This window comes from Apium graveolens, chromosome 9 (genome assembly GCF_009905375.1).
Source record: "Apium graveolens cultivar Ventura chromosome 9, ASM990537v1, whole genome shotgun sequence".
NCBI classification, from domain to species: domain Eukaryota; kingdom Viridiplantae; phylum Streptophyta; class Magnoliopsida; order Apiales; family Apiaceae; genus Apium; species Apium graveolens.
The window spans coordinates 4790775-4861542 of NC_133655.1; the positions used below are offsets into that span (position 1 = coordinate 4790775).

The window sequence follows — 70768 nt, forward strand, 5'->3', positions numbered from 1 at the left end:
TTGGCGGCTTTTATTGTCCGTGTACCAAAAATGGTTCGAGTCAAAAGTTTTACAACGCTTTATCATTTGTGCCTTCTGCCCGAGAATATAATTGGGACAAGTTTGTCCTTGAATCCCTTCTCGAGGCCATCAAGGACTACAAAGAAGAACAAAAAGTAAAGCAAATAGCAGTTCACAGAATATGGGTTTAGGGGTTGCACATACTTTTTGAAGGCACTTTAATTTGCGTATTTATCTGATAAACACATCCTAGATGGTCTTGTTTGTCTGACACTTATTTTCGTGTTTGTTTATTCTCCAGTTTTTTTCTTCATAAAATGAGTCCTTTGGCTATTGAAATTGGTAAGCTTGTGATGTCGGCCCGGACAAGTCAAGAAATAAAGAGTGCAATTGAAAAAATGATTTGATAGAGCAAGTGAGTAGATTGCTTTTATTGGAGCAGGGCGTTAAGCCACATGTAACAAATGAAGCACACTATGGGCCTTCTGATCCCAGAGTGGTTGCTAGAATTGATAAATTGGAGAAGATTGTCTGTATGTTGAAGGAGGCTCATAATACCAGCACTGAAGCACGCTCTAGGCCTTCTGATCCCAGCGTGGTTGTTAGACTTGATGAATTGGAGAAGACTGTCTGTATTCTGAATGAGGCCGCTTTCTTTTCAGAACCATCTTCCAAGGTGGTTCATGCAGATGTTTCCTACAAATTCTTGAAAAGTCTAGAAGCTAAATGCCCGATTCATGCAGAAGGATTATCTTATTACGTAAGGTAAACTAAAAAATCATGTTCAGAATAATATTTTTCTTTTCTTGAATTAGCTTATTTGAATGTCACTATATTCATTATTTTTTTGTTTCTTTTTGGATAGGTATTTGAAGCGCACGATGCCTTCTGAAACTTTTGCAAGAAGCCTTATTTTGGACACATATTCTTATTCAAAATTGGCCGATAGTCATGAAAAATCCTTCGAAAGTGGTCCTTTTGGTGGAAAGGAAGCTTTGACGAGTATTCCTACATACTTTTTCCTATATGCTTTAAGTAAGTTTCTAAAGCAACTTCTTAAATTAGTAAGTTGTATTTATAATATTATACAATGCTACTTGTTTTTCCTGTTTAATGGTTTTCTTTTTCTATAATATAGGAATCATTTTACTTTGGTCATTGTGTGTTTCATCGAGCGAGAAGACTCAGGTTTGATTTTGATCCTCCACATGGACTTGTATGATTATCACCCGAGTGCTGAAATTTTTGATATCATTGAATGGTAAGAAAAGTCGTGGTCTAGTGTTTATTATATGCTATAAAAGAAGTCGTTTAATTTGCAAGTTTTACCAATATAGGGGTCTCAAAGAAATGTGGGAAGGAGAACCGTTATATTTTCAGCCTACCATGAGAAAGATAGTTAAGGTATTGTGGGAAAAATAATTTAGATTTTATGCTTGTTTTTTATTATTAACATTTAACAGTTATTCAGGTTCCCCAACAACCTAATGTATATGATTGTGGGTTGTTTGTCATTCATATGATGAGGTTGTTTCTACAACAGGCGCCGGAACGATTTCAACTTGACAATATTGATATGGTAGTATCCCCCCTCCCCCCCTCTCTCATTCAAACAAATTTAAAACATGTTTTTATCTGTTTTTTAGTTTGGGAGTAACTGGTTCGACCCAAAAGATGTGTGTGAATCAAGGGATGCCATTAAGAAAATTATTGAAGAAGAGATAAATCGAGAGAAGGATGAGGATGAGAGGCAGCGACAATATGACATTTACGAGTCACCTCATCTGCCTCATCTGTAGCAGACCGATGACATTGACAGGCCTTCACCCCATAGTCCACCCCAATTTGTGCCTGGAGAAAAGGCACATCTACCTGTGCATTTTGCGTATACAAGGAAGAAGGATCAGGAAGAGCAGATGAGACTGTGTGCAATCCGCCTATATGCTGATCATCCTTCGGAGGCCATGTCAAACTCTGATGTGGCTGGCCCAAGTGGTTCTCCGCAGGATGATCATCATCTTAGAGGGTTGCACGCAGTCTCATCTGCTCTTCCTGATACTGCTTCCTCGTATACATAAATACACAGGTAGATGTGCCTTTTCTCCAGGGACAGAGTGGGGTGAACTCTGGGGTGAAGGCCTGTCAATGTCATCGGTCTGCTGCAGATGAGGCAGATGAGGTGACTCGTAAATGTCATATTGCGGCTTCCTCTCATCCTCATCCTTCTCTCGATTTATCTCTTCTTCAATAATTTTCTTAATGGCATCCCTTGATTCACACACATCTTTTGGGTCAAACCAGTTACTCCTAAACTAAAAAACAGATAAAAAACATGTTTTAAATTTGTTTGAATGAGAGGGGGGGAGGGGGGATACTACCATATCAATATTGTCAAGTTAAAATCGTTCCGGAGCCTGTTCCAGAAACAACCTCATCATATGAATGACAAACAACCCACAATCATATCCATTTGGTTGTTGGGGAACCTGAATAACAGTTAAATATTAATAATAAAAAAAACATAAAATCTAAATTATTTTTTCCACAATACCTTAACTATCTTTCTCATGGTAGGCGGAAAATCTAACGGTTCTCCTTCCCACATTTCTTTGAGACTCCTATATTGGTAAAACTTGCAAATTAAATAACTTCTTTTATAACACATAATAAACATTAGACCACGACTTTTCTTACCATTCAAAAAAATATCAAAAAATTCAGCACTCGAGTGATAATCATACGAGTCCATGTGGAGGATCAAAATCAAACCTGAGTCTTCTCGCTTGATGAAACACACAATGACCAAAGTAAAATGATTCCCATATTATAGAAAAAGAAAACCATTAAACAGGAAAAACAAGTAGCATTGTATAATATTATAAATACAAATTACTAATTTGAGAAGTTGCTTTAGAAACTTACTTAAAGCATGTAGGAAAAAGTATGTAGGAATACTCGTCAAAGCTTGCTTTCCACCAATAGGGCCACTTCTGAAGGACTTTTCCATAACTATCGGCCAATTTTGAATAAGAATATGTGTCCAAAATAAGGCTTCTTGCAAAAGTTTCAGAAGACATCGTGCGCTTCAAATACCTATCCAAAAAGAAACAAAAAAATAATGAATATAGTGACATTCAAATAAGCTAATTCAAGAAAAGAAAAATATTATTCTGAACATGATTTTTTAGTTTACCTTACGTAATAAGATAATACTTCTGCATGAATCGGACATTTAGCTTCTAGACTTTTCAAGAATTTGTAGGAAACATCTGCATGAACCACCTTGGAAAATGGTTATGAAAAGAAAGCGGCCTCATTCAGCATACAGATAGTCTTCTCCAATTCATCAAGTCTAGAAACCACGCTGGGATCAGAAGGCCTAGCATGCTTCAGTACTAATATTATGAGCTCCTTCAGCATACATATGGTTTTCTCCAATTCATCAATTTTAGCAATGACACTGGGATCAAAAGGCCAAGAGTGTGGCTCATTTGTTACATGTGGCTTAACGCCCTGCTCCAAATAAAAGCAATCTATTCGCTTGCGCTATCAAATCATTTTTTTTACTTACACTCTTTATTTCTCGACTTGTCCGGACCGACATCACAGGCTTACCAATTTCAATAGCCAAAGGACTAATTTTGTGGAGAAAAAAACCCGAGAACAACAAACACGAAAGTAAGTGCAGACAAACAAGACCATCCAGGAAGTGTTTCTCAGACAAATACGCAAATTAAAGTACCTTCAAAAAGTATGTGCAGCCCCCTAAACCCATATTCCGTGAACTGCTATTTGCTTTACTTTATGCTCTTCTTTTATAGTCCTCGATGTCCTCGAGAAGGGATTCAAGGACAAACTTGCCCCAATTATATTCTCGGGCAGAAGGCACAACTGACAAAATGTTGAAAAACTTTTGACTCATAATATTTTTGGTACACGGACAATAAAAGCCGCCAAATGCATAAAGCATAAAAGTCTCTCTAAAGTCGAGGTCAACTTTTTTTAAAAGCTCTGTTAACTTGTTGAGGATTATTTTTTCATATTTGGCTTTGAATTTGTCTCGCTCCACATCTGAGATGGTTGTTGGGACAAGTTTACCCTTGGATGAGATTCTTAAAATCTCACCAACATGTTCATCTGTGATGGTTAACCCAAATATCGAGCATGAGTTAACATCAAAATTCTCTACAAGCTTTTTGATTAGTTTATGTTCCATCTTCACATCAGGAAGATATTTTGAGCGATCCAAACCCCATATCTTCGATTGCTCTCATCAATTCATCATTTTTTCTATAATTTCCATTACTTTCCTTAACCCCTTGGGGCTCCATCGTAACTTCAGTTCTGCCTGATGTTAATCTGACTTCAAATCTCTGCATCACACAATTGAAAAACGCAAACAAAATAAAAACATAATTCTCTAGCACAAAATGATCTTTTAATTAATAAATGAAAAGTGTAATTAACATTACTAATTCCATTAAAGTTTCGTGAACAAGCTCAAAGATACAAGTTGATAAAAACTAATTCAAAAGCGGAATTTCTGCAACACAGTTACTGAAACTTTATTGCAGCTTGTGGACACACTTACTACGGACAAGAAGTCCACAACCACAACCCTCACAACTAAACAACTTCAGATTTGTTTAAAACCCAATCCGTTCGGGAATCTCTTGTCTAGAGGGAATACACATGTGGCTAATGCTTCCAGTATCTGCGACTGCCAATCCTTTATCATTGCAACTGTAATTTATGTGGCTAATATTTTATAAGTTCCCATATAGGGCTAAACCTCCATAAAATATTTTCCCCCGGACCACATAATTTCATTAATTAACACTGATCAGAGAATATGATCTAACCAAAGTAAAATAAAATAAAAATTGCATTGTCTATATTCAAATTATACCGATAAATTATTATCTAATTGACACCATGCAACAAACATGCTAGTACCAATCGTAACTAACCATTATATATTCTCTTAACTCCTTTTATAAATTATCGATTCATTGGTACTAGTACTACACATTTCCAATCATTACCCTTTGTCAACACGAAAAGAAACGAAACAAATGGATAACAAGTATTGAGAGCAAATAGATAGCAAGTATAGATAGTAAGTATGGATTCATCATTCTATATTGATTTATCCAAATACTGGAAAGCTGATGAAACTGTCATGTTCGAGCTCTCTCATAAGTATGAGTTTTTTGTGTCTATTTTTTCAAGAAAAAAACTTAAAAAATTGTTTTCTATTTCCTCTCTTATTATTGGTAAGTTTTTATTATTTAGTTATGTTCTTATCGGTCATTGGAAGGAACTTTAATGAATCTTATACTATATTTTTTTTATTATAGTCAATGCAAGTTTAGGAGTTCATCATGTTGGCAATATGCGGGCTTTTGATGTCATCCTGATTCCATCTAATATTGATATGAACTCTCACGGAGTGGTACTGTTCTTGAAATTTCAAATTCATTAAATATAAACTATTTAGTTATATTTAAGAATCATAACTCATATATTTCTTTTTATAATATACAGTATATTTCACCTTGGATTGTTTCGGAAAAACTTACTTGGGAGCATGTCAAGTATGTCCTTTTCAAAATGGATAGACGGAAGTGGAAGGTTGGAATTGTCTCATCAACTTTCAAACCAATATTATCATCTGGGTGGGATAAGTTTATCAAGTAGAATAATTTTGCTGTGAATGACAAACTATGATTTGTCATAATGGAGGATGATAACACTGTTTCTTTTGTTGTTCAACATTAATGACTTTGTGGTGAAATCAGTATGCGTTATTTTTTTTAAACTTCTTGAGTATCATAACTTTGTAATGAACTTAATTTCTGAAACCACCCAAACTCTTTTTTATATTTTTACATGCTATGATATATATGTGTTGACTACAATTGCTATAATCTTAATATTATTATAATATTAAATTTTCTAATGAGTGTTATATATAAGCTCTAAAGTTATGAATTTTTTAAATTATAAAAATAATAAAAAATTGATTCCCCAAATAATAAATATCGCATGCGTAGAGCGGCCACACGCCCTACTGTTTTACAGTTGTGCTACCACCAATTAATTGTTCATTCACAATCACAATCATTCATTTTAAACAAATTTAATATGCTCCAAATTAATATTGTGTTGCCCGAATAACTAAGTTCATACATGTGCTAATATTTTTTTTTCTATTTATAGCTCATTTTTATAATGAAAGGAATATGTTATGTGATAAGAGTTTATGTTATTTCAAATTACATATTGTTTTTAAAGTTGTCTTATCACGAGTTAGTTGTTCATTCAGAATCACAATTGTTCTTTAAAAGTAGAGTTTTGATAATGTGGTAAAAGCAATATAAAAGCTCTGAAATTATAAAAATTTCAAAATATAAATAAAATAATGAGTTCATTCTCCAAATATTAAATATCGCGTGCGTAGCGCTGGTACACAGCCCTAATTATATCTCATTGTAATTTCCATTTATTCATTTACATTCATCTAAAAATTTGGGAGTAAATGCTAAATTTAATATATGATTAAAAAAATTCCTATCTTAATCCTCCCACAGTAAAAAAAGAGAATCTATGAAATTCTTATTTTTTTCACTAGATAGAAACAATTTTACAATCATTAAATCATAATTCTCCGTAAGCATACCACTGTTAACGTCTTTTGTTGATGTCTTTTGTAAAAATATCTCATCCATTCCGTCTGGCGGTCCAAACACGACGCTAAATAAAATTTTAGCATAGAGAAAAAAATTTACTTTTGTTTTAATATACTTTTAAGATTTTAAAACTGAAAAATATGAACAAGGAGAACTGAAAATTTGACGCTTTTTACATTTGTAATAATTGAAGAAAAAAAATTGTTTTGACGAATAATATACACGGATAAAGAAAATAAAGATATTAAGTTAATTGGATAAATTTGCGTATATATTTTGTCTCATTTGTATATTCTGTGATATCGAACGATATACGATTTTGAATAAAAATAATTATTTAACTTTGACTCCGAAAAGTAATTTCAACTTCAATTTTACATTTTATGTTAAAAATAAATTATTGCAAAATTTAGAGAAAAAATGACAAAAATAGCCGATTTTTGAAAAAATTTAACAAAAATAGTCATTTTTCCACTGTCAGATGAGTATCCCAATTTATATAAGATACTCAACTGGTAGTTGGGTTTTTCATATATGGGATACTTCACTGCGAGTTGAGTATTTTGTATAAAGTGGATACTCCACCGACAATTGGGTATCCCATCGGCTAAAGTTGACCAACTTTTCAGAAATTGGTTATTTTTGTCAATTTTATGTAAAAATAGGCTAAATTTGTCCTTCACCCTAGTATATATGACATTACAGGAAATTTAGCTACATAGTATATAGCTCCATTTTAATTGTGTTTTTTTTTTAAAATCAAGTAACTATTATCAAACTAAAAGCTACAATTATTTTAATCATGCACAAGCATTTACTAATCAAATTTATAAGTAGCCGTTAGTAGCCCTAATAATTTTGTCAAACAAAGTAAACAAGATTTAGCACACTTTATTACAACCCCCACCCAATTCACTTCAGTTTCAAATCTTTAAACCGGGGTGTCATTGTTCCGTTAGTCTCCCCAATTTTCAAATCCATATCAAATCTCCACCGTCCATTTCATCTTCAATCTCAAAATAATTAAAATTATACATTCTCAATACAAGAGAGAGAGAAAGAGAGAGATTTGTCAGAGAGAGAGAGGGAGAGAGAGAGGGAGAGATTTGTCACGGAGAGAGAGAGATTTGTCAGAGAGAGATAGAGAGAGAGATTTGTAATTTGAAAATGTTTCAAAATAAAACCCTAGTTTGATTAAATTCATTCAGCTGAAACAATTTCAGGGAATCAGAAGCTTCATTTCATCTTTTTCACTTCTTTCAGGTAAGATTTAACTTCTCATTCTTACTTAAAAATCATTTCTTTTCACTCTTTCTTGCTTAAAAATCTTGTCTTTCTTCATTTTCATCCTTCAAAACTCATTTCTTTTAACATTTCTTGATAAAGATTCAATCTTTCTTCATTTTTACCCTTCAAAAATCATTTCTTTTTAGTATTTCTCGATAAAGATTTAATCTTTCTTGATTTTAATGCTTCAATTCTTGTTATAAGCCCTAAATTTATAGCATTTTCTAATAAAGATCTGATCTTTTTTTATTTTTGCTGTTCAGAATGATGAGGGATTACAAATTAACGCGGCGAAATTCGGGGAAACATCCGAATGTAGATGATATCGAAAACATTCCTGTGAATCACAATAGAATTGAAGAGCAAGAAGTGGTGATCAAGACCTCGAAAGTTGAAAAAACACCTGTTAAGCCCACTAGAAATCGATATTCTGATGCTGGTACTCCGGTTAAGACTCCAGATAAAAGGGGAATTACGACAGGGAATCGATTCGGGTGGGCTCAAAAGAATGAATCAAGCTCAGCTGCTAGTGAAATTGGAGGTGATTTGAATTGTAATAGGAATACTCCTAGGTCTACTAAAGCTGTTATGAGAGGTAATTCGAGTAATTCAGAGAGTAATTCAGCAAATTGTACACCTACTAAGAGTGTATCGAAGCCTATGAATCAAAGTACTTGTTTGACAGTTGGTCATAGACCTCCTATGGCCAATGGAGGTGCTCGAATGGCTAATTTTGCAGCGTTATCTAGAGGAATACCGAGTTATGGTACTTCATCGACTTATATTAATACTGTCGAGGTTCCACATTTTGAAATGAAGGAAGATCCATCATTCTGGATGGATCATAATGTTCAAGTAAGCACCACTAATTAGCTAAAAGTCTTTAATAAGATAATTTTGATGTATTGATTTTAAGTTGTGCATTTATAGGGTACTGATTGTATATGTTTTCGATATTTTTGTTTAGGTCTTAATTCGAGTTCGTCCTTTGAATAACATGGAAAGAAGTACTCAAGGTTATAATAGATGTTTGAAGCAAGAGAGTTCACAATGCATCACCTGGATTGGACAGCCAGAAACAAGATTTACATTTGATCATGTAGCATGTGAAAGTGTTGAGCAGGTACGATGAAATATATAAATAATGAATATTTACGAATTTCTGTTAGGTTACTGATGATTTTGTCTCTTTTTTCAGGAAACACTCTTTAGAATGGTTGGTTTGCCAATGGTGGAGAATTGTTTGTCTGGATACAATAGTTGTATGTTTGCATATGGCCAGGTATTACGATTTTTGGCAACAATAAATTTCATACTCTATTTAGAAATCGTATAATTACAAGTCAGTTTCTAATTTTGTCTTTTCTCCCTTTGCATGGATCTACATACTTACAATCTAAAAGCAAGATAAGGAAATTTGATTTATAATATCATTTCCGACCGATGTTAAGATTGCGTGAATATAGATTTAGTGTGAGTGTCTGATCTCAGTCATTAACTTATCAGATGAATAAGTCAGCTACTAAATAGACTTGTTATAAATGTCGTGTTAACTGAAAAACGGTTATAATGTATCCATATTCATACATCAGGTGTGTTGCATATTTTTTATTTTATTTTTGCCAAGTAGGCGTGTAGTATGTTGGCACCCTAATATCAATGTAAAATACCAATGACAGCTGTTGGTGTCCTAGGTTTGCCCCTTAATATAATCTGGTTCTTCACTTTGAATTTCAAACATACAGCCGCATCGTTTTCGATCGATTGCCATATTTTTTCTGGCTTTTAGCTTACAGTCACTAATTCTGAAATTAAAAAATATTGATATGTAAGTTTTCTATTTGTAACATTACCCTGATGCCTGAATGTGAACTATTCTAGTTGTTTATTGAAACACGCACATAAACACCCTCCCTTGTCTTTGACAGGATTCGAAATCTCGACATCCCGTAAAGGGAGCGGGAGATCCCGTAAAAAATACTTTTAAATCAAAAATACAAGTCAATCTATTAATTGGTCTTTAGTGTATTTTGATCTTCCTTCTGCCTCCTTTTTCTCTCTTTTTATCTCCGACACTGCTTAATTGTCAAACATCTTACTTCTGTATGTCTATTTACCTTGTAGACCGGAAGTGGGAAGACTTACACAATGCTAGGCGACATAGACGTGTTGGGGGTCAAGCCGAGTCCCAATCGTGGAATGACACCACGTATATTTGAATTTTTGTTTGCACGAATAAGAGCGGTAATTTTCTCGATTATTTGTCTGTGCTTTTATTTTAAATACATTTGGACGTAGCATTACAATTGCAGGTGGTTTTTGAATAATCATCCCAATTTTTTATTTTTTTGTAGGAGGAAGAAAGTCGTAGGGATGAAAGGCTGGCATACAATTGCAAGTGTTCATTTCTGGAGATTTACAATGAACAAATAACTGATTTACTTGATCCATCATCAACCAATTTACAAGTAAGAAGATTACCTTTTAATAATGATTACTATACTTGAAATTTAAAATAACTGTTGTACATTGTGCTATCTACTTCAGCTTCGAGAAGATACCAAGACAGGTGTATACGTTGAAAATCTCTCAGAATTCGAAGTTGAGACTGTAGCTGATATTCTTAAGCTTCTCAGTCAGGTTTGTTTACCATCTGATTCTGGAATTTCCGAGTAGAATTTGTATTTACCCAAATGCCCAACTATGCAAGTATTTAAGTTGTTGCTTGTTGCGATAGGGTTCTGCAAATAGAAAAGTAGCCGCAACGAATATGAATAGAGAAAGCAGTCGATCTCATAGTGTATTTACATGTGTCATTGAGAGTAGATGGGAGAAGGATTCTACGTCAAATCTACGATTTGCACGATTAAACCTTGTTGATCTTGCAGGTTCAGAAAGGTAAGTAGTCTAAGTCAATTATCTTTCATAAACTAATATTTGTGTCACGACAATCAAATATGCTTATATTATTATTACCTTTTCAGACAGAAAAGTTCTGGTGCTGAGGGAGAACGCCTTAAGGAAGCTGCAAATATTAACAAGTCATTATCTACTCTGGGGTAATTGAATTGTATTAAAAACTTTCCATTTTGTAGATTGTAAAATTTATATGTCACAAGATCTTCTATATTGATTTTTTCAAATACTTCTTTTCAGTCATGTTATTATGGTTCTTGTGGATGTGGCACATGCTAAGACAAGACATGTACCTTATAGAGATTCAAGGCTCACATTTCTTCTTCAGGTAAATAAATGAAATTTCATCTTATATGTGTTTTCTTTCCCTGTTCCATATCAACTCTCAAGAAATGCAGGACTCCTTGGGTGGAAACTCCAAAACAATGATTATTGCCAATGTCAGCCCTTCTATCTGGTTTGTCCCTATACACCTACTGGTTTCATGTCCATTTGTGGCCGAAAACTATAAAGTTTAACTATATATTCATTTTCAGCTCTGCTGCCGAGACTTTAAACACCTTAAAATTTGCACAACGGGCAAAGCTTATCCAAAATAATGTAAGATTTGTATCTAACTTCTACTTAAGCGAGCATATGATGTTGTTAAAGGAAGACTAATGTACCTAATAAATATTATCTTCATGATGAAAGGCTGTAGTAAATGAAGATTCTTCTGGCGATGTCATTGCACTACAACACCAAATACGAATTTTAAAGGTTCTTTCTTGTTCATTGTTATACTAAAAGTCATGCGTGAAACAAAGTTACTTCATGAAACTTATGAAACTTCTGGAGCAGGAGGAGGTTCTTGCCCTCAAACGTCAAACTGTGTCCCGGTCTCTTTCATTTGGTTCAACAATTGTTGGAGGTGTAACACAAACAGATGGTAGTAGCGATCGTATGCATAGTGCTGAGGAAATGATTGGATCGGAATCCAAAAGCAGGTTGAGTATTTCTTCTAAACAGGTACGTTGAGCTGGCTAGAGGCAATTTATATTTCCTAAAATAGGCATGCATACATCAAGTGAAGTGATTAGTATCTGTTTGAGTTAGCAGAGCAAACTCATTTGGTGAAACTTGTATGTTAAACTTTATGTACTATATTTTAATTAATCCGCTGTCCCTTTCCAGAAAATTTAAAATCGAATGAAAATATATTTGTTTTCATATTCTGTTAGTTCTCTCTAATATCTATGAATCAAATATGTAATGTAAATAATTTAAGTTATATAATCCGTTTAAGGTAAACAATTTAGTTAACTACTGCAATTTCAGGATTTGATTAATTTTTTTTTTGTAATATTTTCAACTAAATGTTTACTTGTTGAAAATGTTAAGTATGCACATAAATGTAGTCATGCAAAAGTATATATTGTGAATGCCGTGTTGCTGTAGGGACACCTTGTAGTGGCTGCCACCAAATTGATGCTTTTAATTTTTACGCCCTTTAAGTGTTTTCACCTTTTTAGCAATAAACTTGCATTAATCTTACTTCAAAAATACAGTGCTAAAATATATTATTTCATGATACATTTTTTAGTTCAAATGCCTGGAGACTACACTAGCCGGTGCCTTGAGAAGAGAACAAATGGCAGAAGCTACTATTAAACAGCTTGAAGCCGAGATTGAGCAGTTGAATAGGCTGGTAATAGTCCTGTTTCCCTGAGACTCTTGCATATCCATTGTTATGAATCTGATTTCAAGTGCTTAAACTGCCTTTCATAGGTTCGTCAAAGAGAGGAGGATACAAGGTGCACAAAGATGATGCTAAAATTTAGAGAAGAGAAAATTCAGCGGATGGAGATCCTTCTTAGTGGTTTAATGCCAGCAGACACCTATTTAGTAGAAGAAAACAAAGCACTCTTTGAAGAAATTCAGCAGCTTAGAGCTAAAGTGGATAAAAATCCAGAAGTAACTCGCTTTGCGCTAGAAAATATTAGGCTTTTGGAACAACTTAGGAGGTATGTGTGTTAAGGACAATTGTTCAACAGGTTTTATGATTTTTAATAATAATTGCAATTCATATAATGTTTTGTTGAAAAGATATCAAGATTTTTACGAGGAAGGAGAGAGAGATATGTTGCTGACCGAAGTGTCTGAATCTCGGGATCAGGTATCTTGACTATATATTTATTTGCCTAACATTATCATGTAAGTTTCTTTGTATGATTATCTGAATGCAGCTATTTTTTTAACAGCTGCTTCTATTTCTTGATGGGGACTTGAAGCATCATAACTCTCCAAATAAGAATCTACCTTCAAAGGTCAAAATTGTATTTTATTTCCCCACAAATGCTATTTTTTAGATTGTTTGGGCAATTTGGACTAAGTTCTGTTACTTTATTTGAGTCCTAACATCTTCATCCCCATTGGAACAGGAAGCAGAGTGTATCAGTGCAGAAAATGATTCCCTTCATCTGGAGGTTGCTTATTTGTATTCAATTAATATGTAAATCTTTTCTTTAAATTTGAACTTCATTTTTCTCATTATCATATCCTTAACTTCAGTTAAAGAAGACACTTAACGAGTTAGAGGAGTGCAGGAGCAACCTAAATTCTTGCTTAGAGAACAATGCAAAACTCAGCAGGTACTATTCTTTTTCAAATTTTGGTTTATCTTTGTGCATGTAACCATGGTTCTAGCTCCTTACATAAATTTCTGCAGAGAAATTGATGATCTACAAGCTTCACTAAATCTCCTCAAATCTGAAACACCCGACAACAGCAATATTGATGTCACAAAGGTACTTTTTAAGATTAATCTTAGAGCTGGACTAAAATTTATGTATCTGCTGTCCATGATGAATGTTAAACATTTCTCTGTATGTTTTTGTTGATAATTAACTACAATTATAAAGAAATATGTGCATGTAATAATTTTGGTAATTGACACTTCTGTAAGTATAGGGGGAGGTGAAAAATCAAACTCTAATACATGTACCTACGTACTTATGTTGGTAGAGGATACTGAATAATAACTAATCATCATATTTTAGGAGTCAGTTCTTGAACTTCCTATGGATGAACAAGAATCAGAATCTGTTCAACAGAAGAATGAAGAGATGCTTGAAGCTTTAATGAAGCAAGCACAAGAAGTCATGGATTTACAGCTGGAGTTGGATATTTTAAAAATCATTCTGAAAGAAGAGAGGTCATCCCGTGGTGACCTGGAGGAGAAGGAACTTTGTTTGATTAAGGATCTTGAAATGGCAGAGAAAAAAGCTTCCTTGCTAACAAAACAATATGAAGATGCCAAGGAAGAGGTTAGAGAAGCCAAATCAGTAATTGATGCTCTGGAGAATCAACAGCTTCTATCAATTAGTGAAATGGAGGATCTTCGGAACAGTAATACTAGGTATACGAAACTCATGCACAAGCTGGAGCACGAAATCTCTACTCTAAAACAGCAAGGTTCGCGTAAAGAGATGAAAGATGCGGCATCTATCAAACTTTCAAAAACAAAAGATTCTCCATTACAATTGAAGTTGAAAAAGATGCATGATTCTCTTGATAATGCTAAGAGATTGAATATGTGTTACCAAAGTGATCTTGCCTCTCATGCATCTAATGAAGAAGAAATGGATGAGGTTCGTAGGCAGGTTGAGGCCGAAACTGCTGAGGTAATTGTTTGTTTGCAGGAAGAACTTGGCAATCTTCAGCAGCAATTCCTAGACAGTACTTTAAAAGAAGAAGAGGCTGAAGAGAAATCGATGCATCTGCATACTGATTTAAAGAAATTACAGGAAGATAATGAAGCATTAACCCAGGACAACAAAATTTTATGTGCAAAGCTCTCAGACAAAGACGAACAATTAAAAACAAAATCTGTAGAGTGGGAAACAGTTATAAGTGAGATTGAAACTGCTCTTTCTGGTGGGTGTGAGGCACTAAAAGATGCATCTGATCAACTTGATGGCATCTCTGGTTCATTACCTCAGAGAAGAACTTGGATATCTGAACAAGTGGGCAAGATGACGAAGAGCATATCTGAAAAAGAGTTACTGATTGAAGAACTAAATTGCTGTTTGGAGGATGCAAATAATAAAAAAAATGACCTGGAGGTAATGATGAGGTCATTAAGGGGAGCAGCTTTAGTTATAACTGAAGAACACCAAAAAGATTGCACCGAAAAGGAGAAAGAGATCATGGTCTTGACATCAGAAATGAGTAATATGAGATTGACCATCACAGATCTAGAAAATAAAATGAGGTATGGGGAAGACGAGCTCAGAAAAGCCTCAAAATGTGCCACTGTTGCTTCTGTTATTGTAAGCAGGTTGTCTGAGAAAATTTCTGGGTACCTTCATGTGCTCGAGAATAAAGAGATCAAGCTTACAGAATGTATTGGAATCCAGATGCAGAAAGATGCTCTTCTCCTCAGCCAGGCTGTTAAAGTTGATGAAGCAGAGAAAATGATAAGCTCTCTCAGTGTGGAACTAAAATTTGCAATTGAAGATTGTGGTATACTAAGGGAGCAGCTGAATGAGGAGAAGAAGCATGTCATTGATTTGGAACAAAAGCTTGATGAGATTGAAGGAAATTACATTTTGGAAACAAGGGAGAAATTTGCTGAATTAAAGCAGGGTATATCAACACTGGATTCATCTTTGACCATTGCAGGGGTTGCTAATCCTGAGAAAGACAATGCTGTTGAAGATCCTGTACGTTTACCATCTGCTGACCAAAGTGAAGAAAGGGTAAAGTTTATAATATTTGGAGTCATATGTATAGTTCAATGTATTATTCCAATTTTGTTAATCAGTTTAAATCGATATTGTTGCAGACAGGTACTGGAGAAAATCAAGAGATCAACAACTTCGAAAAATATGCTGTTCCAGTAACTGAAACTGACAGACTAGAGCGTCTTTCTGAAGGTAGCAAGAAGTTGCATAAATACTCTAGTAAGCAGAAAAGTTTGACCGGTGGAGCTAGTAAGAATGCTACAGTTGCTCTTTTAAGAGAAGAAATAGAATCTGCCGTAGAAAGCTTAAAAAGGGTGCATTTTGAAATGTCCAAGTTACGCAAGGAGAACGAAGAGATCCGTGATTCTGAGAAAAGGACTAGACAAGTTATGGAGATCATCATAACACAAGTGCTTTCTTTACAAGAAAGTATTAGTAACTTTGAAAATGAAGCTGGTTCCAAAATGGATTGTTTGAATCATAAGCTACTACGGATCGGAAATGCTGTAACAGATACTGTAACTTCATGGTATCAAAACAATGAGGTATTCTACTGCCACTATAACTAGTTGTTGTCCTGTGTTTTAATGTTTGATTCGTTCCTACCCTTTTTTCTTCAAGCAGCTATGGAGATTTCCTCCCCTTTTTGCCTTTTAAAGTTTCCAGTATCTAAATCTTGGATGTACACACGTACACTATATATTTACCCACACACAATTATAGTTTGAGTCCCTAACAAATGCATGATTTGGTGACTCATTGCAGTTTTTTGAGCATGAAGTTAGCGATTCAAAAATACTAGCCATCCAGAAATCTGCAGAAGCATCCTGTATACTTGCTAAATTCGATGAAGCTCAGCAAACAATTTCAGAAGCAGATTTCATGCTGAATGAGCTAATATTAGCCAATAAAAGCAAAAAGGTTGAAATCAAAGGGTTGAAAAAAGACAAATTGGCTTTAATCGGCGAAAGGGATTGCTTGATCAAAGAGGTTCGAAGATTGGAATTTAGCAACAATCAAAAGGATTTGAATTATGGATATCTTGAAAAACAAGCTGAATCTGATTTCATAGCAATGAAAGAACTTGTGCAGGAGCTGGAGGGTATAGTTTCACAGGCCCAGGTCACTTGGGATAAGAATTTTGAGTCCATAACCTCAGATTTTCTATGCCTGAAATCTGAAGTTTGTGACTCAAATAAGATGGCGCATTCGTGGATTGAAGAAATTTGGTCTGAGACCATATTGAAGGACTGTGCCATGTCTGTATTACACCTATGTCACATGGGAATACTGTTGGAAACAGTCACCGGACTGAATGTAGAGAATGGTCTTCTTCACCATGGACTACATGAATCAAACTCTCTTATACATGAACTGAGAGAACACAATTTTAAATCTAAGAGAGATCTTGAGATGTGTAGAGTCCTTGAGGGGAAATTACTAGCTGACATCAAGACTAATTTTGATCGAATCTCGAGAAAAGAAAATGAAACAGCGCAGCTTAGCTTCAAACTAACCAGCTTCGAGAAAAAGATAGTAGATTTGCAGCAGCAAGAGGAGACAATGTTGCAGAGATCAAATTATATGGGATCTGAACTTACAATGCTAATGAAGGAGTTGGACAACAGTAATCAAAATGTTTTGTCAACTCTTTTAGATCGAGAAAAATTGCTCAAGGATAAAGAGGATAGGTTACAAGATCAGGAGGAGCAGTTTCTTATTGATTTGTCAGAGAGAGACTTTCATTTGCTTGTCTTGGTTGCAGAGATGAAGCAGTTGGCCTCCCAAAAAGCTAAACTGGAGGATCAACATACATGTTTTGCTGCCTGTCTTGACAAACTTAAGAAGGATTTGGTGCTTCTGCTGCTAGATACAGAGTTGAACGAACAGATGCTTCTTGAAAATGAAGTTGAGCTTACTTGTCTTGGGAGTGAACTTGAATTGGTAAGACTGGAGAAAAACGATATGTTGTCAAAGATCAGCCTACAAAGTTTTGAAATTTATGAATTGAAAGAAGCACAAAATGCTTTTGAGAAAGAAATTAAGTTAATTCAGGAGGTTTCTTGTTCAAGTGATATTCTGAGAAATGAACTTGTAGAAATGACTGAGGCAAAGATGAAACTGACATGCCAGTTTCAAATCCAAGTTGCTGAAGTTAATAGTTTGAAGGAAGAGATAGTTTTCTTAAAGAAAGAACATATGTCACATGAGGAGAAAAACTCTGAAGCCCTTACGAAGTTGAGCTCCAAATTTGAGAATTTTGTTAATGAAATGCAGAAATATGCGGAAGGAGCGTCTGAGTTTCTAGAAGAGATAGAATCAGTGGAAATTCTTTCTGAGGAGGTTACCTCTAGAAATTGCTACCTCGAAGCTGAGTTAAAGAGGAAAGATAGTGTTCTAGAAGGACTGCTCTTCGATCTTAAATTGTTACAAGAATCTGCATCTAGTAACAAAGACCAGAAAGATGAATTTGAAAATTTACTGGCGTCTTATGAGGATCTGGAGCATGAGCATGATGAAGCTGTTGAGAACGTTCAAATTCTTGGAGCCCAATTACAGGAGAAGACCGACTTCATCTCCACCCTCGAGTTGGAGGTCTCAAGAGCGCATGAGAATTTGGATTCACTTTCAAGCATCAATTTGAAGTTGACAACGAGTATTGCAAATGCTTTACAAGAGAAAGATTTCATTGAGGATGAGCTGGTTCAGAGATGCAAAGATTATCAAAATTTAGAATCCGAACTCCTTGAAATGCGTACAGCTCTTGAACAAATGAATGAGTTCACTGAATCCTTGAAGATCAATCTCCAGTCAGTTGTTTGTGAGAGGGATGCCACGCACGCAGAACTTCACAATTTAAAGGAGGAATTTCAGATGGCACAAAACCTTGCTGATGAAAATGGAGCAATTGCTATAGAAGCTCAACAGGTACATGCTAATTTCTTTTTTTTTAGTATGAGATCTACTGCCTGTGGGAGACTTTTTAGATCTTTAGTGTTTTGTCATGTTCAGCTAGCTGAGACCAGAAAGCTCTATCTTGATGATAAAGAGGAGGAGGTGAGGCTTTTAGAAAGATCTGTGGAAGAACTAGAACGTACAGTCAATGTACTTGAAAGCAAGGTAAGCTCTTCCTGTTAGATGATGAAACCTCTATTTTTTCAATATAGAAACAATTGCCTGAAAACATGGATTTCAATATGTAAGGTCGACTTTGTTAAGGGAGAGACAGAGCTTCAACGGATGCAAAGAGAGGATTTGGAACTGGAACTTCAATCTATTAAACAAAAGATGCAAATGGTTGAATGTGGAAACGACGAGATGAAAAGGTATAACCATTTTCGAAAAATGAGCTAAAGAACCAGAATTACATTTTCTTATAATAAATCTGCTGTTTAACTAGATGACATACATATTTTTTTTCAACAGGGCCTTAGATGATAGGGAGAAAAGGCTTCAGGAAGGCCTCCAGCGTATGGAGCTTCTAGAGCGAGAGATAGCTGCCAAAGATACTGAGGTTAATTAATGTTTTCTACCTATATTTCACATGAATTGAGTTGGAGTCCATCATGTTTCATAAAGTGAATACAGCACCCAAGTCTTATTATTTTTCTTAATATTAATTTTTTTTAAAAACAGATAAGCAAATGCAAGACTCATATCTCTGAGCTAAATCTGCATGCAGAAGCACAAGCTTGTGAGTACAAGCAAAAGGTTCGTCATAAAGTAGTACTTTAAGGGAACACAGAGATTCCATAATTTATTTTATTTTGCTAAACGATTTCATGTATTTTTGGTTTTAATACTTTGTAATTTGGGGAACAGTTCAAAGCACTAGAAGTCATGGCTGAACAAGTAAAGTCGGAAGGCTTTTCATCAGCTAATAGTATAAGTTCAGCTCCTCCTAGCACAAATTCATCATCTAACAAATTAGAAAGAACTGGTTCAAGGCCGAGGGGTTCTGGTTCCCCCTTTAAATGCATCGGGTTGGGCTTTGTACAGCAGATGAAATCGGAAAGGGATGACGACGAGCTTACTGCTGGCAGACTTCGTATTGAAGAGCTCGAGGCCTTGGCAGCCAGTAAACAGAAAGAGGTAGGCTTGATGAATAAGCTTAGAAGCTTTTCTGCACTTCCTTTGATCTCGCAACAATGATCATAATTTATCTTAATCGTGCTTTTGTTTTTTCCCTAGATATTCATGCTGAACACAAGATTAGCTACTGCAGAAAGCATGACACATGATGTACTACGTGATCTACTGGGACTGAAGTCGGACATGACTGGTTATGCGGTACTGACTACTCCTGGCTTTTACAAAATTGCTTCCTGTTATCAGAATGCATAGTAAAATGTATTCCTTTCCTTTTTAATGCTAGTCGTTGCTGGATAATCAGCAAGTTCAAAACATAACAGAGAAAGCCCAACTTCATGATGCTGGAGTTCAAAACAAGGTACTTCTCACTTTGAGTTGCAGTTTACCTATGTTCTAAGACCTTCCCTATGTTAAATGTGAGTGCATTATTTTATCAGGATCTGGAAGTTTGTAATCTAAAGAAGCAGCTGACTGAGTTCGTTGTGGAGAGAAAAGGGTAAGTTTTTACATTAAATTTCAATGTCAGGTCTGAGGATCAGTTACTTCCTGTTCACTTTTCATATCTATATTGTTTTCATCTTTTATTTAGATGGCTCGAGGAAATAGACAGAAAACAGGCTGAGCTGGTTGCAACACAAATTGCGTTAGAGGAACTCCGCCAGCACGATCAGTTACTCACAACCAAAAATGACATGCTCATGGTACTTGTGCCTTGTTTTTAGCAACATCGTTTAACATGCAATGTTTGTCTGGCTGCTTGAACTCATTTTTCTTCCTCAGATGGAGAATGTTAATCAGAAGAAGAAGGTAGTGGAACTTGAACATGAAGTAAAGAAATTGTCAGGGCAACAAAACATCCAGCAACGTATTCATCATCATGCTAAAATAAAGGCAAGTTTTGTTATTCATTACTAACGTTTTCTGCTCCTTTGGTCAACAAAAATTGTCATGTTTAAAAAACTACAAATTTTTATTTTTCTTATATTTTGAGTTGTAACAGGAAGAGAACAATTTGCTGAAAGCTGAGAATGAAGAGCTTGGCAGGAAGCTACGACGCAGTGAAGGTATTCTTTCACGAGTCAAGGAAGAGCTTGCCCGTTTCCGTGCAGCAAATGGTAAAAACCCATGCATTCATATTGAAGAAGAGCAGCGTCTCAGTGACAAGCTGAAGGTTAGTTTGTTCTTGTCCGGTATTCTTTCTAGTATTTAGCATGTGCATGTGACAAAGAGTCGGTTGAGCTAACGCTTTAATTACACAGGAAATTGAAGAGGAAAGGCTGCAATTAGCTCAAAAGCTCTTGGGTCTGTGTACCAGCATTTTAAAGGTACATGTTATTCATACCTTGTGCAAATTTATTGTTCAAAATATATCGCACAAATTTAACAGTAAAAACACTATTCTTCTCGGCATTCCTTCATTACTTAATTGTTTCAATGATTATCTGCAGGCTGCTGGAATAACAAGACCAGCATCTGACATAAGTCTTCCTGCAGCAGAAGAAGCACTCGAGCAGCTCAAGGATCGTTCGGATATACTAAACAAAGAATTGCAAGAACTGAAACTTAAGGTCCAAGTAATTTCTTGTCAGAAAATTACTCACTACTATAGTACACTCTTCTTGTCAAATGCATTAATGACTAACACGATTTCATCGATTATCTTTACAGAGTAGAATAAGTAACGAAAGAAATCGTTTGTCTGAGCTCATGCCACAACTACAATGCTCACCTTCAAGATCAGAAGGGAGTAGACAAAGTACTCCAAATAGAACATCTCAAAGTCCATTTCTTTCTTGTTTGGATAGATAGCATTTGCAGAGGAAGTAGGCTGAACACAAGTTAGTTTTTCACTAGCAAATCAGTTACTTCAAAAGAATCAAAACTTCAACAAGTACAGCTAGTAGCTATATGAATACATGTCAATTCATTGTAAAAATTGATTCATTTTTGTATGTTACAGATACTATGTACAAATGTATATAGCATATAAGATGGAAGCCAAATTTCAGTATATTTTTTTTATGTTCTAATAATTTGAACCAAATATCAGTATTTATTCTAATTGAACAAAATTTTAATGTGACATTTTCTTTTTCACTTTCTAGATAATTTTACTTGAATAAAACTTTTTAAACCATCACTGAATTAAAAGATTTATCCATAACATCAAAATATGATTTAACAGAGAACCCAATTAATAAACTAAATGTATGTTTGAAACCAATAAATTCAAATTTACTACAATTAAATATTACTCTAAGCTATCTACTACAATTTGATACTACCTCCCTTCCAAAAATACAAGTCCCTTAACTTTTTAAATAAAAATGATACATCCACGAATCATTTTTCATTTTTTTCTAAATAAAAATATAAATGTTAAATGTTAATTAGATATATTCGTATACCAGGATTCATAATAAATGATAATTTTATATAAATAAAAGAAATAATACCCCCAAAATATGAACAATCAAAATATGAACGTTATTGGACGGGATTTATTCGGGCCTTAAAAGCTCTTATTTTTTTAAATGAATCAGGGCGGACTTTTATAAAAATCAGTCTGAGCCTGATTTTAGACTTTCTATAAAAAATGCCCGTGGGCTGGGCTCTTTTTTATTTATATATTAAATACTATTTAATATTTTTTGTCTCGACATATGAGTATTTTAGATAACAAATGAAATGATATCTTATTCTTGATCTCATTCATAATTGTTGAAAAATACTAGGTAATCAAAATTTCATCCGAAAAAAGATTTGAAAATGTCACGTGATATGTTTTAATTGGTTATCTTACAATTAATAAAATACATCATATATTAAGACCGACCTCAAAAATTAAAATATTTTAAAATGACACATCACGCATTTCATATTATTTTAAAACTACTCTAATTTATTATTCTATGAGTATTCTCTAAAATATAATACGGAATCACATTTTCTAATGACCTCATCAAATTACATGTTATGATATTATACAACAATCGAATAAGATATGTTGAGATTTAACAGTTTGAATTGAAACTTTTTTCGTAGCATTAGAACATCTCGAATGGTGTTAGTTATATAATTGGTTGGGTAAATTGGATTTGTAGGACAATTTGTTGAACTTATACAGTATGATATTGACTATATTGGTTAGTTATATTTTAAAAATAGTATATTATTAAATTTTATGTTGTTATAAATAAAATATATTACTTAAATATGGTAATAAATGAATAAATTTTTTCACAGATTTCTTACGGGTCTCTGATGGTTTAACAAATATAGTCAACATTAAGAGGTTGACTATATTTATAAATAAGGGCAATGTATCATTGGAAATGGATTTTTTTACATAATCTATATATTTTTTTATTTATAATATGTATGAATGATTTTTACGTAAGAATTTTATATGGTTAGAGATGTTCTTAGAATATTTTGCTAATCATAAAATCAAACAACCGACATCTTATAAGGCTCAAATATTGTGCATCTACTACAGCTTTAACCCACTTTTTCATCTTTTCTCCTTCAATCGTCCTCTTTTGTTGAATGCAAACAGTTCAGCATCAACGGTTATTTACGGGATTAAATCAACAACTCAACCTGTCAAGGAATTAATCGCTCTAAAATCAAACTTCAAAGTATTAAGGAAGGCCCACTCCCCTCACTCAAAAGTCTAATCATGTCGCATCTTTGCAGTATTAATAATCGAACCCGAATCCTCGTGAACTCTGATAGCATGTCAAGAAACCAATCGTTTTAAGTATTAGAGTCAGACCTTTTCATGATCTTATATTATCATTACACAATCAAATATATATTATTCTATGTCTAATAATACTAATAGAATAGTTTATGAAAACCTATTGAAAACATTATATATTTTTAAATTTTATATAAAAAATCAAATTTTATCCGACATTGAAAAAAGCTCGGACTTTTATCATGGATAAATTGTATTTTTATCCAGATTTTTATAAATTCTGATTTTTCAAATTTCAGACCGGACCAGAATTTTAAGAAAAAAGTTCATTTAATGCCCGTGTCAGACCGAACGGGGCCGGATTTTTTACTTTTCGAACTTTTCGAGATTCTTTCCTGATAGGATTGGATTCGGGCTTTCAAATATTTTTAACATCTCTGCCCTCGCCTTCTGCGGAGAGTTTAACTGAAAATGGAGTTTTAAGGAGTTGGTTTACCAAGTCAACTCAAGTCAACCCTACGCATTGAGCAATATTTGATCTTGTAAGAATCTCATCTTCTATTTTATGAGCTAAAACCTGCATCTATTTGCATTTTTTTCATTTTTAAACACACTTTATAGTTTTATGGACCAAAATAGCTCTGTAAAGGTAGCACTACAGCAGGTTGTTTGAGGGCAGAGGACTCGGACACGAGAACTTTGATACTATGTTAAGTAACCGGTCCATCTAAAATCTTGAGTTGTGTTAGAGAAAGATCCCAACAGGATCAGAGGTCTGTCTAAACTTTGATACTATGTTAAGTAACTGGTCCATCTAAAATTTTGAGTTGTGTTAGAGGAAGATCCCAACAGGATCACATGTCCATCTAAACTTTGATACTATGTTAAGTATCCCGAGGTCGTATGCTAAGTGTTGAGTTGTTTTAGAAGTTACTCTGTGTAGGTAGTGCCGAAAGTATGACATTTCTATTTGGATATACAAACATCATAGTAAATGGAGTGATTATTCTTGTGACAATCTTGAATGTTGTAGTTTTTAAGTTGCTACAACTCCAAGAAGCACAATTTGAGGAGCTTAACAGCCGTCTCTTATCATTGTCTAGTCAAGGATTGTGTTGTGCCTTTTCACTTGATCAGATACAGCATGCAACATCGAACTTCTCGGTTGAATTAGTCATTGGAAAAGGTGGCTTTGGGAAGGTGTACAAAGGTACTTTCGGGACAACTTTAGTTGCCATAAAACGGTTACAATCCATGTCCAGTCAAGGATCAAGAGAATTTCAGACTGAGATCGAGATGCTTTCAAAACTTCGACACAGCCATCTAGTGACTTTGATTGGTTACTGTGATGACGGTGATGAGATGATTCTGGTTTATGAATTAATGCGAGGTGGCACTCTAGCTGATCATCTGCATAAAAGGGCTAGAAAAGGTGATAAATCTCAGCCACGTTTATCATGGGTTCAACGTCTCAAGATTTGCATTGGAGCTGCACGTGGACTCGAGTACCTTCACACTGGTACAGGCATTCAGGACAGAATTGTACATCGTGATGTCAAGACCACTAATATTCTCCTGGATGAGAATCTCGTAGCTAAAATTTCAGACTTTGGATTATCTAAAATAAGTCCAGCCAATCAGACAGTTACATTTGTAAGCACTCATATTAAAGGCACTCCCGGTTATTTGGATCCGTATTATTATGCAACTCATAGACTGACAAGGAAATCCGATGTGTATTCCTTTGGTATAGTGTTACTTGAAGTCTTGTGTGGAAGACCAGCGGTTAACAGGAGTCTGGATAGAGAGCAAATATTTTTAGCTGGATGTGCAGAACAGTGCTTTAGGGAGGGACTCATTGGCGAGATTATTGATCCCAGAATAAAATGGGAGGTGTGTCAAGATTCCCTAGATGTTTTTGTGAAAGTTGCAATCCAATGCATACATAGTGGACCAAAACAGCGTCCCACTATGGCTGAGGTTGTTGCCTGTCTTGAGTTTGCTCTGGCGTTACAGGAAAAGAGCACAGAATATTATCCAGCCGAAATAGTACCTGGTGATGACTCTGAAAAGGATGTGGCCTATGAGCAGTCCTCTTCTAAAATGACATTTTGGAAAAGATTTTTTAGTTACAAATATAATAACAATGAGACGAATCATGATGGGGTGTTTGATAGAGATAGGTTGATTTGGTATAAGGATACAGATAAGTTTGCTAGTGGAGACTTTTCAGTGGCTGTAGTTCAAGCTAATATGGTTCTTGAAGATCAATGTCAGATTGAATCTGGTCTTTTTGGGACCTTTGTTGGTGTGTATGATGGTCATTGTGGCCCTGAGGCTGCTCGATATGTTTGCGATCATTTGTTCAGGAATTTTCAAGGTTTGTTGGTTACAGTTTTTGCTTGTCTTGTGATTTTTGATTCTAGGCTAAACTTGTGATTTTTGCTGACAGATTGTGTTTTGAGAATTTTTATGGGGGGGGGGGGAGTCTTAGACGGGGTTGATGATTGTATTTAACTATTTTGTTTGGTTGGGATATTCTGTTGGTCAGTTGAGGTTAATTAGTTTCAGATGTTCAATAGATTGTTTTAGCTTTCGATTAATGTTTTAGGGGGTTTATGTTAGTGGAGTGTTGTAAACGTAGTTGGATTGCGTAGTTGGAGAGTCGGGATTGCATAGTCTCACATGTTGGGTTGGTAATTCTAAATTTATTTTGTTACATATTGCTTGTTTAGTAACAATTTGTGGGGCTGTATAGGGGAAATAGAATGTCTTGCTTATGGACTAGCAAAGATGGAGTCCTGCATTGATAAGTTCTGCACTATCATAAAAAAAAGGCGGTCCTCTTAGGCGCCCAAATTTTTAGTTGTAGTGTGAGTCTTTGTCTTCCCCGTTCGTTTGCCTTTTCTTTTTTCCCTCCACCATCAGATCCCCAAAGTGATGTGTGGGTAAAAATTAGTTTTTTGTAATTGCGTAAATGCTCTTCTGTTGGTGTATAACCAGATTTGGTGTTTATGCAGCAATGTCAGCTGAAGACAATGGCGTTGTGACACCTGATACAATCAAAAGATCTTTTCTGGCAACAGAGAGAGATTTTACTGCTCGTGTGGAAGATATGTGGCCTAAACAACCCAAATTTGCGACTGTTGGAACATGTTGTTTAGTTGGAGTGAAATATCAGCAAACTCTGTTTGTGGCAAATCTCGGAGATTCCCGTGTTGTTTTGGGGAAGAAATTTAGCAAAACTGGAGCTGTAGCTGCTATCCAGTTGATGACAGAGCATAATGTCGGTGTTCTGGAAACTAGACAGGACCTTCAAGCATTACATCCTAATGATCCTAACATTGTTGTATTGAAGCATCAAGTTTGGAGAGTAAAAGGCATCATTCAGGTTTTCTTTATTACAGTTTACCCTGTTGCTTTAATGAAATTTTGGCATCTTAGTGTTCAGTTGAGGAACTTTTATTTAATATACTTGAGAAGATATATTGAACTACATATCAAAATTATCTAATTGCTGTATTGCAGTTGTTTAAGTATATGCCCTAAGCACCTATCTCTTCTGAGCTATATTTTTAATAAACGTATTAAAGTTTTTCTTTGCCAATGGGTGGATTAGATACCAGTCATACCACGAACAATCACCAGTAGTACCACGAACAATCAGCTAGCATCAAAATAGAATCAGTGATTTTTTGGCATAGCTTTAAGAATACATTGGCGAAATATGCAAAATTTTAATATAATACAATAATGAATTAGTGGATTTAGTACTCTAAGCGTCTAAGTAGAAATTGAAGGCAATACTCCTAGTTGGGGAATTTACCCCCATGTTCATGTCACTTGTTAGACAATATGTTCTCAGCTACCGGCCTTACCTTCTCAGCGAGAGACGCCTTTTCCTTTGTTTACGTGAAAGTTTACTATTCATATTGACTAGTTTTAGATCACAAAGAATTATTTTTGATGCAGGTTTCCAGATCTATAGGTGATGCTTATATGAAATATGAACAATATAACAGGGAACCACTTGATAAAAAATTCCGGCTTCCTGAACCGATGAACATGCCCATCCTGAGTGCCACACCTTCTATACTTTCTCATCCTCTTCATCCAAATGACTCTTTCCTTATATTTGCTTCTGATGGTTTATGGGAGCATTTGAGTAATGAAAAAGCTGTGGAGATCGTCCAAAATAATCCTCATGCGGTAAGATCACATCCTGAATATGTTTACTGTACTCAGTTATTATATGTGCTAGAGGTAATTTATGTCAAGGGTAAATTGCTTTACATTCTAAGAATTCCAAGAAATTGCCAACTTTTTTACCCCAGATTTAAAAATTTCTATGTTTCTTGAAACGCCCAATGATAACGGTCCTCTTACTGTGAAGTTGTAATTATAGTATTGGTTGTTTCTCCTTCGTTAAAGTGTTTTTAGCTATAATGTTTTGTATTTCAGTGCTTTTTCCTGCTCACAATGCCATGATTTCGATACAGGGAAGTGCGAAGATGCTAATCAAGGCTGCCCTCCAAGAAGCAGCTAGAAAACGAGAGATCTCGTATTCAAGGATTAGGAGGATTGATAAGAGGGTCCGGCGTCACTTCCATGATGATATATCTGTAATAGTTTGGTTCTTAAACCATGACCAAATATCTCGAGAAACTGGAGATAGTCGACTCTCAGTCAGAAGCCATCTAGAGCACTGATTGTCTTTTGTATCAGACCACATTACTTCAGCACCTATTTCATCATCCTGGTACTACCTCAACTTATATACTGCTAGCGAGCAGTATTCAGAACCATTGTATATTGAATACTGGAAAATACTACTCTTTTGTATATCATGTGGTACACGATGAAGGAGCTTGATGAGTTTTTTCTTGAGATTCTCGAATTTATTTGAGTCCACATGTAAAGCTTTTCATAATTTCTTGGCATATTAGTTGGTTTTCACAATGTATGTGGCAGCTGTTGGAATGTTAGTTATTGAATTTGATTATATATGTGGGCATTGTTGGATTAAGATTGAAATCTTGAATTGTTGGGCAAAAATTTCAACCCGAAATGAGGTGAATTTTGGATTAAGATTGAATTTAGCAACAATCAAAAGGATTTGCATTACAGAAATCTTGAAAAAACAAGATGAATCTGATTTTATAGCAATGAAAGAACTTGTGCAGGAGCTGGAGGGTATAGTTTCGCAGGCCGGTCACCTGGAATGAGAATTTTGAGTCCATATCTTCAGATTTTCTATGCCTGAAGCCTCAAGTTTGTGACTCAAATAAGATGGCGCAGTCGTGCATTGAAGGACTGCGCCATTGGAATACTTTTGGAAACAGTCACCAGACTGAATGTAGAGAATGGTCTCCTTCACCATGGACTACATGAATCAAATTCTCTTATACATGAACTGAGAGAGCACAAACGAACCAGCTTCGAGAAGAAGATAGTAGATTTGCAGCGGCAAGAGGAGATAATGTTGCAGAGAACAAATCATATGGGATCTGAACTTACAATGCTAATGAATGAGTTGGACAACAGTAATCGAAATGTTTTGGCAATTCTTTATATCGAGAAAAATTGCTCACGGATAAAGAGATTAATTTACAAGATCAGGAGGAGCAGTTTTTTATTGATTTGTCAGAGAAAGACTTTCATTTGCTAGTCTTGGTTGCAGAGATGAAGCAGCTGGATGGATTTCCATTTATGTTATGCTACTGGTCCTGACAGACTTAAGAAAGATTTGGTGCTTCTGCTGCTAAATACAGAGTTGAAAGAACTTACGCTGCTTGACAATGAAGTCGAGCTTACTTGTCTTGGGAGTGAACTTGAACTGGTAAGACTAGAGTAAAATGATATGTTATCAAAGATTGGCCTACAAAGTTGTGAAATTTCTGAACTGAAAGAAGCAGAAATTAAGTTGATTAAGGGGGTTTCTTGTTCAAATGAAAATCTGAGAAATGAACTTGTAGAAATGACTGTGGCAATTGGCAAAGAAGAAGCTGTCATGCCAGTTTCGGAAGCTGAGCTCCAAATTTGAGATTTTTGATAATGAAATGCAGAAATATGCGGAAGGAGTATATGAGTTTCTGAAAGAGATAGAATCAGTCTGCAGAGGTTTCTAGAGTAACAAAGACTAGAAAGATTAATTTGAAAATGCACTGGCGTCTTATAACAAATTTATCATTAACTACATGCGGATTTATTTTTGAGCACGTCCCAAAAAACCTCTTACTAATGGAGTTATGTGATTGCTTATATTCTAGCAATCTGCCCCGGCCACAAACGATGTTGGACACTCCTAACAATATTCCTTCATAATATCACTTGTGTCGATGACTATTGCAGGCTGCTGGAATAACATGACCAGCACCTGATATAAGTCTTGCTGCAGCGGAAGAAGCACTCAAGCAGCTCAAGGATCGTTCGAATATACTAAACAGAGAATTGCAAGAACTGAAGCTAAGGTCTAACTGATTTCTTGTGGAAAATTACTCACTACTATAGTGCACTGTTGTCAAAATGCAACAATGCCACCACTTGTAGCGCCAATGACTAACACGATTTCATCGATTATCTTTACAAAGTAGAATAAATATCGAAAGGAATCGATTGTCAGAAGACAACTACAATGCTCACCTGATCAGGGGGGAGTGGACAAAGTCCTCCGAGTAGAGCATCTCAAAGTCCATTTTTTTCTTGTTTGGATAGATAGCACCTGCAGAGGAAGTAGGCTGAACATAAGTTAGTTTTTCACTAGAAAATCAGTTCCTTCAAAACTTCATCAATTTCAAAAAATATGGTATTTTTGGTCATCATCCTTAATAATTCATGAATTTTAATATTAGAGTCAATTAATGGCAAATTTAGGTAAGATTTCAAAATATTTAAAATAGACATGAAAACTACAAAAATTCTCAAATTTTTAGAAAGTCAATTAAATTATAAAATACGACATTATTTATAACCAGAAAGCCTCTCACTTTTAAAAAATTATTTGATTATTTGAAATCCAGGCTAAAAACCTTCTAATATTCAAATTAAATATTAATTTTTATTTTTCTTTTAAGAAATTCAAAAATAACAAAAAAAATCCAAAATTTAAATTGACTGGCAGGTGCCTATACAAGAAACAACTAGTTTAAAACTTTAAAGGGTCCTCGTCCTGACAATCGTGTGTCAAGTACCGTTTAAATAACACGCTATTCCAGGGACGCAGATCTATATTTCAACGGTTTGGATTGAAAATTTGTTTTTTTACCTACCGTTATAAATATCCGCGGAAAAAAATTTTTCTTTTTCGCTATAAATATCCGTGAAAAGAAAAGTACTTTCCGCGGATATTTATAGCGGAAGATAAAAAAAAATCTTCAATCCGGACTATTAAAATAAAGATTTAAGGGCTGTGAATTTAATACATAATTGTTTTGTTAGGGATTGAAACCCAACTTTAAATTGTATTAATTTTTTTTTTTAAGTTTTATAAAATTCTGTAAGTGCAAAAAAGCAAAAAAGTTAAAAACAAATAAATAACAAGCAGCAGCCCCTAAATAAGAACGCAAAGCTTCACTACTAAAAGCTTTCATCTTTAACCAGGTACATACACACACACACAGCTAAGAAAAGCTCTATAATTTCATCTGTGGTATGTTTGATATATGCTTTCTAATTTGTGTATATCCATTGTATTTTGTAAAAATCAAATCTTTTTTTCTTTTCTTTATTTGTAAAGAAATGGGCTATCAAGATTTAATCTTTACAAGCCAAATGGACCTAATTTACTTGATTCTTGATAAACCCAGAAAAACCCTCATTTTTAAGGTGCTTAACAACATGGGGTTTCAAGATTTTCATTTTTTATGATAATTTAGTAGCTAATTAGCTTAGCTTTGTTTTGTTTGATATAGTGCAGATGGGTTCAATTGCAGCTGTTGGTTCCATTTCTAGTAATGGCATTTGTTTGCGGAAAATTCAGGTTCTTGGCTACTCTCTGTAATTAAAGCTCTCTTTTTTATGTTCTTGATAGCAAATTGGAGCTGTTCACTTCATTTGCAACTAGTTTAGATTAGATGTAGGTTAGATAACAGTTATGTACTCGAAGGTAGAATGAATAATTTATATAATGAGTTAATGAATCTCGTGTTTGGTTATTGCTATAGAAAGTCCGTAATTCCGGTTTCGGTTACAGGTTCTATCTCCTTGGTTTTTTTGGCTTGATTATAACTTGGAAAGTTAACATGTTGCTTAATTGTGTGATTTTTTATCTATTTGCTTTTGGTTTTTGTATTGTTTCCTTGTTTCGGTTTTACTTGTTCCTTTATTTCTGAGGTGCGCTATCTTTGTACACTCAAAATCTTTACTAAGTTGAAAAACAATAAAACTCTACGGCTGTTTGAACCTAAAGAGGAAATGACGAAAGATTAGATTTTTTTAAAGGTTCACCATTTGAATGATAATTGCTCTCTTCTTTGTCTTTCATATTTAGACTAATTTTTGCACTGTGGAACTATCTGGAGCACATGTTTATTGCATCCCTCCCCCCTTCCTTGATTAACGTTTCATTTTCTTAAATAGCTGCAAGTAATATTCTTATATCTATGAACTTGAGCATAAAATAAGGCACTAGTCTAAAGTTTCACATTTTAAATGTATATATTGCCTTCAGTGGTCAATCATTTTAGATCAAGTATGGATGGCATAGAAATATAAAATCTTCAAATTTGCAATAATTTGAAAAGAGTGTTTTAGTATTGCATTGAGAAAACAATGTAAACAAAAAAAATGAGAATATGGGATCATATAATCTCTTTAGCATTTCTCTTAACTTGTAAATTTTGTCTTAAAAAAAAGTTTCCATAAGCCAATATTTTATGAAATTCAGGATGAAACGAGGTACCTCAGGTTTAGGAATTTGAAAGTTCAAAGTTCTGTCGCCTCAAAACAAGAGAGCTTGCAATTTTCTAAGGTAGAATCTCGTAAATTGGAGAAAACTGTTCGAATTGGTGTTCTTGGAGCGAGTGGTTACACTGGATCAGAGGTATAATGTTCACTGAAACTTTAACTCCAGGTTGAACTGCAATGCTATGGAAAATGATAACAATTTCTATTGAAGTACAATTTATTACACTCACTTCAAGGTAATGCAGAAAATTTAACTCATTTCGGTGAGCACTTCAATTTGTCTCATGTGGCACACCCATTCTTCACACCTTGCTTCTAATTATCAGCTTCCTTTTGCAAATTGGGCTTCGTTATAATAATTAATACTCAATTTAAACTTGGACAGAATTTACATGACAGTATTACCTGTAGAACCAAAGGTTTAATTTTATTTTTCTTTTTGGCTAATAGCTGGTCCTTATTTTTTCAGATTGTTCGGCTCCTTGCTAACCATCCATATTTTGACATTACCTTGATGACTGCCGACAGAAAAGCCGGTCAATCAATTGGATCAGTATTTCCGCATTTAGCCACACAAGTATATGTCTATATCAATCTTATCTGTTCTTAATTGTTCAAAAATATAGTATTGTTTTCATTTGTTCACTTATATATGAGTTAGAAGCTTGTAATTTTAATCGCTGAATAATTTTTATTAGGGCAATTTTATTCTGATGGAAGAATATTATCTTTTACAGTTGCTGCCTCTCTATTTGTTATAGTTACATTAATTATATTAAAAATTTATTGATTTTAATATCATCCTAGGTATAACCATACACCTCTAGGTTCTCAAAAATTATTCAACTGTAACACACTTCACCAAGTTTTATAGTTCTTCCATTCAGTATTTTAAAGTGCAACTGCAAGAGGTGACTAAATGTAAGCTTTTTTTTAGATTAAAGGGAACTAGTGAAAACTACCGTAGCATATATGGATACTAGTATTTTAGCCCGTGGTGGTGGGCTTTTATCATTTTATTAATAGCGAAAAGAGTGTAAATCATAAATATTGCTTACTGATATCCCAAAAGCAGATGCCGAGTTTTATATTGCCTCCGGCTGCGCCTCAGACCCTACAAAAAAATTCATTCATGCAAATTTAAAATTATGAAAACATAATATTAATTTAATTCTGAAGATTAGTGAGAAATGTAACATGAATATTATTATAGACTTGGCACTACCGCGAACCTTATTTGAATTTGTTAGCTGTAAATATATATAGAGCTATATGAATGAACTTCTAATCTAGACACGCAGAAGTTTATTTTTGAAAGATAATATGTTTTTTTAATTATGTACATAATGTAAACAGTTAAAGTATTTTATTGAAATCTCGAATTCCATATTTCCACGAATCCTAATTAAATTTTTGTATGACATAAATTACTTTGCGTATAACGAGTCTGGACCACACTTCACTGAGTTTTATAGTTCTTCTATTAAGTATTTTAAATTGCAACTGCAAGAGGTAACTAAATATAAGCTCTTTTTTGCGGTAAAGGAAACTAGTGAAAACTGCTATAGTATAAATGCATATATGTATCTACGTGCTTTCATAATTTTTTTGATGCTTCAAATAGTTCAACATTTTCCTTGCAAATACCATGCATCATAGTAGTAATGGTCATTCAGTCATATGGAGTGCCATGAAGTTGTTGATGTTTTCTTTCTATATATTCTTGTATATATATTGGATGAAGTATATTTCTTAGGTATAAGCTTCTATTATGCTCAAATTTTCTAGTTATATTTGTAATGTTTATGTGCAATCATGTAACATTTCAGGTTCCCTGTATATCTGCAGGATTTGCCAGATATGGTTGCCGTAAAAGATGCAGATTTTTCTGATGTGGATGCTGTGTTTTGTTGTTTGCCACATGGAACCACTCAGGTCTGCAAACGATTTCATCACATGTTGCTAAATTTTAATCATAATGTGAAGGACATGATGAGGCATTTTCTCTACCCCTTCTTACCCTGCAAAGCAGGGTCACCTTACGTCCTTGAACCGATAACCATCTTTCGGCTGACCTAGCGTTCCATGAATCCAATTTTCATTTCATCCGGGAAAAGCTTCTACAAACTCATCAGTTCAAGTCAAATATGAGTGCTGCATATTGTTTTAACCGTCTTATACTGTTTTATTGTAGGAAATTATCAAGAGTCTTCCTACCAGGTTAAAGATTGTTGATCTTTCTGCGGTAATTATAAGTTATAACGAGATTTACCCAGGGAATTTGTGACTATTCTGTAAGTTGCTACAATAACCAGAAGTAAAATAAAATTTTGTGCAGGACTTCAGGCTGCGAGACGTCAGTGAATATGAAGAATGGTATGGGCAGCCTCACAAAGCAACAGATTTACAGGTAGGAATATATGTAGCTTGAGTCGGTACACAGTGTACCATATGCATAGACATTATCTTCATCTTTGAGTTTTCCTATTTGTTTGTGAAACTAAGAAACATTTTGATTTTGGTTGAACCAGAAAGAAGCTGTATATGGTTTGACAGAGATATTAAGAACTGAAATTCAGTCGGCACGCCTGGTTGCAAATCCTGGCTGTTTTCCTACTTCCATCCTGCTTCCTCTTATTCCGTTGATAAATGTAAGAGCCTTCTCATCTTTGATATCTTGCTGCATTACAATACTGTTGGAAGATCTTACTTTATGAAACATTTTTTTGGCTATAGGAACTCAGTTACCATGTCACCATGTGTCACAATTTGATGTTGCAAATTAGACTTGTGCTTTGCCCTAATTTAAACAATTTTGAATATATTGTGGAATTTTTTTTGTTACATGTACTTTGCGTAACAAATGACTTGGCAGCAGCACAAAATCTAAAACCAAAATTTTATGCCATTATTTTACAGACATTTGATATGTTCGACATGTTTGATTTTTAGCATGGATATTGCATTATTGCTTAAAGGAAAACTTTTTTGTACTTAACTATCTTAAGAATCATCAGATCTCGGTGAACTGACTGAATTTCTCTTTGTAGAGTAGTATTTAATATATACGATCTTGTGTTTCTATTTGGATTGAGTAACTCTTGACGGATATCTGATTTGTCCTTATCTACATTGAGTTTGTCTTGCCATTATCATTTGACTATGTTTCTGCGTCCGTGTCTTCCAGGCTAAGCTTATTGAAGTTAAAAATATCATCATCGACTCAAAATCTGGTGTTAGTGGAGCAGGTTTATACTCAAAGTTACATCTTTATATTTAATTAGCTGTATATTCATGGTGCCATATGCAGTATCAAGCTTTTAATACTGGGTATTCCTGCAGGACGTGGTGCAAAAGAGGCAAATTTATACACCGAAATTGCTGAAGGTATTCATTCTTATGGTGTTACCAGACACCGTCATGGTAAGCATTCTCATGCTAAACCTTGTTTTATGATTTATTATGCGGTACTACTTTAACTCGCTTCATGTTCTGGAGCCTCCTTTTGTCAATTTTGCTACTAATAGTTTATGTCTTTTATAAGTTTAATGTCGTGTCTCCTATTTCATTTGCACAGGTTTTTGCGTAGTGTAAGCTTTAATTGTAGATCAAATAGGCATTAATTTGTTTCTATCATGACTTTCAGCTCCAGAGATTGAACAAGGATTATCTGATGCTGCACATTCAAAAGTGACCATGAGCTTTACTCCGCACTTGATGCCAATGGTGATAATCGCACTTGTATATGTGATAAACTTTAGATTTATTCCATCTCTTACTCAATACTCATACAACCTTTTATAGAGCCGTGGTATGCAATCAACTATTTACGTGGAAATGGCTCCTGGAGTATCTAGTGAGGATCTGAACCAACATCTTAGGAGCTTTTATGAGGTAATTAAGATAATCTTCACTTTTTCCATGATATCTTCAGCTAGATTCTGTTTGTTCGTCGCCTTCCTAGTTCTTATCGATGAGTATTTTTTTTTGAACACCTGCATGGCGGATGAGGACGACGAATGTTGGCTGTAATAGCCTGTATTATGCTCTGAATTATACCAAGGATTATATGTCTATTGTTTTTGTTTAATTCAAGCCCATTATTTTTAAAACTAACACATGTACTATTCTTTTGATAATTTCTGTTAGGGATGACAATCGGGTCGGATTGGATCGGGTATTGCAGAATCCATATCCAAACCCAAAAATTTTATCCATACCCGAACCCGACCCGAACCCGAAAAATACCCGAAAATGAATACCCGAACCAGATCCATCAGATTTCGGATCTGATTCGGGTATACCCGAAACCCAAATTTTTTTTGAATTGGATATTCATACCCGAACCCGAAACCCGAACCCGAATCCGAAATCTGAAAATGTATATAATTATTGATATTGTAAGTGATTGGGATCGAACACGCGACTTGTAGAGAAAGAGTTTTAACGTGTCATCTTCAACCACTACACCACATCATTAATTGTGTTATTATGTGTAGAGCTAATATTTAAAAAATCAACTCTATTGATACCCAGTTTTTTAGATTTATTACAAAAAGATATTTTGTTAACCTTATTAAACTTATCACCCGTTTAAATGATTGAATAATTATATTTAATTAAACTTTATATTTAGTTAATTTTTAACATAAATATAAAAATATATGTTCTAAAAATTATATAATAATATGTATAATGTATATTATTATTAATAAATATATATTATAATGTGTTAGATATAAAATTATAATATTATATAATATATATATATATAATAATTCGGGTTTTTTCGGATTTCGGGTTCGGATCGGGTTCGGGTAGAGTTCCAGATTTCAGATCGGGTTTCAGATCGGTATACCTAATATCCAAATCCAAAAATTTTTGGGGTTTAAAAATTAAATCCATATCCAAATCCAAATCCAAAAAATCGGGTTCGGTAAATCCAAAATTTCGGGTTTCGGATCGGGTATCCGTCGGATCGGATTATTTTGCAATCCCTAATTTCTGTAGTGGCTTTACACTTTTACTAGATGAAATATGGGCATGGGTTACTGGGTTAGTATTAGTGTGGAGTATCATTCTATGAATTCACAAAATTATTGTCAAACTTTGTTCTTTAGACTTTCAAGATATCTTAGTTACAATCTAGATTCAATCGATAGAGGGAATAGGAAAAGGGCCGACAATAGTAAGAAAACTACATGTATATTGTTGTTATTGACGATTGTCTATTTAGAGGGTATCTAAAACTTTTTTCCTTGTGTTTTTGTTGGTGCAGAATGAAGAATTTGTCAAGTTGATGAAGGATGACAAGCCTCCTCATACTCGACATGTCCGAGGATCAAATTACTGTTTTGTTAACGTTTTTCCTGACCGAATTCCTGGAAGAGCAATAATTATATCTGTTGTATGTTTCCTTCACTGTTGCAGCTTTTGTGGTCATTTGTTTCAGTACTTGTAGTGGTAAAATTTATCAATCAGAAGACTAAGAGTTCTCTTGCAGATTGACAATCTTGTGAAGGGAGCTTCTGGTCAAGCTATACAGAACCTGAATTTGATGATGGGAATTCCAGAGACCACGGGGCTTCTCTACATGCCACTATTTCCTTGATTCATTTTTCAACTAAATCCGCATGAACGAGTAAGCAAATTGATCTCGGGTTCTGATGATATAATCCGTGTTTAGCCTTCTTTAAGTTTCTTCCTATTCTCGTTATGAGTATATTATATGGTGCCATCTATTGGAATCATATCCATCTCTTCCTCTTTCTCTTTCCTTCTAAAAAGAAAGAAAATAGCTCTGCATCTCAGCTACTTGAATCCTTTAGGTAGAATATTTCTTATGTTTTCATCTGTTATCAATCTCTATTTAACACCGTCAAATTCAAAGCCATCTAGCCATCACCAACACTAAATTGATAAAGTTATAACTTATAATTGATGTTATCAGTCATTGTATCAAAATTTCAAAATTTTGGCTGATATTGTGCATTTGCATGCAGGTACTTATGGGACAATCACTGTCAAGGACTCCAATATCTGTCTCAGGGAAGTCGCAGGAAGTTTAGATTTTAAACCTCGAGTAGGTGTAATGTCTAACGATTTTGTATCTGAATTTTGTATCGACCATTAGGTGTTTCTATTTTTTGTTTTCGCAAGGTAGTAGACCATACATATACTAAAATCGTGTATATCGGATCCTTTTAACATTAGTAACATTCCAGCTATTATTCTCGTGTTCAGTCGATCCTAAAGCTCGGAATCATTTTCAAATTTGTGTTAGCGTGCCCTGTGATTTTTGGGAAGTCTATAGCAAACTAATTTGTGATTCTACAGGTTTAGTCATGGAAAACTAAGTTATTCAATCTCTTGCTTCTGGAGTTGAGTGTGGAAAATCCGGAGGCCATCTCTAACAAGCCAAGCTGTTGCTTGCTGAAATCATACAACTTTGGCACTAAACTTAGGCCCCGTTTGGCTTATGCATAAAAAACTATTTATCACGTATAAGTCCGTAAGTACTTATGAGGGACAAACCCAACGTATAAGTTGATTTTAAAACTTATAAGTTGGTAAGTTTAATATTGGTAACGACGTAGATTTTCCCAACTTATTTTGATTTTTTCATTTTTTATTAACTTTAATTTTAAAAATATATGATTTTAAATGTTTTTCTAATTTTAAATTCACAAATTAAGTTAATTGTATTTAAAAATTATTTATTTTCATTTATTTAAGTAAAAAAATTCTGACTTTTAAGGAAAATTATCAAACACTTATATAACTTATATAACTTATAAGTATTTATCTACATATCATTTATCGCTTATTCATTTTAAATTATAAGTTACTTATTTTAAGATTTTTCAAACGTACGTTTATATTTGCTGAAGTCATACACTATGGAACTAAACTTATTTTTTTTATTTAATTATTGTTATTGATTACTTCTTCCGGTTCGTTATATAAGGAATTTGATGCCTGTAATTTTAGGGTCATTGTTAAAATTATTAATTTTTACTATATGATCGAAGGACTTGAAATTATAGTTAAAATTATTAATTTTTACTATACTATCGAAGCACTTGAAATTGTGTAGAAGAGGAAATGAGGGATTATTTTTACAGGTTTGCTCTTTTTGAAGTATCACAATTGATATTTGGAGTTAATGGCATTTTGAAACCATACCTTTCATTTAATAACAAAATTATATACTTATTTTTAAAAATACAGTTTGCAATCCATAACTTTTGATATCAAATACAATATGTATCTCTTTAATCATTTTATTGAAAATATTTATATTTTGAAGAGTAAAATTGAAATTCAACAAAATATTTAAATAATAATTTTATTTTTTTAAAATTAAACTAATAGTTAGAATTTCAAATTGTAAAAATAATAATAATATCAATTATTTTATATTTAACTCAGTATAATTTTTAAAATTTTTAAATATAAATATATTTAGAAACTTTATGATTATATATAAAAACATATATTTTGCTTGATAAATATATTTTAAGTATTTAGCATTATGATTAATTTAGAGCATTACTAATGGAAAATAGCTACTTCCTGATTTTTTACTTACTTTTTCTTCATGATTGGCACGCATTAAGGCTACTATAAAATATATTCTATAATTTATTTTTAGAATTTTCTTTTTCTATATAAAAATTTTAACATTATATTTTTATTTAAAAGAAAAAATAATTAAAATTTATTTAGGAAATCATACTTTACGGAAAATTTAAAATGCGTGTCGATTTTCTGTCACCAATGTAAAGAACGGGTGGGGTATAATCTTTTTTCATGTAAAATATGCATCAAATAAATATTTTTATTGATTTGAAATTTTAATTATTAATATTAACATCTCAATTTCAATTTTATAACCTAAAGGGATGTATTTTGAAGTTAATATTGAAAGTTAATGGTTACAAACTCTGTTTTACAAAGTAGGTATATTATTTTGATTTTAAATGAAATGTGGAGATTGCAAAGTACAATTAAATCTGATATTTGTGGGGGAAAAGTTTCAACATCGTTTTCGACATGTTAAATCCTCTTTACGTAAGGAAAATGAAATATTTAAATATAATTATAATATATTTAGAAATTGTAGAAGAATTTATTTGAGTAATTTAACTTCACAGTAAGTACATATTAAATTAAAATATTTAGTGATATGTATGGAAAATAAAATCAAATATAAACATATGTAAATAGTTACATCGTATTTTTTATTTGCATTTGAAATTTCTTTTGGTTGCATTTGAGATTACGCTTAATTATTCAAAAACTCATTTTATCTAATTATATCATGTTACAAAAAAAATGTATTGCAAAGACAAAATTAAAGAATTATATTTTGTATAATGAAAATTAAAAAAAATTGCATTTTGCAAATTTTTAGGAAAATGATATTATTTTTACAAAAACTTCTTTGAACATTATATTTCAAAAAAACCTAAAGTTGGACTTATGTACTAAACTCGTTATAGAAATCGGCCGAAATCACCTATAAATAGCTTAAAATTGGTAAAAAAATGTCCGTTTTTCGATAAATCGCCGATATATCATTCAATAAATCGCCGATAAATCATATCTGAATAGTTCCAATTTCGGAAATGTACCGTAATTGCTTAGTAGTTGGGGGTAGGGTACTAACTTAAAACAAAACAAAAAAGCCACTTTTTTTTTAATTTATGCGTTTCTAAAAAGAAAAATGGTATTGGGTAAGGAGATAAAACCCTGCAAATAAGCAGTTGAATCAGTGAATCTGCAAGTAGCCATGAACTAATAAGTCACGATTATTCAATAAGTTCGCTCATTTGGGTTTCTCAAGATGTCAGCAGCTTCTTCTTGTTGTTATGTGTCCTCTGCTTCTTCATCTTCTATCACTCCACTCAAGGTATAATAATTCTTTTTTTTTATGTTTAATTTTATCATTATTAATTTTTTTGTTAGAATCACTTATTTTGTTATTACACGACATGGGTTTGTGTTCAATTTCAGTTGCAAGATGTGTATGTCTTTTTTTTAAAAAAAATATTGAATTTTCAAGAACTGTAATTATATTATTTTGGTTTTTTTTGTGCTAAGTCTTTTTATGGATACCCTTAATTGATTTTGGTGGTTTTATTAAGTTTTGTTTGGTTGTTGTGGAATGGAATGAAAATTTGTTCGATGTTATAGAGGGGGATAGATAATGTTAAGGTAAATGTGTAGACGAAAATGAGAAAGAATTAGCATTTTCTTGGAAATCGTAGAATGTAAATTTATGTAGAAAGTGATGGAAAGGAATAAGGAATAGATATTGTGCGTTAATGTCAATAAAATAGCTTATGTTTGATTTTGTAGACGAAAGTGAGAAAGAATTAGCATTTTCTTGAAAAAACGGAGAAAATAATTTTAAGTGGAAAGTGATGGAACGGAATGAGTAGTAGTAATTGTGCGTTAAATTTAATGTCAAGAAAATAGCTTCATAGACCCGCAACCTTAGAGATAAAGTGGAACAAAGATCAATTCAACAAATGTTGCACATGCTATACTTTAAGCTTGTTATGTAGATGAAAGTGAGAAAGAATTAACAATTTCTTGAAAATCGTAGAAAATAATTATAAGTAGAAAGTAATGGAACGGAATAAGAATAAACAGATGGTGTGTGTTATTGTCAAGAAAATAGCTTATCCGACCTGCAACCTTAGAGATAAACTGGAACAAAGATCAATTTAATGAATGTCTCACATGCTATAATTTAAGTGTGGCAGTTAATTTTCATTGTAAGATGTGTTGTTGGGTGGATATTGGGTAGTGTATAGAAAGCTGATTACCACAGCTATCTGTCGAGCTTTGTGCCAACTGTGTTAAGTAGTGTCTTGTAAATTTCCTATCTATGTTTGATAAAGGCAGCTACCATGTGATTGAATTATGGATTAGTATGTTTATGGTAATGAGGTGTAGTTGCTTCAAATTTATCTTTGATTTTTAGTGTATATGCATTTAGATGTGACAACTTTATTTGTGCTTCAGCAGGGCAAGTCTTGGTCTCTTAAATCAAATAGCTTCATATTAAGTGTGAATACAAACAAGGGATATAGAAATCCCAGGCAAAAAACTATATGTGCCATAAACATGACTACTGGAGGGTTGGGTGAACCGATTAAAGCAAAGTTAGACCTCATAAGTCAAAAGGCACGATCAATTTGGGATAGTTCACCGCAGCCAGTGAAGAATTTTCCATGGAACAAAGCTGCAGAAAGTTTCGTCCAGCTCATTCTTGACTTAGTATTAGCAGTAATGAAGTATTTAAGTGTACCCGTGCTGGCAGTTTCATCCTTGAGTGAGATGTCTTACTGTGCTCATGAAAGAAAACTATTTCTTGTACCAATTCCTATTCTAGTTGGTGTTGCTTTAGCGGGAATCCTTAAAGAGACAGCCTTAGAACTATCTCCGCTTCTCAAGGTACACTAATTTTACAAATAGCATGCTGAATACTGATTATAATCCATGTTTTCTTTTGTCAGTTCATTTGGATGAAAGTCTCCACCCCTTAAGTTATATATACGTGCACACTCGTATATATATGATACTTTGGCTGACTATCACGATCTCTAATGTTTTTCATTAATTTCCAGGAAGCGGAAGTTCCCTGGCATCTGATTGCAGTAGCAATTTTCTTCACATTAATTAAATTGCCAGGTCCCTATTATCCATATTGGGGCCGCATTCTAATTCCACATATCGCAAATGGAGGATTACTGAGGACTCTATGGTTTACATTTTTGTGGTACAGGAGCCCCAGAAAAGCAGCAGCAAAACCAGAAACCTTGAGTGAAAATATACCTGAACAAAATACAACTTAAGTATGCAAACAAAAACATGTGAGCCGGTGCCAAAAGTCTTATCACTGAGAAAGGTGCTTACTAAACATGCTGAATATGTTGCTAAACACTAGAACTTGTAATTTTTGTTTTTCTTTAGGGACTTTTATGGATCTTAGCAATCTTTCCCAAAGAGAATTTAAGTTTGTTGGCAAATACCAGGTGTGTTGTTGATTGAGCTAAGTTTTGTTTCATGTCCTAGACTTGTCTTCCTGTATTGATACTAGAATATGCCAGTCATGCCAGTGGCAACTTGGTTAATCTCCTGTGGCTGTTTTTGTTGGCAAATTTTCCATTAAGAAACTCTAATTTCTATACTCGCATTTTTCCATTAAGAACATTATTGGTTAATCTTCGCAGTAAGAATTTTAGCACTAGAAAGACGAGGGAAGGCAATATTATTCTGAACTGCTGTTTAACCATATATAAAGTAAGAAAATGTTTTGTACAGATTTTGACATGTTGCAAATTTTCTACTCTCCTATCTATGATAAATTAGAAGGCAATGATACAAATAAATTAATAACTAGGATACATTATTTTTCTTATATAAAGATAATATACAACAGTAGTGATTGCAAGGTCAGCCGGAGCTTGCAGAGAGGTCTCCTGAAAACGCACTTGCGCTTCCATATGATGCCGATCCAGTTTGTGAACCAGTAGCACGAGCTTTCCTCATCTGGCGTAACTTAAAAACGTCTTTAGGAAGTGGTTGGCTTTGTACAGAAACAGTATCATTGTCATCTTGCCCTGCAAATAACATAAAAGATTTAGGAATCTCAATACACAAGTTCTGTAAACCACTACTACCTCTTTACATAGCCCCGTAAACTATGTATCTAAGGAAAAACAAGCCACAAAGTATCTTACATTCAAACACGGGTATAACGTTCCCTATGACATTGTCTTTACAAGGCATGGTGCACTGTCTCTTTACAACTCTATGGCTAGACTCTATGTGTGGAAGAGGTTTAAATTGGTAACTAAAAAATATAACTTGCAACTTTTAGATTCGGAACTGGGATAGGTGCCCCAAATAAGTTAAGTGAATTACAGAATAAAACTTTGCACCTGGCAGTGAAGGTTTCATATTGATTAATAAATCCAAGTTTGACTCTGATGTTAATTCTTCTTAGATTGCTTACAGATGTGTTGCTCCAATTATTGACATTACACACACCAATTACTTTAGCACACTCATATATGAAGCTTGATGACATAATCATAGAGGATGAACGATATTAACATACTGTCAAAATCTTTTCTTTTGGCAACTTGTCTCTCCCTGGTTGGTTTGTATGTTGAACTGTTTGGACCTAGATGCGATTTGTTTGATCCGGAGATATCACTCAAACTTGGGACAGTGACACCCTGCAATTGTTTTGAGGTAGTTCCAGGTTTTCCAGCTTGCTTTGCTGGAAAATTGGTTTGCATACATATCGACAGCACAAAATCAACGTCAGGAGATGGACCTGGCAGTTTTTGGAATCAACACATCAAAGATTAGCAATTCATGATCTTAAGATATTTTTTCTAACAATTAACTGGAACAAAACAGTAGATTAATGGCCAAAAATTATTCGAGGATAAAAAAAATTGCAGTTCTAGACCACTAAGCGATTGCGAAAAGAAAATCTACCATAGGATATACACTGATAGTTTCAGTATTACAATAAAAGCAAATTGGCAGCACATTCTAAGGACGTGTATATCACGATTCACAAGCACGTGTAAAAAACTAATGCAATAAAAGCTTCAATTTGTACACTAAAAATACGAGTTTGAGTGCAACAAAAGCTTCAATTTACTAAGAAAAAAAGGGAAAACTGAACTATTACGCTTTTTTGCATTTCTGCTCTCAATTTAGTCACCGAGACTCGACTTAGAACACGTGGAAAGATCCTACACTTGGTTATCTTCCATATTTACGAAAAAGCATAAAAATGTTTTGAATTTGTTTTTCACCTCTGCTGCTAATAAATTTACTCAGTGGCATTACTCTATCCACTAGAATCAGTAATTGGCATCTTAAAACATAAAAGTTACAATGAAATACCTTCCACAGCTGGCAAGTTTGCAATGAAGGACTCCAGAGCAGGCGGTGCAGCTCTTCGAATGTCGTTAGGACTGTTAGATGTCCCGCCAACAATAGACGGCACACTTAAACTTGATAAGGTGGCTGAATTAGATACTTCAGGCACAGACACTCCTGCGTTGCCAAGAGAAAAGGTCACATTTAGGCTACAGAAAAAACAAGGATACTGATATTTATAAGGATACTTGGTATATATAATTAAATTCAAACCACCCAAAAAGCTTTGTACGGTTACTCGCACCCTGAAATTTCCAATTATCACGGTCATATCTGAGGATGCTTAATAGTTGATACAAACCTTGTATCTAAATAGTGAACCAATCGTCAATGAAAAAATGACTGTTTAAGTTTTCTTTCGTTTTACAGTACCATAACAATAGTTATCTTCATCTGATACATGGAACAGTCCGATTGTTCGATTCTGTAATGTTACATGTCCAATGGCAAAGGGTGAAAGAAGTTTAGACATGCAAATATGTTCCTCAGAGTAAATCTTAACTTGGAAAAATGCATTTACTTCCAAGTTAACTTCAGTCCAGTTGACCATCATTTTACTTTCTTTACTTAATTCTGTCTACTTCTCTTTACTTAATTTCGTATATATCCTCGACATATTAACATCTCATACATTCAAATAAGTGATGCTAGCCTTATCCAATAAACAGTTACACTCCACATACCAGGCTGCTGTCTTGGATCGTAAACCATCATTCTTGAGGTATCTGGATAAATAACCTTTGTAGATTGATTTGAACTAGTTGCCAGTCCTGAAGAGGTCTTATCTGGGTGACAAAAAGAGTGTCATTAAACCAGGTGATGTAATAATACCTTTCAAGAAAACAGTACTCGAGTTGAATTATACCTGTCAGAGTAGCTCCATTGGAAAGGGAAACCTTTTCATTTTTCTTCTTGATATTTTTCGAAAGCCACTACAAAATTAAAAAAGCAAAACTGTAAGTGCAAAAGTTACAGCGTTGATTCATACATTTGGCAGTGGTTCCACTATAAACTATTAAATTGTGAAATAAAAACACAATGCACATAGTAACAGCATGTATACGTTCTCAATCACAATCCTTAGCAGTATAACAAGTAAAAGATAGTGGAACATACTTCTTGTCTGACCAGGTTGTCTAAATCATTAGAAGAGCAAGGCCAAAGATCCATGAAACTATAACGTGATACAACTTCTTGTAGTGAACTTTCTAAAGCTGATGCACTCTCCTCCCCTGTTCCAGAGAGAGCTTCTTTCCGCCTTTGCTCAACCTGCATAGGGAAGTCATATCATATCATATGATTAATATCATGCATAAGGTGTTGTACTCATTAAGCTTGATAATTGTTCTACCCCCCCAATATGTACAAAAAAGAAGCAAATAGATAATGAAAAAGTTAAGTTATGATTACTGAGCATGACCCTACATGCAGTGTGAAGCTCTGAAATTAAAAATATAATATTGAGTCGTTTTGAACAGTAGAGTTCAAGACAGAACTTTAAAAATGAAAGGAAAATAAATTAATAGGTAAAATCAAGATCAAACACTGAACTCTTAGCAATGTCAAGGCTGCATAAAAGCTTGTTGGATTGTATCACGGAAAATTACGAGACAGCAAAAACTATAGGACTTTGCAATGTTTCCTAGTCCAGTAACAAATAATATAATGAGCCGGAGTACAGTAGAGATTGGCAAACAGGAGTGAGAGTCAGCAACAGAGAGAAGGTGTTACAAATTTGCAGAACGTAATTATTGACATTACTCCAGACAATTATCAGTGGGTAGCATACAAAAGCTTGTCAGTACAAACAATAGATACTGTACATATCATCACTACCTTAAGCATGCTCGCAAGATCTCCATAGGTCTGCTCAAATTGCGAGAATCTTTTCCAGACCTGTACAAAGAAATAGATTCTAAAATCGACCAAAACATCATTTTGCAGAAGGGAAACATTGTAGGCTAGGGATCCTATACATTTATCACTACTTCACCATTTAGCACTACTTACTCCTTCAGTTTAAGCCAAAAAAACATGCAAAATCATAAAATTTCAACATATCACCAAGTCCAACACTTGGATACACTGGGAAGATAATCATGAAAAAAATTAAGACCTACTAAAAAATACAGACAATTGTGGGTTTAAAAAGCAAAAGACATTGGTGAGAAAATTATGGCTCTTTCAAGATAAAATGAAAATTAATTTAGTCCAGGTAACAGCTCCATTTAAATTATAGTTATAAGCTAAAAATGGAAGGATCTAAAATGTTCTGAAATTTGGCTACTATCATTCCAAAACATAATTTAAAAACATAGCTAAGGTCAGCACAAGAATTTGGAAGTTAGGAATATTGTATAAAGAGGGGGAGTGAGAATAATAGGAGAAAAACAAAAGCGTTCACTGTCAGGATAGCTTAGTATAGAGGTTTGGTAGTAGTATTGTTAGCAAGGGCAGGAGTGTCATTTCCTTATGTTGGTTACATTTCTGTTAAGAGTCAGCCTATAAATACTTGTGAGGTCTTGTAATTTAGATTATGCATGATTTAAATATATGAAAATGGACTTGTTCCACGAGTCTCTCTCTCTTCTCTCTAGGTTACTTCTCTCTAGAAACTAAAGCTTACTCTGCAAGTTTCTATCTGATCTCTCTCCTTCCTACATTTCTGAGTTCTGATCTTTTATCCCTGTTAAATATCTGTTCTATTTCTCCTGTTCTACCTGCATTCTAGCTGTTAATTCTCTGTTTTTCACTTGATTACTGTCCTATACTATCAGAAAACAACAAAAACATTTAAATATTCAGAAAACTCAGTCAGACACCCCAGTTCCTGACATATATATTCCTAAATCATAGATCTCTACAATCACAAAATCAGGTTAAGGTGTGGAGATCAAGTATAGACTGGATAGTTATAACTTATAGGTTAACATAAACATCTTTAATTTTCCACATAGTGCATCAGGTTAAGATGGGGAGATTAAATATAGACTGGATAGTTATAACTTATATAAGTTAATATAAACATCTTTAAGTTTCCACATATTGCCAACCAACATCATTACAAGGAAGATAACATAGTAAAAGCTAAGGGTACCTCAACAGATTTCTCAGGTGGAAGAGAGCTCAATGCTCGTTCAAATAAAGCCCTGATATTTCTATCATCATTTAAGCGAGTCAAAAAATCTGCATATCTGAAACATTGGGTCAGGATAATGTAAAGACAGCTTATTTAATTATTTACTGGATGACAAAGTGGTAAAAATTAACTAACGCAGGACAACAGGTCAAAAAGCCCAAAGAAAGTAATTGGGAGCAATATAATAAGTTTTGGAAGCCCATTTTATTAGAATACTTTAGAATAGGTTTAGCTATTTTATTATTTACAATGTATAATTTAGATATTAAATTGAATTAGGATAGTAGATTTTTATATACATAGGAGTCAATTATTGTGATTCAGCAGAATTCTTATTATTGAAAAAAATATCTGCTCGTTTCTGAAAATCTCTCCCGAGAGTTTTCTTCCCTAAAATACCCCTGCCTCCCTTATCATAATTATGGCACATGTACTGATTATAATAAATTAGGTACATAAGAAAGGAAAGTGCAAGTCTTCTACATTCTTGAACTGTTATAATGTCTAATGTCTTTATAAGTACTGCACGTTGTTAGGTAACCATCATTATGTCACAGGTACCCAACAAAAATATAAGCTCTCAGAAATTTAAATTAATTAAATCACCACAATCTTCATATTATATTTAAATTAGACACAATATTATTGCAAGTACAATCTAAATCACAACATTACTAAGCATCATGTATAAAAATCGGGGCAACTCACTCGAGAATATATCCAGGCTCCTGCATATAGTGTTTTAGTCCTAATTCAAAAACATTGTGCGCAACCTGCATTGAAATTAAGCAATGGTAAGGGTAATTATACCGACCAAACTTCTGGACACTAATCTAAAGGAGTAGCTCAAGAGACTTCTGGAGGTTAATCCAAAGGAGTAGCTAAAGTGTATTACTGTATTGAGCTACTCTATAAATTTTCATTACTTAAAATGGATATGAAACTACAGTACACAGAAATACATTGGGCAAGCAAGCACACCCAGGGAACTGAAGGAGGTTACCTTCAGTAAACCAAAAGGTTAAGAAAAAACTTAATAGTTGATAATTAAGGTTCTCTTAATTATCAACTATTAAGTTCAAAATTTAATAAACATATACTAACTTCACTCAGCATTCTTATGTTCGTTCATGAATGACTAGATGCAAACACTTCTCTAGTCACTGTCCTAAGAGGCTAAGACTGTAACATTATCTAGTATGATAAAAAATTTATCAGTATTCAGCTCACCTTGGCATCCTTGTCAAGACAAAATGCCACCATAGCATACGCAACATAAACTTGGTAAGTACAAGTGGGAGAATTTCGCACAGCTAAGAAGTATCTACGAGCAGCTTCGACTCCTTCAGTTCTTCTCAAAAAACGAATGAACTGGACACCAAACACCAAACATCAAACATCATAACTTTATAACTGAACAAGTTTTCTAAATATTGTTCTCCACAGGAAGCTCAAGTGTTAATACCTGTATATGTGATAGTGCTGTCGTATTTTCTGGATCCTTCAAGAGGCCTTCGTATGTTTTCTTTGCAGGCTACATCATTAGGAGGAGCACCAGTCAGTAATAGATAAATCAAAAATGTTGCCAAAGAAATAAAAGATACGCAGTTCTACCTGAATCGATCCACGAGATTCTTCTAGCTCTGCATATGCATATCTCAGCAATTCAGAGTCTGCATACAGGGGCAAGACTCTAAGTAAACAGAACAAAAATTTATACAAAAAATTTAAGCACGTGTTTTGCAACAGTAGGATAGGTTGTTCCCCTAAGCATATATATTCTCTTGATAATTTAATTGAAACCAATAAAGGAATCAATCACCACTTGATATATAGACACGATAAAGATTAGGCGGTTCAATCATTTAATTTTATACATACATGTAGTACTACAAGTTTTAAATACCAACATAGTTAAAAAACAGAACAAACATGCTCATTATATCCTAGTCAAAAGTAGGGTTTGAAAGGATGAGATATACACGTAGTCGAATACCTTACCCTACTCATATGAATAGAGAAGATGTTTCCGTAAAATCATCCAGATTTCTAAAACTTTTGGGAAATTTTAGTAAGATAATAAGTATCATAATTTTCTCTGGAAGATTTTTCCTCAAAAAAGAAAAGCTGTGGAAACTCGTGAAAAGACTAGAGAAAGTGTGAATAGTAAGATAAAAATCCGCTGGGCAATAGGTTGCTGAAGTTTGAATATCAAATTTAATACGTTTTTCTATCAGAATACAATCATTACAAGTTCTGTTTCTCTAATAATATTAGGTTTCCCTCCTTAAAAAACACATTACAAACATTTATGTGATTGCATCCTCATTATATATTCTACATACATATGGTCCTAACATAAATTAACATTTATCTATGAAGATAACAATAAGATGCTATTTCAGTTTAAATGTTTAACGATTATATCCGATACAATTACAATCCTCATATTTTTCAAGACAGTTACCGTAATAATAGGTTTCCAATATATACAACAGAAAAATACTACTACAAATTTTCCCGTAACATAATTAGTATGTACAAATAACTGATACAAACTATAATAAACAATCCTAACACTAAACACATTGCACTGATTAAATTTGTACTTTACTTTAAACTTGTCAAGATGAAAAAACATAATAAATTACAATCCGATTTGATGTACTAAAAATTATTTTGAACATTTTTTTTTATAAATTAACAGAGACTGTACATGCAAACGAACAATAAAGTAAAAAACTAAGATTGTCTTGCACATAATATTACATTTTCTTATAATATAATATAAAACAGAAGTCAACCCGATATTTGGCACTGGTCGTCTTCTTGTAACAATAATGAGCTATTTAAAATGAACATAAAAGAATCAATTAAAAAAATCCAGTGTATGAGTCAAACTGATAAATACCTGGAAGAGCCTTCAAAGCTCGTTGAAATACTTTAATGGCGGAATCTACAGAACCGCTTTTTGCATGCCATGTAGCATAGTCATACCATATATCAGGATAATGATATAGATACATGAGGCACTGGAAGGAAAAAACAAAAACCCAATATTTCTACATAAAAAGATGAACATAGAGATATAGCAGGATGACTAAACAAAAGATGTGATCATGCAGCAACAAATCACATGTTTGCACTCAGAAGTACGATACATATATACATTGGACCAAAATTTACGTGATGATTCACATGGTATATAAAAGGGAGTCGTATAACCAATAACAGGAAGATAAAGGAAAAAATTAATATATGTGTGTATCGGTACAAATATAATATCAAAGTTATGAAGGTTACTTTTGGGTATTCCTGAAAACCCTTGAGCTCTTAACTTAATATTAGATACATTCATGTGTGTTCATGTGTGTGTGCGCGCGTGAGGTGAGTGAAAGTCGAGCTTGGAGCAATAGTAAAGTGTTTACTGGCCATTTGCTAGGTCACAGATTTGAACCTTCCTTATAAAAGATAAGGGTAAGGCTGCGTACATCAGGACATTTCCCAGACCTGACCCTATGCTGATGGGAGAGCACTTTGGTATGACCTGTGTGTGTGCATTAGATTCCCTAGGGAACAACTAAATTTAAACTTCCAAATATAATTAAAAAAAAGGACAAAAGACAATTATTCTCGACATTAAGTTGATTTACTTGGTTCTTAGACGGAAACATTGGTATAGTGGGACTAATTACCAGTGTCCCGATCAACATGGATTCATGATAGGCAGTCCATTAGATACACCTCTTTGCTATATTCATAACTAAATTACCACCAACCATGAAAATAGCAGTTTCGTATCTTAAAATGTGTCTTTCCCCAGACTGTTGGGTATTATAGACCCATTATAGTATCTTACTCATTTTTAATATATAAATAGCCGATTTTGTGAGCTTGTTGAACTATAATACAGTACAACCATCTTACCAATTATGTAATAAGTTCAAAAAGTGCAAAGTAAACATTACTTATCATAAGAACTATAAACATGTATGTTCTCATTACCTGATCATAAGTGAAAACCATTCTTTTGTTAGCAAACATGCTATCTACCCTCTGAGGATTTTCTCTGAAATACAAGTACAGAAATTGACGGATTAGATAGGTAAGTGAATCATGATACCTTTGTATACAAGAAACAGGGTAGGGAATATGCACTACAAGATTCAAGACATTCTATCTAGATAACAATGTAAGTAATAGCTTTTATTAGAGAAGAAAAGGAGTAATAGAAACTTATAAAACAAACAAAAAACATACTCGAGAATAATCTTATTCGTGCATGATTTAAACACCAAATACAGTATTACAACAAAAGAAAAGAAGATATATGCAGAGCTGAACTGGGCTTTTTCATTTTTGAATTTTCCACGTACAACAAAGGAATTAACCATCTTAAACCAACACGCGCTTTCAATTTAAGTGCACAATTATTGATGTATATATGTAAAAGTATATAATATTTAGTTATTTTGGGAACAAGATGTGACAAAAGTGTCTTAAAAATTCACCCTCTTCGTGATATATGCACACCTTCAAAGTTCATGATCAAGCATGTTTATTATGCCATCTTCTAGTATCTGTGAAAGAAATCATAATTTTTTTCTTAATCACTGATCTTAATTTTGAAAATTTATTTCTTCAATATATTGTATTTTCATTCTCACAAGAAGCCAGGACGATTTAGTATACTGGTGACTCACTAGGTATCCGGAACCCAAATTTGTTATTCCTCGATAAATGTTTTAATTAATACTACATACTCCTAAAATGACACACATCTCACTCAAATTTCACGCTTATTATGTATTACAATTTATTGACATTTTTCATACTGGACTACTAGTATTTTTTTTTTGCCAGGTGGACTACTAGTACTACTACTTAGTGATTATAGTACACATTAATATAGTTGTATATCAAAATATGATCTAGCCAGTACTTGCCAAATTCTCCCTTTTTTATGTTAAAATATGCAACAATCCGAATCCATGGTTCGCATACCCAAACAAATCCTAATAACTCAAAAGTCAAACCAATGCTTCTTGAGTTCTTGTGGCTATACACACACATATAGGTAATATTTATTGATGTCCAGCTACGTCAAATATCGATTCAGATAAGTACACTGAATTATTAAACCCAGATTGCATAGTTTAAATGTGCAAGTAGCTATTCCAAACATTAAACAGAAACTTTTTGCCTCACGGTTGCATAAAATGTTAAAGTCTTGGTGTACAAGAATTTTATTCTACTCATCAAAAATATTTTAAAATTAATCAAGAAAGAACCAAATTTCACAATACGTGGAAAAATCACAATAAGAAACCCCATTTACAGTTGCCTAGCACAAATTTTGTTGATCATATTAAGGAGAAAAGAGTATTGCTTCTTACTTTTCAAATGCTAGAAGCCTTTTCCAAGCGACCCATTGCAGTTCTTCCTGCAGAAGAACTATGATAAGTAACATTCTTTCGATTAGAAGCATAACTAAACGGTTAAGGATACTGTTCAAATAATGAAGAGGTTACTAAATATCAAGAACATGCAGCAGCCAAATTAAGGATATATAGATAGTTAACCTTAAATCTGTAAACCCACTTGGTTACTGGCATAATATTTAGAGAAGGAAATATTTGAAGTATGGCTATAAATAATTGTATACTACTTTTTGGTGGTATTCTGTACAGATTAACGTAGGGATCCATCAGAGTATCTTAACAATATAAGATTTTTTTAGTGTCTTTCCCCAACACCTTAAGGTTTTACACTTTTACTTGTTGGTAATAGCCACTAGTAATAACGAATGTCTATAGTTAGAGCCCAGATATCCTCAATATTCTCAGGAAATTAAAATGAATCTCTACATTTGAGGATTACCCCAAAAGATGGACTCCTAAATGATCCACTTTTCAGTATCTTATGAGTGCTGGTAACTTAAAAAAACTAGCTTAGATACAAAAATACAAAAAGCTAAAATTTGCTTAGATACAAAAAGCTAAGATTTGCCTTGTTAGCACCAGATGGCGGAACAGCAAGCATATTCCAATCGATTTCATCGACATACTTCTTCCTCTCTCTGTACACTGCTCTTGCACTGTTATATTTTGGTTGATATTCCGATAGCAATCCTTTTGCCTGCATTGCATAATTTACAAAAAAGAATTATATTCCAGCACAACTCTAATTTGATGTATATACAACACCAAGATTCATATTGAAAACTTCACAATGCTAACCAACAAATTGTACAAATATATATTATACAAAGATTCATATTCCAATTTCCGACCCCACTAGAGATATAAACGACAAATGTCCCAAGCTACTCAAGATACAGATTGCATAAATATATCATACAAGCAACACATTTTGACTATGAACAAGAGTACAAAATCAGCTTCATGTTATGTATAGACATAAAAAAGAATACCAGTTGACGGCTGACAGTATTTTCAAAATTTTCGTAGTCTCTCCAGAGCTGTTCAACATGGTGAGTAGGTGTAACAATAGCTTTTTGATACACTTTTCGCACAGCAATCATTCGCTGTGACTCTTCTTGTGCACTATGAGCCTGCCACAACATTATTAGAAATGCTCAAGAAGAATAAAAGACGTAAAATGAAATCAACCAACTGGAATAGGATTCAAAAAAGAGTTATACTGACAGGCAATGACTTCAAAAAGGTAATATATTCAATCCACACAGGTCCAGCTGCAATGTCTTCACCTGTTAGACCATGCCAGGGATTAATAAACGGAAGGAGAAAAAATATAGTTGACATGAGAACAGTCGTTTCACATACACTAATTCAATCACTTTATTACATCAAATAGGGCCTAATTTATAATTTCAAATCACTAATCCTCTGAGATAGGTATCATTTCTCTACTTCAGATCTACCGAAAACAGCAAGTCACATGTTCCATGCAATTCTGCTTAGTATTCAGTTAACAATAAGTGGTACTTATGTAAAAACAATAAACACTGAGGCAAGTTAGAGAAGGAAAACACTACCAACACAATTGAGCATGAAATCATAAGCTTTCCTGGTCTCTTCCTGACCCTCTATCCCCTTCTTATCATTTGCTTTCCTGATGAAACGTATATAACACCGCCTACAATACCAATAGTTTTACGCAATGAGAATTATGTAAATCATATTTTCTGATATAATGTAATAGAAAAAGACTCCTCAGTCCTCATACTGTGAACCATCACCAATTTGTTTTCCTAGTATTCAAAGGAAACCGTTCATGGGAACCTTCCACAATCAGTTTACGTAATAATATATATTATAATGCTGGGACAGGTTTACATTCCTTTAGCTTTTTGTAGATATACCAAAGAGAGATTTGGAGACAGTCCAACAGGCATCGGCTGAAAAGTTGCTTTACTGCATCATCGTTATTTTCAACCATGTGTGCTTCCACATATTGTTTCCAGAACTTTGCCTGCGGTTAAATGTATTATAAATCATGTCTATTAAATTAAGTAAAAGTACTAACGTTCAAGCACGTCAAAAATAAATATTTATATTAAAAGAGCCGGTGCTCAAACTTCCTGATTTTGGACAGCCATATGAGGTACATACTGATGCTCATGTATCTATATGAAAAATTATTATTTAATGTATAATTAGACCTTGGTATCTACTCTACTTAATTATTATTTCAATTATTTTGAATTGTTTTATTATGTTATAATAATTATAAGCAAAACTTAAAGTTTTACATACATGAGAAGAATACTATATAGTCTATTTTTATTAATATATTTTATGTATACGATTATTATATTAAAAGTTAACAATGTACTATATATTCCAGGGGGGCTGGCAGTCACCATAGGATGCATCTAGTAAATCGAAGTTGTAATTTTCAACTCTTCTAAGCCCAGGGACTAATTCATTCCAATCTCAAAACAGGTTATTCATTCCTAAAATGGATCTTGAAAGATAGTTAAAATGTTGAGATGAATAATAAAACGTGTATCTAAAAGATAAAATAAAAAAATTGGAGCCTCATTTATCAATAAGAACAAGAGCATGTCAAGTTATTAAGCACAGTTTACAAATGACCATTTACTACTGTTAAGAAATAATTGTAGCGTTTCCTTATAGAGGTGAACACAAAAAGTATGATCAAAAGCTCACCGCTGTTGGATAAGTAAGTAAAAGTTGCTCATACATAGGCACTGCTGCAGAAACTGGTAAATGCTGGAGAAACAAATTGAAATAGTTACAATATATTAATTACATGTATTAAAAATTAAAAACCATAATATTAGATAGTACATACCAATGCCTCATTGGCAAGCTTTTCGGCAGCCTCGACATTATATTTATCAGACATTGACTGTGAAGCTTGTAATCAACCTGCAAAATAAAATAAAACAAATAACTATTATACATAATCACGCATATAGGCCAATCTTTATTCTTGACTGCGGGTTTAATTATAATGGTAAGGAGAGTACACCACCACAATCCATACCATAAAAAGAAGAATGATGTGGAGCAAAAAATTAAAAGATTAAATTTATTTATTTAAAGTTAATTATATAATAAACTTTAGTCACACAAGATTAAATAGTAATTTTTCAAACAAAAATATAAGTAAGAGCGATAAAGCAATTATAAAGCAGCTATTTCCATTACTTAATTATAGTAGCAATTAGCATATAGAATCACATGTTATTAAAGTTGTATAATTAATTTTGGGGGTTTCCTAGTATATCCTATACTAAGGCATAGACAAGACTTTTTCATTAATTTCAGGTTCCGATCGATTATTGGAATCCTTCTTTTGTAGCGCATTACAATCCTTGAGGTAGAATCACGCAAGACTATCTTTTAACTAATTTACTTCAAAATCACAGTGTTCGCATAACAAAACACCCAAACCTGAATCCAATCCCCGAGTCTTCTTACAAGCCAAAAACTTAGTCGATATAAAGAAATGTAAAATCAAGTATATAAACCTAAAATAACACAAAAACGATAGAACCACAGACAACACCACTCAACAGTACTCTTCAACCAAATCCTAACGCCAGCAAAACCCAAAAGACAATAACAAAACGCTTAAAAATTACAACTTTGACTCATACTCAATGTACATTCTTCTAATACTAAACAATCTTCCCCAATTTCACGACATAATTCAAAATTAAAAATCTGTTTTTGTAATTTCAACGGCAATATTACAATACATACATAAACACAAAAACACACACATATATATTGAATTAGAATTAAAAAGATTAAGAGAGAGAGAGAGAGAGAGAGAGAGAGAGAGATTTAATTGAATAATGAGGAATTAAAATTGAAAAAATCAACACTCACCTGCAGCAGAGTTGATTGATTACCCGCCAAAAAACAAACCCTAACTCAAATTGATTGATTGATGAATTAAGCTCATTATAAACCCTAACCTCTCTCTCTCTCTCAATTTCTCTCCAATCTCTCTCTCTCTCTCAATTTCTCTCCAATCTCTCTCTCTCTCAATTTCTCTCTAATCTCTCTCTCTCTCTCTCTCTCGCTCTCTCTGCTTACTTTTGATGCTGTTCTTGAAATTGTAGTTTTTGCGCTCTGTACTTGTAACAGTGTAGTTTTTTGTGTTTATATAAGTTGTTTATTACAGTTCGGTTTTTTTAAATAAAATATTTATCATAAATAGGATAAATAATAAATAACATAAACTGTATTTAATAATTAAACTTTTTGTAAAGATTTTTTTAAGCCAGACTTTTTTTCTAATATTCGTGATAATAATATATTTCTTTTTGTGTTTTGTGAAATTTGCAAAAAGTAATTACTATTTTAATTTCGCTTGTAAACAATTTTCGTATTAATTTTTATTCTTAAAAAATATAAATAAATTAAATTTTTAAATTTTGTATTGAGTTTTCAATTTCGTTTAGGATATAAGAAGCATATTGAAAATTGAAAATTGAAATTCTATTCGGACTAGGAGACAATTTTCATTACCAGCTTCAGTTAATTTTATATATATTGAGCCTATACATGCTTCTATGTTTTTACACAAAAAATTGTTGTTCATTCATCAGTGATCACCATGATTAATATTACTAATGATGATATTGGTATGTGGACTAACATGGAGGACGAAATCTTGATGGTAGCAGTCATGAAGTTCGGTGAAAATCAGTGGCCTCGAATATCGAATCTCCTGTCGTCTAATTTTTTCCGAAAATCAACCTTGCAGTGCAAGGCAAGATGGTTTGAGTGGCTGCAACCGAGGATTAAGAAGACTGAGTGGACTAGACAAGAAGATGAGATGTTGGTGCATGCTGTTAAGGTCAATCCGGGGCAATGGAGGACGCTTGCAGGAGGCGTTGTGGGGCGTACTGCATCCGAGTGCATTGAGCGTTACCAGAGACTTCTTGATGCAGCTTCTGGTGTGGATGATGATGTGCAAAAGTTGTGTCGTAGAGAGGGAGATGGTGATCGGGAGTTGAGGCGTGCTCGTTCTGATCGTGTTGATATGGAGGCGAACGAAGCACAGATGATTTCAGAAGCAAGGGCTCGGTTGAGTAATGCTATGGGAAATAAGGGGATTAGAAAAGTTATGGAGAAACAGCTTGAAGAGAGCAGAAATCAACTTCTTGACTTGATAGAGAACACAAGGATTAGGAACCAGTGTTCAGTTATGTGATCTCATTCACAGTTTAACTGAACCGACAATTTTTCCTTAAGGTTTTAGTACGACGGGTTACTTAACATCTTTATCTTCAAATTTAACCAAAACTTTGCATTTACGAGCTTCGGTAGAATCTCTAGTTGGATAATCACATATACAAGTTCGGTGTTATAAAGCCTATCAATTTCAGTTATCTAATTTATATGTTTTTGTTGATTTTATAGCATGCTCGAAAACACCAGCCTTTAGTTAGTATAATCCTCTTATTCTTGATGATTCGTTATCTTTGAAGCGACGTAGAAGTCTGAAATCTTAAGCGCCTTAAGCGCCGAAATCTTGAACTCTCGCAAATAGACAATAACTGAAGTAGTGCACCAATTTTTTATAAATTTTTAAACTTTTAAACTCTCGAATTTTTGAACTCCCGTAATTGAATAAAAACTGAACTACTGCGACAACTCTTTGTTAACGAATACCAACTCTTTGTTGATTAATATTGTGATTTACTGTTCAACTATTTCTTCATAAGCAGAGCTGTGGTGTTGGTATAATAGTTTAAGATTTCTTTTATTAATCTGGTATAACTAATCACTTCTGGGAGCTGAATATGTGCATGGTATCATCTTCGATAACGTAAGAAGTATAAGTGGTTGATAACGAGATTTTAAAGACTTATCACCCTAAATTATAGTTTCGATTCAAGTAAATATTTAAATTTAAGTAGGGGTCGTAATAATGAATAATAATGAAAAAGTTAATTCTTATCGATTTAAGGCAGGCATTTTGATCCTTGTTCTGCGTGACGGAGCTGCCGGAGAAGCATACAACTTTCATTGCAATGAGGTTAACGCAGAGCGGTCAATTTATTCGTTTCGTGTATTTTCGTGTCATGTATTTATGAACTTCGTATCATGAATATATAATTCAAACCCTAATTGTTAATAATTTGTTTCTTCTCGTATTCGTATACCTTCATTTCGTGTTGTGTTTTGTGTAATTTAAAATTAATAATAAAAATTATATATATATATATATTAAATTTTTATTAGTCGAGTAAGTCAATAACTCATGAATACCCAAAATTTAAATTTGAATCTATTTTGTATCTATTTTTTGTAAATATTATGTGTAAAATATGATTGTCAGATATATATATATTCATGTAATATTGATAAATCTATTTAAATATTTATTTAATTCGTGTACATTCTTTTCGTGTCGTGTATCCGAGGGTAAACCCAAAACCGACGCTAAATTCATCCGTCTACTTTCGTGTTCGTGTACCAAAAATGTCAATTTAAAACCATAATTTTCGTGTCGTTTTCGTGTCGTGTTACCGTGTACAAGATTGTCGGCTCTAGGATAATTTGATGTCAATATATTTTGAAAATTTTAAATTAATTTGAATGAAAATACTACAAGTGGGCCCTGGCAGTGACTACTTATAAACAAGGCAAGAAGATAAGATAAATGAAGAATAAATTAAAGAAAATAAAAAAGAATCTTTGAAAGGTAAGAGTGACCCCACTTATTTACGGAAGGGCAGAAAGCATCGCCGTTGCTTATGCGGCGAATTGATTCCCACCATTACCGCTACTTCTTTCGTACTCCCTCCGTCCCTGAAAACGTTTCCTATTTATGTTGGACACGTTTATCAATGTACACTTTTGATTGTTAATATCTTTGAATTCGTATTACTATTAAATATAAAAATTTTACTGTATTAAAGTACAGATAAATACGAATTTAACGAAATCACTATGTTTGATATTATAGATTAGACGTAAATTAGTAGTCAATCGCTTATCGTGAACAGTACCGAAAGTCAAAAGAGGAAGAACAAAATGGGACGGAGGGAGTATCATTTATTTATCCTTGTCGGTTTAATTTATGTTCCAAAATTTTAAGTTATTAAATTTTATTTTGTTTTAAATTACATAAAGATTAATATATAAATATTCAAGTAGTTATTTGCATGTATGTGTATGTACCTAAATTATACTCCTTACGTCCATATAAATTGATTTAATTTTGATTTTTGAACTAATCAAAATAATGCAGTTTCATTGGGACGAAGTGAATACATAAATTACGATTAATAATTTAAAAATAATATTTCTGAAATAATGTGACACAAAGTGATTAAGTTTATTTGGTGAGCACATATATTCACACACGAAATTCGGGTCGAATTTTGAACCGAACATTATTTGATCCGAGTTTAATCGAGCCGAGCTATTCATATAACCAATCGAGCCTAAACATTTATCCGAACTCGACTCGTTTATTTTCACAAATCGAGTTGAGCTGACTCATTTAACTAAACGAGTCAGTTTTGACGAGTCGGATCGTCCGATTCATTTAATTTAACACATAATCGAGTCCAGACCTTTAGACCATCACGAGATAACTAAACAAGCCGATTTCAAGTAAAGCTTTCGCCTAAATTAATTAAATGAGCCGAATCGACTCGACTCATAAAATTAAACGAGTTGCGAAATTCTATAACATTTTACTTGAAAGTAATTCTTGGAAGGTGCTAGGCATTTTCTTAAGCATTTCCACCCATCAATTTGAAGTTAGTTGAAGACTTGAAGCTAGATGAAGGACTTAAATATATTCCAAATGACAAAAGGATCCCTTTAAAAGGCCAACAAATACACACAAGAAAGATTCCATCTTGTACCAACACAAAACAATTGGTTCAATGGTCACATAAAAATGCCCATGAATAATATAAAAATGTAGTTGTCAATCACGTGGGAGATTCTTTTGTGTGGAGTGAAATGGATGATATGTTTGTATATTTTCCCAAGCCATTCACTTTGGTATCTATTCTTTTTCCTTGTATTTTTTTAATGTTCGGATCCAATCAATTTGGTTCATGTACCTCTAAAAACAAAACTTTCAATGATTCACTGACAAGTGAATCTTGTATAGATCTTGTGAGTTCTCTGTTTAATTGTATTTATCTTTCACATTTCCTATTTTTACTCTTTTTTTGAACCTATTTGAATTAGTACTAATTTATTTTATTAAAATAGTTTGAACCTTAAAGCAAGTCCAACAGTCTAAGTTATTTATAAATATTATAAAATATTAACTATTAGTGATTTAAGACATGATTTTGAATTTGAACTTCAATAATGATCCTTATATTCATTCCTTATTATTATAATAATAATAAATTTGAATGAGGTATGAAAGGAAGAGAGAGAAAGTAACTAAAAAAAGAGAGAGAAATCAATTTTTTATTGATAAAAATGAAATAAGAGATGACCTATGGTTTCTGCAAGATAAGACATGAGAGCATCTCCAATTACTTCTTAGTTCATTCCCTAAATTTAAAATAAAATATTGGATCTAGTAATTTAATACATCAATAATTATTCTCAATTCCAAAAATATTCCCTATATTCATTACTTATACACTATTTTATCATTAAAAGTAACATTATCACATAAAGGGAAGAAAGAGAAAGTGTATCTTTCAAATGTATATTATAAAATAAAAGTTAGAAGATGAGATAAATTAGCTAAAATAAAGAATTGGAAGAAGATCTTAGTGGATCTTAGTGATTTAAGGAATCAATAGGATACTGTTAGAGTAGTATTTTTTTCCATATTCTTTATATTAGACTTTAAGATTCCAAATATTTAAGTTATTGTAGTTGCTCTGAAAGAGAGGTGTCTTAATGATATAAGGAACCACTGAGACAATGTTGGAGTGCAATTTTTTATAATATTTCTTATATTTGGAGTTAAGAACATGTTTAAGGAATATAAGGTGACAATTTCATTTGTGCTCCCTGGATTTTTATTATATATTTTTTTTATTAAATTAGTGAATTTTGCATCTTGGCATGTCAATCGTTGAAGGATTTTTCGAAACAAATATATTAAAAATGATATAAGAAAATATAATATTTTTTATTACGTAACAAAATTGCATTGAAAATGCTCTTACTCCTGCAAATTATTGGATGCTTTGAAATTGTCGTTTACGGGGGCATGACTGTGCATATTGTCACCTGCCTCAACTAATTTTATCCAATTCCAGCTATAAAAAGGACATTTCTTCAACTTTATTTAATTTGTGATCGAGTCCGAACACGCGTCTCTAATATTCTGTGTCTGCGGGATCACCAGGGAATTGTTGACAATATTCTCTTGAAAAACTTTGAAGATTCGTTCCGCAAACAAAATATAGAGGTAGGGGTGGACTATGGGTTGACGAAACCGATCAAACTGACCATATTTTCGGTCGATTAAACCGAACCGTTATAACCAGATATTAAGTTGGGTTAAAAATACGTCAACCCGATTTTGATGGGTTGGATATGAGTTTTAAGTTATTTTTAACCAACCCAATCTAACTCAACCAGATTTTCTAATTTATTCATATAAATATATAGTATATACATTTCTATTTTATACATGTGGTATCACTATGCTGACAAATTAGCTAATATTTACTTGGTTTATTTGACTAACAAGTATTTATTAATCAAAGTATTATGCATTGCTTTCATGCTAACATTTTCAGTGCATTTGATGTGCATGTAATTTGGCCAATCCTGTATAAACATCCATATTCATTTATTTGCTTGCACTATTTTGACAAACTTCATTTATTATTGTTAATATAACAGCTAAGACATTGTCTACTGTAACTGCTGAACTTTTAAAAACCCGTTCAACCCAACCCAAATCGAACCAACCCGACATACAAGGGTAGGGTTGGGTTGTGTTTTTATTTTTTATGGGTCGGGTTAATAATTTTCAAACCAATTTAATTGGGTCGGCTTCTTAAAATGTCTCCAACCCGACCCATGTGCACCCCTACACAGAGGGGACCTTCTAATTAATAATTCTGCATGAATATTGATTTATAATATATTTTCGTTTCCGAAATATAAATAAATTTAAGAAGGGTATATTTAATTAAAAGAATTCAAAAAAATCATTTAAAATCTGATGACATTCAATAGGATTGAAATAAGTACTTTTAAAATTTGGGGGTATTCCATTTAGATTTTAAAAACACTATTAAAATCTTGTAATATTCAATTTGGATTTTAAAAATTTCATTAAAATCTCGTGATATTCAAAAATCCATGGATTTTATTGTATTTTATAAATTGTAGATTTTGATGAATTTGCTAGTATATTTTATGTTTTTAGAAATTTTAACAAAATCCAAAAGATTTTGATGGATTTGTAAAAATCACTACACTATACGAGATTTATTCAACAATTGCGCTAAAATTCGTGTACAATTAAAACCAATTAAAATCAGCAACAATCATTCAAAATAAATGGATTATTATAAATCCTCTAAAATATGAATAAATCCTCTAATATCTGAATTGATAAATTTCATATTAACAATTTAAATAATTTGTTAAAATTGATATGTATCAGAGATTACTAATTTATGAAGTTTTAAATGTATTAGAATTATGTTTTGAGAAGATTACTATAAACAACTTGTTTGGAATGAAAGGTTTTGCTAATTGTGCAAGTGAAGAAGCGGAATTTTAGTTCATATTTTATTAATTTATAGTTATTAGTTTTTTTATTTTAGGAAGTAGTATGGGAAATATTAAAAATTTAGGGAAAAATATTGTCAAAAAAAGCTAGGGACGAATGACTTCCGTGTCATTATTATCGCTCTTGGTATCGAGAATTGGTGTCAAATACTTCATCCTCCCTTTCAATTGTTTACATTTTTTAGAGAGTGTTCGACACGCATTTTAAGGTGCATATAAAGTATAGTTATGTAATTTTTTTTTAGAATTTTATTTTTCTAAATAAAAATTAAAACATTCAACTTTTATTCAGAAAAAGAAATTTGTAAAAATAAGTTATATAACTATACTTTTTATGCACCTTAAAATGCGTGCTGGACACTTTCTCAGAAATGTAAACTATTCAAAGGGACTGAGGGAGTATAAAATATGAAATAAGAGAGATAAAATGTTAAAGACAACGAGGGACTCAGCGAGTTAGAGCATCTGTAATAGGCTTTTTATTTGAATTCAATAAGTCAAAAAATTATAGTAATAAAATAATCCCTCTACTCTTATTTTATTATTTTGTAACTAAAAAAATATACTTTTATTTATAAAATGAGAGATAAGGAGTGAATTTAAATATTGTTGTTGAAAATGAACCTATATTATCTTACTCATAGATATTTTTTTATATTGTTTAAAAATAGTGGCTTAAAAGTATGTTAGAGCATCTCCAATTAATTTCTCATCTCTACTCTATATATAATATATAATATTGACTTCTAGCGACTTAATATGTGTTTTTTTTTCTAACAATACTCTTTATATTTACTGATAATTGTTTTGTTTTATTAAATGTAAGTTGAATTTATATTAAAATAAAAGATAGTGGGGAGAGAAATAGATTATTTTAATGAATATATAATAAAATATTGTATAGAGCAAATCCAACATCAATTTAAATAATTTGACATAAACTTGCAGCTGAAACATTGTCTTAATAGCTTTTTATACCATTAGTATATTTTTTTCCTACCTTAAAGATGAAGATAAAGAACATATAGGCGGTCTTTAAATCATTTTTATCAATATAGAAATCATTTTACACTCTTCTTTTTACTACTTCTCTCTTTTTTTCTTCCATATTCTTTCAAATTTATAATAATAATAAGGAACGAGTAAAATGATCATTGTTGGAGTAAAAATAATAAGGAACGAGTATGAAGTTTGTTTCACGATCAAGATGTTTGAGTCATTTTGAAAATTCGTATCTTTTAAAATCGTGAGAGACATGTTGACTTGGGTGCATTCAAGAGATGGCAAGTAGATCGTAAAAATCATGATGTTAATTCTGATATTTTTCAAGTTATATTGGCAATGATGCGGTGCATTCGATTGAACGGAGTTGCATTTGAATGTTACATATTTCCTATGAACTCTTGATTTTCATCGAAAAACAAGTTGGAACAATATTTCAATACGTGATTTATTGCGTCGTAAATAAGTTTAATCTCCCATTATTTGTTCAATGTGCAACACGAACGTGGAACATCTCCTTCATGTCCACTTTGAATGTAATTTTGCTTCACAATCCAGGGACAACATGGGTATCTATTTTAATATGAGTCACATCTAATCTGCCCACTTATCTTGTTCCTAAACATGCTTAGTTTTCTGCTAAATCGACTTAAAAAAAGATAATATATATCAAGAAAAGATTTAACAGTGCGTTGTTATAATAGGAAAATGGTTTTTCATTCAAATAAAACTTCAAATTTATAGTAATAGAAGTCTAACTAATTGAGGCGGAATCAATATGTTCCAATTTTTTAGCCTTACACCAACCATCTAATAGACCAAGGACTAAACGACCAATACATGAAAAGACTGTGTCCAGGGGGACCGACGCGCCCCTACAAGATATATTTCACGCCAATGGACCGCTATAACTATTTGAAAAGACACTCGTGAAAGAGGATTCTAATCCTAAAAAAATAGAAAAGCTAACTCACAACTTCCGCGAGCATTTGTCTAATTATGCGCAAAATGCGGCGGTTATATTAATCAATAAGGTTGCGACATGAGAGTAAACCAGGAGAGGATCGGGGGTAAGATGTATAAGAAGGGGGCGTGTTAAGATTCAATCGAGATATCGTAACAAGATTCGATATTACACCATCTTCGAGTCTTCTCAGGATCCGAATTTTTTGAAAATTTGTCCCATCCTTCAATGTCAAGATTGGGTCGACCAGGCCAGATCATGATTGGTTCTCTTCTACCATATCCACACCCCCATCCATGTCGATTTTAAGTAGCGAGTCTCATGAGATCAATATTAGATGACATCAATTTTAAAAAGCTTATGGTGCACTTAGAATATGATTGTAACGACTAAGAATTTTGCAACATAATTAAGTCAATAAAGTATACTTTATGTGACGTGATTATGATTATAAGATAAAATATTGATTAATTGTCTTTGCTGCATATTAGAATTTAGGAGCGTAAATAAAAACGTTTCACCTTAAAGAGTCAGCTTAGGAGTTAAGCTGTGTTGTCGGGCCGTCGGGTAGAACGGAACCCGTCCCAATAAAGAGTTAAAGAATATATATATATATATAAGGTGAATTATGTGTGATTGAATGAAATGAATGTGTCAGTAAATTATTTCGTCCTAAGTGACGTGTCAATCAATAAAGATAATGAGAAGCGTAATTGAAATGCTGAGTGTCGGGCTGTCAGGCTGAACGTGACCCGTTACGCGTAAAAAGGATAAAGATTTAAAGAAGAATAAATTTGTGATCAGACCTGAGTCGTTATATGATTGTATATGTGTGATTGCTTGCATGTGTGCATGACTGTGTGCTCTGTGACATTTTTATGAATTTAAAGGAATTATTTGATTTAAATAAAGGTTTATTTAACCTTCGTGCATTTTTATAAAATCATCTGAGTGAGATAAAAACATGGAATTTGTTTTGTTATCTTCTTAATAGTTCTAGAGACTTTCTAAAAATGATAAGTAGATTTAATTGGTGGTCTTTGCATATTTAAATTGATTTTTATGTGGAAATGTTATTATTAAGGCGAGCTTGCAGAATTCTTATAATATCAACCGTCCGCTCAAAAATCTATTATGAGTAATGGTTAAAAAGCTAATTTCGAGATCTACGTATTAAAATTGTCACTTGCAATGATTTTCAACTTTCCGAGAGAGATATATTTTATAATTGATTTTTATTACATTTGAGTAAAAAGAAAGAATCAATTAGGCATAAAAGGAGATTTACTAGATTACTAAAATGCCCTTGCCTTTGATAGTTTATAAACCATCCCCTCCCCTTTTTTTCTTTTCCCGTGAGCATCTCTTCCCCCCTCTCCCACATTTTCTTTTCTCTCTCACTCTCTCTCTCCCGAACACTCTCACTCTCTCTCTCTCTCTCGGCTCCCTCCATCTCTCTTTTCTCTCTCTTACATGCAACACCCAATCTTCACTCAAACTCAAAGATATTACCATCTATAGCTTCCATTTTCGGTATACTTCTTAGATTTCATTTGCATGTAAGTGTTTGTATAAGTATTTATGGTTCCATCTCTATGGTTGTGTTCAAGGAAATACAATTTCTTGATATATGATCATAAGAGTAGATTCAAGAGATTTTGTGGTTTAAAACTCAAGGGGAGACCCGTTGCGGGCTCTCTTCAGTTCGACCACCACCGGCCATGATCCAAGGAGAGCCGGTGGAATTTTAATGATGTGTTAATGTGATTTTGAGCCTTGCATGTCTTGGTTTCTTGAAAGTTCAAAAAGGGTTTTGTATTTTATTTTTTTGGGAATTTAAGTATGTGATTGATAAATGGATTGCTTTGATTGTTTTAAAAGAATTTGGATGTGTGTAAATGAGTTAATGCTTAGAAAATCAAATTTGAGGGTTGCATGTTGAGGTTTTGGTTCGACATTTTATTAATAAAAAGAAGGGGATTAGATTTGGTGGCTTGATCTTAGTGTAAACTAAGCTTAATTAGCGAAAAAATGTGATTGCATGTTAGTTTTAAAGAAGATCAAGTTATGCATGTCAATGTCTAGTCCTTGAGTTGTGAATTTTGGATTTTTCCGAATAGAAAATGTGTTTAGAAGAGATTTACTTGAAGATTAAGTGAATGCATGCTTGTTGATTGGATAATTTGATTAAAGCTTGAGTCATTAGGTGATGTTTTGTTTTGTGATTCGAAAATTGTGATGGAAATGAGTTAAATGACTAAGTTAAGGTTTAAAAACAAGTTGAGAATGTGATATAAGACTTTGCATGTCAAGATTGATCTTTGCATGTGTGTTTTCTTGAAAAACCCGAATGGGTCTTATGGTTAAAAAGAGAATTAAGTGTTAATTGAGTGATCGTCCATGATTACGTTTGAATTATGAGTTTAAATGAGTTGTAAGAATGAAATTAAACTAGCTTGGGATGATATACTTGATGCATGTCAAATAAGGGTTTTGCATGTTTGATTCTTGATTGTGATAAGTGTTAAGGCCGAATAGGCCATAGGAAATAAAGGTCAAAAACTTAATTTTGGTAATTGAAAGAATGATTGAGTGTTTATATGTGAAAATCTTTGATTTTGCTTGTTGGATTGTTGTTCTGGTTCGAATTAAGGATAAAAGAAAAAGGGAAATTGAGTTGATTGATTTTAAAAGCTATAAGAGATAGTTATGGTCATAAAGGCGTGATTATGAATGAATCATGTACTTGTATGAGGTATAATCGTTTGATTTGAAGAATAGTCAAGGTTAAGCGAGTATAAGTTGATTATTGAATATATATAAATATATAAAGGTTATGAAAAAAGAATGTGTTATGTGCTATGTGCATGTGTGTATAAGCTATACTCGTATAGTTCGAGTCAAGAATATAATCGAGTTATCGTATATGAGTGATCGTTCCGGGAACGAGAGTTGAGAAACTGATTAAGGTTTTGGTTTTATTGTAGAATCGGAGCGTGAGGGCATTCGGGCTAGGAAAGGGAAAAGTATACTAGGTGGCAGTAGTTCAACCTTTGTGAAACAGGAAAGCGAATTCAGGCAAGTAACTCTACTTGCTTGTGAAATTGTTAAAGAGAGGATATTGTCCATGCCATGTAGAGTATTGAACTGTTTTAGTGATATACCCCTGTTATTGATTCTTGAGATACCCTATCACTGTTCTTGTGAACCTGTTAATGATAAGATTATTGATCAAACCCTTTGATAACGTTTTCTTATCCTGATTACTTGTTAATACCATGAACTGTTATAAACCCTATGAGAACCTTTACGAACCCTTGTGTAATGATCCTTTATTCTTTTGTTTACCTTATACTCTATTGATCTTTGAAACAGTCTTGATTCCCTGAATTTGAGTACCTTGTTATCATTTGATCAAGATCCCTAGAATTGAACTTTGTTTATCCTTGATTTGTTTCCTTATCTTTGAAATTCTTGAAATTTGAACTTAAGAATGAGTTTCGACTTAAAAGAGTCTGAATGATTTCATATGCTCGGTAATGATAAAATGAATTTAGTAAAACCTTTCTTTTCCAACAAAAAGGTTTTTCAAACGAATTCCTGATGGATTGGATTGAGACGTAAGAGACTAGTGGGACTAGTCCAATCATGATAAGAGGCTAGCGGGGCTAGTCCAGTATAAGGCTGAAATTATGCCATTAGTACCTTAAAGACCGGATGGAGGTCGGTACGGGTTGATCACCCGTATTAATATGAATTGAAAGTTAAAGTAGTCCAATCAAGGGTTCCATAACTATTGAAATTTTATTATGTGAATGATTTATTGAAAAATAAATGGTATATAATGTTTGAAAAGAGTTGATTGTGATATTGATTAGCTTACAGCTTGTGAACCCTGAATTTTGATTCCGTTATCAATCATATAATTGATTCCCAATGATGAATTGATTATCGCTTTCTTCTAAAGATCTATTCTGATCCTTTAATGATTTGTGATGAATGTCGGCTTTCATCCTATCTCGAACCTTGTTTCCTGAAAGCCCGGAGCTTTTCTCCTTAACCCTTTCATAGCCCAGAAGACAGAAGTCTGCCACCTAGAAATGATAAAGTAGAATGCCCTGAGAATTGGTAAAAGTATATTGTGAATTGA

At 33.2% G+C, this 70768-nt stretch overlaps 6 protein-coding genes across 11 annotated transcripts; 5 read left to right on the forward strand and 1 right to left on the reverse strand.

The window, feature by feature from the left end:
* The first annotated feature begins 7698 nt into the window (after nucleotides 1-7698).
* On the forward strand, nucleotides 7699-21722 carry LOC141683071 (kinesin-like protein KIN-12D). Its single transcript, XM_074487770.1, has 38 exons — nucleotides 7699-7955; nucleotides 8243-8834; nucleotides 8947-9102; nucleotides 9178-9261; nucleotides 10104-10223; nucleotides 10334-10447; nucleotides 10527-10619; nucleotides 10717-10877; nucleotides 10964-11038; nucleotides 11136-11223; nucleotides 11294-11352; nucleotides 11432-11495; nucleotides 11589-11654; nucleotides 11736-11903; nucleotides 12478-12582; nucleotides 12663-12898; nucleotides 12981-13050; nucleotides 13136-13201; nucleotides 13316-13360; nucleotides 13446-13525; nucleotides 13603-13681; nucleotides 13934-15634; nucleotides 15721-16164; nucleotides 16385-18547; nucleotides 18632-18739; nucleotides 18824-18945; nucleotides 19046-19133; nucleotides 19256-19330; nucleotides 19442-19711; nucleotides 19811-19909; nucleotides 19995-20069; nucleotides 20149-20207; nucleotides 20301-20412; nucleotides 20492-20606; nucleotides 20716-20882; nucleotides 20971-21036; nucleotides 21160-21279; nucleotides 21380-21722. The coding sequence occupies exons 2-38, from the start codon at nucleotides 8244-8246 to the stop codon at nucleotides 21518-21520; spliced, it is 8445 nt and encodes a 2814-aa protein (XP_074343871.1). The 5' UTR covers nucleotides 7699-7955; nucleotide 8243; the 3' UTR covers nucleotides 21521-21722.
* A 2018-nt stretch (nucleotides 21723-23740) lies between these two features.
* LOC141683074 (putative protein phosphatase 2C 42) lies at nucleotides 23741-28440 on the forward strand. Of its 2 annotated transcripts, XM_074487773.1 has the most exons (5): nucleotides 23743-23956; nucleotides 24448-25794; nucleotides 26435-26805; nucleotides 27387-27623; nucleotides 27914-28440. In XM_074487773.1, exons 2-5 carry the CDS (start codon nucleotides 24669-24671, stop codon nucleotides 28121-28123), a joined length of 1944 nt encoding a protein of 647 aa, XP_074343874.1. In that variant the 5' UTR covers nucleotides 23743-23956; nucleotides 24448-24668; the 3' UTR covers nucleotides 28124-28440. The 2 variants fall into 2 exon arrangements, with proteins under 2 accessions (XP_074343873.1, XP_074343874.1); XM_074487772.1 differs by having other exon boundaries at nucleotides 23741-25794.
* A 2502-nt stretch (nucleotides 28441-30942) lies between these two features.
* LOC141687074 (putative N-acetyl-gamma-glutamyl-phosphate reductase, chloroplastic) lies at nucleotides 30943-38560 on the forward strand. 4 transcript variants are annotated; one of them, XM_074492225.1, is made up of 15 exons: nucleotides 30943-31013; nucleotides 31325-31392; nucleotides 32299-32454; nucleotides 32788-32895; nucleotides 34167-34253; nucleotides 34513-34563; nucleotides 34657-34728; nucleotides 34850-34969; nucleotides 35506-35566; nucleotides 35661-35741; nucleotides 35965-36044; nucleotides 36123-36212; nucleotides 37597-37725; nucleotides 37822-37959; nucleotides 38321-38560. In XM_074492225.1, the coding sequence occupies exons 2-14, from the start codon at nucleotides 31330-31332 to the stop codon at nucleotides 37927-37929; spliced, it is 1206 nt and encodes a 401-aa protein (XP_074348326.1). In that variant the 5' UTR covers nucleotides 30943-31013; nucleotides 31325-31329; the 3' UTR covers nucleotides 37930-37959; nucleotides 38321-38560. The 4 variants fall into 4 exon arrangements, with proteins under 4 accessions (XP_074348326.1, XP_074348327.1, XP_074348325.1 ...); XM_074492226.1 differs by having other exon boundaries at nucleotides 30958-31013; nucleotides 31330-31392; XM_074492224.1 differs by having other exon boundaries at nucleotides 30974-31062.
* A 2454-nt stretch (nucleotides 38561-41014) lies between these two features.
* LOC141683206 (uncharacterized) lies at nucleotides 41015-43264 on the forward strand. Of its 2 annotated transcripts, none has more exons than XM_074487903.1 (3): nucleotides 41015-41232; nucleotides 42354-42785; nucleotides 42959-43264. In XM_074487903.1, exons 1-3 carry the CDS (start codon nucleotides 41167-41169, stop codon nucleotides 43184-43186), a joined length of 726 nt encoding a protein of 241 aa, XP_074344004.1. In that variant the 5' UTR covers nucleotides 41015-41166; the 3' UTR covers nucleotides 43187-43264. The 2 variants fall into 2 exon arrangements, with proteins under 2 accessions (XP_074344004.1, XP_074344005.1); XM_074487904.1 differs by having other exon boundaries at nucleotides 41016-41232; nucleotides 42357-42785.
* A 321-nt stretch (nucleotides 43265-43585) lies between these two features.
* Nucleotides 43586-58038, reverse strand: LOC141683205 (cleavage stimulation factor subunit 77). The gene is made up of 23 exons (XM_074487902.1): nucleotides 57783-58038; nucleotides 56737-56813; nucleotides 56592-56654; nucleotides 55781-55890; nucleotides 55454-55554; nucleotides 55104-55165; nucleotides 54869-55009; nucleotides 54445-54573; nucleotides 53832-53878; nucleotides 52441-52504; nucleotides 51347-51467; nucleotides 50050-50108; nucleotides 49901-49969; nucleotides 49666-49806; nucleotides 49144-49208; nucleotides 48394-48490; nucleotides 47133-47192; nucleotides 46413-46565; nucleotides 46162-46228; nucleotides 45980-46081; nucleotides 45261-45413; nucleotides 44455-44676; nucleotides 43586-43954 (listed from the first exon to the last, which is right to left on the reverse strand). Exons 2-23 carry the CDS (start codon nucleotides 56788-56790, stop codon nucleotides 43788-43790), a joined length of 2247 nt encoding a protein of 748 aa, XP_074344003.1. The 5' UTR covers nucleotides 56791-56813; nucleotides 57783-58038; the 3' UTR covers nucleotides 43586-43787.
* Nucleotides 58039-58438: 400 nt separating this feature from the next.
* On the forward strand, nucleotides 58439-59271 carry LOC141687236 (cell division cycle 5-like protein). The gene has a single exon (XM_074492447.1). The coding sequence runs from the start codon at nucleotides 58516-58518 to the stop codon at nucleotides 59113-59115; it is 600 nt and encodes a 199-aa protein (XP_074348548.1). The 5' UTR covers nucleotides 58439-58515; the 3' UTR covers nucleotides 59116-59271.
* The last annotated feature ends 11497 nt before the right edge of the window (nucleotides 59272-70768 follow it).

What these genes read in the sequence shown, in the direction of transcription:
- LOC141683206 (XM_074487903.1), top strand. Translation starts at nt 41,167, where the DNA reads ATGTCAGCAGCTTCTTCTTGTTGTTATGTGTCCTCTGCTTCTTCATCT. An exon ending in CTTCTATCACTCCACTCAAG is followed by an intron (nt 41,233 to 42,353) that starts GTATAATAATTC and finishes TTTGTGCTTCAG; the next exon opens with CAGGGCAAGTCTTGGTCTCT. An exon ending in AACTATCTCCGCTTCTCAAG is followed by an intron (nt 42,786 to 42,958) that starts GTACACTAATTT and finishes ATTAATTTCCAG; the next exon opens with GAAGCGGAAGTTCCCTGGCA.
- LOC141687236 (XM_074492447.1), top strand. Translation starts at nt 58,516, where the DNA reads ATGATTAATATTACTAATGATGATATTGGTATGTGGACTAACATGGAG.
- LOC141683071 (XM_074487770.1), top strand. Translation starts at nt 8,244, where the DNA reads ATGATGAGGGATTACAAATTAACGCGGCGAAATTCGGGGAAACATCCG. An exon ending in AACAATGCAAAACTCAGCAG is followed by an intron (nt 13,526 to 13,602) that starts GTACTATTCTTT and finishes AAATTTCTGCAG; the next exon opens with AGAAATTGATGATCTACAAG. An exon ending in TGTGTACCAGCATTTTAAAG is followed by an intron (nt 21,037 to 21,159) that starts GTACATGTTATT and finishes GATTATCTGCAG; the next exon opens with GCTGCTGGAATAACAAGACC.
- LOC141683205 (XM_074487902.1), bottom strand. Translation starts at nt 56,790, where the DNA reads ATGTCTGATAAATATAATGTCGAGGCTGCCGAAAAGCTTGCCAATGAG. An exon ending in AGCTTTGAAGGCTCTTCCAG is followed by an intron (nt 50,109 to 51,346) that starts GTATTTATCAGT and finishes CCCTGTATGCAG; the next exon opens with ACTCTGAATTGCTGAGATAT. An exon ending in CACCTGAGAAATCTGTTGAG is followed by an intron (nt 47,193 to 48,393) that starts GTACCCTTAGCT and finishes TTCTTTGTACAG; the next exon opens with GTCTGGAAAAGATTCTCGCA.
- LOC141683074 (XM_074487772.1), top strand. Translation starts at nt 24,372, where the DNA reads ATGACATTTCTATTTGGATATACAAACATCATAGTAAATGGAGTGATT. An exon ending in TTTGTTCAGGAATTTTCAAG is followed by an intron (nt 25,795 to 26,434) that starts GTTTGTTGGTTA and finishes GTGTTTATGCAG; the next exon opens with CAATGTCAGCTGAAGACAAT. An exon ending in TCCAAAATAATCCTCATGCG is followed by an intron (nt 27,624 to 27,913) that starts GTAAGATCACAT and finishes ATTTCGATACAG; the next exon opens with GGAAGTGCGAAGATGCTAAT.
- LOC141687074 (XM_074492225.1), top strand. Translation starts at nt 31,330, where the DNA reads ATGGGTTCAATTGCAGCTGTTGGTTCCATTTCTAGTAATGGCATTTGT. An exon ending in ACAAAGCAACAGATTTACAG is followed by an intron (nt 34,729 to 34,849) that starts GTAGGAATATAT and finishes TGGTTGAACCAG; the next exon opens with AAAGAAGCTGTATATGGTTT. An exon ending in ATCTTAGGAGCTTTTATGAG is followed by an intron (nt 36,213 to 37,596) that starts GTAATTAAGATA and finishes TTGTTGGTGCAG; the next exon opens with AATGAAGAATTTGTCAAGTT.